This window comes from Scyliorhinus canicula, chromosome 1 (genome assembly GCF_902713615.1).
Source record: "Scyliorhinus canicula chromosome 1, sScyCan1.1, whole genome shotgun sequence".
Classification (NCBI taxonomy): Eukaryota; Metazoa; Chordata; class Chondrichthyes; order Carcharhiniformes; family Scyliorhinidae; genus Scyliorhinus; species Scyliorhinus canicula.
In genome coordinates this window covers 54,132,850-54,204,938 of record NC_052146.1, presented here as the reverse complement: position 1 = coordinate 54,204,938, position 72,089 = coordinate 54,132,850, and positions in this window count along the sequence as shown.

Genomic DNA, 72,089 nt, shown 5'->3' with positions numbered 1-72,089 from the left:
TCACATAAGTGTAGAACGACTTGGGGTTTTCCCTAATCCTTCCCGCCAGGGCTTTTCATGCCCCCTTCTAGCTCTCCTCAGTCCATTTTTGAGTTCCTTCCTGGCTACCTTGTAACCCTCTAGAGCCGAGTCAGATCCTTGCTTCCTCAACCTTACGTAAGCTTCCTTCTTCCTCTTAACTAGAAGCTCCATTTCTCTTGTCTTCCAAGGCGCCCTCACCTTACCATTCCTTCCTCGTCTCAGTGGGACAAAACAATTCAGCACTCGCAGCAAGTGCTCCTTATACAATCCCCACATTACTGTGGTGCATTTCCCGAAGAACAATTGTTCCCACTTTATGCTCTTCAGCTCCTGTCTAATAGCAGTATAATTTCCCCTCCCCAATTAAATATCTTCGCATACTGTCTGTTCCTATCCCTCTCCATGACTATAGTAAAGGTCAAAGAGTTGTGGTCACTGTCACTGAAATGCTCTCCCATCGTGACATCTGACACCTGGCCTGGTTCGTTGCCGAGCACCAAGTCCAATATGGCCTCTCCCCTCATCGGCCTATCTACATATTGATTCAGCAATCCTTCCTGTACACACCTGACAAAATCTGCTCCATCCAAACCATTTGCACTAAGGAGGTTCCAGTCAACATTAGGAAAGTTGGAGTCACCAATGACAACCACTCTGTTACTTCTGCACTTTTCCAAGATCTGCCGCCCAATCTGTTCCTCTATCTCTGCTGCTATTGCGGGTTCTATAGAAAACTCCCAATAAAGTGACTGCTCCTTTTTTGTTTCTGACTTCCACCCATACTGACTCAATAGACAAACCCTCCTCAACTACCTCCTTTCCTGCAGCTGTGGTGCACTCCCTAATTAACAGTGTCACTCCCCCTCCTCTTTTACCTCCTTCCCTATTCTTTTGGAAACATCTAAACCCCGGAACATCTAACAACCATTCCTGCCCCTGTGAAATCCATGGCTCCGTAATGGCCACAACATCATAGTTTCAAGTACTGATCCATGCTCTAAGTTCATCTCCCTTATTCCTGACACTCCTTGCATTGAAACGGACACACGTTAACCTATTCTACTGAGTGCAACTTTGCCCTATCAACTGTCTATACTTCCTCACAGACTCGCTGCATACTATTTCTGCCTGTTCAACAGCAACCGTATCCTCTGATGCATAGCTCTGGTTCCCATCCCCCTGCCAAACAAGTTCACAAGAGAGAATCCTACAGGATTGAAGGGAAGATCCTGGGGTGAATAAGGAATTGGTAGCATCCTCAGAGGAAAAGGGTTGTTATTAATTGTCATAGTTCTATGTGGAGATTAATTATTGGTGGAGTCCCACAGGGATTGGTGTTAGGGCTTTTATTCCTAATAATATGTTTTAATGATCTGGAAGAAGACATCAGAGGAACTGGATACATATACACAGATGACATAAAAACAGATTAGTAGGGAAGAGTAGGGTGTTATAATTATCCTAAGATTGGCATTCAGTGCCTTGATGTTATTGGAAAGGATAACAGTATTGGGAAGTATTGTTATGCCAACCCAATATAAAACAGATAAAACACATTGACCGGGATGTTCTGGCTCTCCCGGGGCGTGGTTTCCAGTGGTGAGGGTGCCTTGCTTTTAGCCGCCGGTCAGATCTTCCAGTCCCATCAGGGTCAATAGCCATTGTGTTGCTTGCCTGCCACATTACCGGGGAACATGTCAGAGTGAGGGTGGATGTGTGGGGAGGGGGGCTTACCTTCGGCGGGACTAGAAGCTCCCGCTGGCAGAAAGGGTTAGTGAATTCCAACCTTTGTCCCAATTTCAGACAGTAAGTGACATGCAAGCCCTAGAAATGTTTCAAAGGCAGAGCACTAGATTGAGACCTAGTTTCAAAGCCCTTATAGACTGGGAAAGTGAAGTCTTTCTACCCTTGGGGAGACTGAATCCAGATTCAATACAGGGACCAGATTGTGTCCGTTGGAATCTTATTTATCTTAATTAGATAGAATAGGGACAAGCAGGGAAATGTAAATAAATTACATAAGCATCTAACTAAGTTAAATTTCAAGAGCTTTTCCTGTTTGTCAGGCCATTGATTTTTGGAATAAATTGCTGGCTCATGCAGCACATGCGGGTTCTATGCTAACATTACAGTATAAGTGAGATGTGTGATATGTCTTCAAGTCACCGTGATCAGTTTGTTTTGCTGTTGGCTGAATTGGCCGAGAAGGGTGATGGGCAAGTGAATAACAAACAACTTGTCACAATCCAGGGCTGCTTTTGCCCACTTGATTGGCAATCTTCTTTTTGTTCTTTCATCAGATGTTGGCACCAGTGGCTTGGCCAGAATTTATTGCTTATTTCAGGGGGCACTAAGGGTCAACCACATTGCTGTGGGTCTGGAGTCACATGTCGATCAGACCAGGTGAGGATGGCAGATTTCCTTTTCTTAAGAACATTAGTGAACCAGATGGGTTTTTATGACAATCGACAATAATATGGTTATCATTAGACTTTTAATTCTGAGTCTAAATCCAGGACCTCTACCACCCAGAAGGACAGGAGAATGCACGGAAAAGCCACCACCTGCAAGTTCCCCTCCAAATCACACACCATCCTGATTTGGAACTATACCACTGTTCCTTCACTGACGCTGGGTAAATATCCTCAAAGTCCCTTAAAGAATGATGGGTATACTTACACCATGTGGTCTGTAGCAGTTCAAGAAGGTGACTCACCACTACCTTCTCAAGGAACATTGGGTATGAACAACAAATGTTGGCCTTGCCAGTGATGCCCACATCCCATGAAAAGAATAAGCAATCCTCCTGGCTAATTGGACATCTGAAAAAAGAGACATGTTGTCGAAGGTTTTTGTCTTGTACTCATCAGGAAAGATTTCAAAGGGAGCAACGATACTGCATGAGACAAGGGTAGGGGTGCTGATTGGTTGGTAACTAAGCTCTACTTGGTTGAAGCATTGCCATGACTGATGTATCAGCGAGCTACTTTCCTCTATGCTTTTGTTTATTCAAGAGGGACATGTCTGAGCATATTATTTTTGGTGGAAGAGGATAAGACCCCTCACATGAATTAGCAAGCATAAGTGAGGTACATTGTGAGACTGACTGATAGTCTTAAAATAGTTGTTAGTGTAATTCTTGGTACAATCAGGATTGTACAGCAAGTGCAGCCCAATCACAGAATAACATCTAATATGAGACATCCTAGAATCATGGCATCCCTACAGTGCAGAAGGAGGCTATTCAACCCATCAAGTCTGCACCTACCCTCTGAAAGAGCACCCTGTCTAGACATAGGCCCCCACCCTATCCACATAACAATGTCACCTCTTCTAATGTTTTGGACACTAAGGGGCAATTTATCATGGTGAATCCATCTAACCTGTACATTTTTGTGAGGGAAAACCGGAGCACCCGGAGGAAACCCACGCAGACGGGGGGAAACAAACAAACTCCACACAGTTACCCAAGGCTGGAATGGAACGCTGCCATTCCCCTGCCGCAGTGAGGCAGAAGTGCTAACCACTATGCAACATGCCACAAGCATGGGTTGGTTGAGTACCGTCAGTAGTCTGTCTGTTGCTAACAATGGAAGGGACATGCTGCTTGATACAATCCACTAGTCATTGGAAATATATACTTGGCATCAGCCCATTGCTGACATTCATATCCTACATTATTTATTTATTCAGTAGGCAGAATTACTTTGTGGTTTGTTGGCAGCATCCTGTTAGTGAAAAACACCACTTCTGTTGCCACTGCAATTGGCCCTGGTACTATTCATGAGATTGTTGATACTGCCTACCTCAAGTGCACCTTCACTGGTCAATATACGCCTTGGGATTCCTACAGCTGCACATGCTACAAGATTGCCATAACCGACAATCTTGCAAATAGGACTTGAGCCATTTTCTCAACATACAAACATGATACCAAAATAGGGCATTTCAAAGCTATCCTGTGGGATAATGGCTACCCTGATCAGATTATTGCTCACTATATATTATGAATACTTGAGAATGGGCCTAAGGCCTTTGCTCCTGAAAAGTGCCACATCTTCTGCAACTTACCATGGAAGGGTAAAGCATCCCAAAAATGTGAGCGACAGGTGCTACAGCTATGCTGTGGGAATACAAGTGATGTTTTCCGCAAACAGGATTCTGCTGTCCAGCCAAATATCCGTCCTGCCGACCGCACAAATGAATAATGTGGTGGAGGAATTTCAGTGCTGGTGTGACGCCAGGTATATAGGCCATGCATCCCAATGACTGGCAGATTGTATCAACAGAAGAATGCTTCCATTGTTCACAATAGTTGAGTACTGACCGTACTCAACCAATCCGTGCTTGCAAAACTCAAAACATAATGTCTAACGTTAAATGTAATTCTGCGATTGGGCAGAATCCCAAGTGCGCTAAGAATTACACTGACAATAAATTTAAGGTTATCAGCTGGACTCACGATTTAGCTCACTTACACTTACTGGAAGCTGTATAGATTCGTAGACAGAGATCTGTCCTTTGCAGGTAAAAGGTACATGTCCAGACATTGCACCCCTTTTAAATAAACAAAAACATAGAGAAAACTAGCTCCCTGATACATTCGCCATGGCAACGTCTCGTCCAACTAGAGTCAACTTTCCAACCAATCAGCACCCTTTGTTTCATGCAGTATACATTACTGAATACTCTTTGAAATTTAATAATCTTGTGTCTGTTCTGGCAAGGACAGGATGAAAGGTTCATCAATACTTTTTTTTCGCAATACTCAGGCTCTGTACTACAAAGCAATTATTTATTACGTAACTGCTGGTGGACAGAAACTTTGGGGATCTTGATGCTTAAGCTCAATTAACCAGCTAGTCTATTCCTCTCCATCATTGTCATGTGCAAATATTAAACAAAGCAACTTTATTACCCAGTAGCTAACACAGCCCTTAGGAAGTCAGGCAGGAGGTACCCAGCCGCTGGGTCAATATTTACAGGGTATCATGTGTAAAGAAAAATCTTACAAGCCAGTGGTTTAGAATAAATGTCAAACCTGTTTCAGTCCACAATTTCTTTGCTGTTCATATCGTGAGAATATTTGTAACTAATAGATTTGGGGAAAGTTAGCTTAGAAATAAAATTCTGCCATTTTTGCAAATGGCACGTGAAATTAAAAATTCTTAAAATTCCTCCTGTGATTTGAACTTGTTACATCTGAAAGGGACTCTGTGCGGCGACTTAAATCCTGTCGATGTCAAACCCCTTCCGCTGCCTCCTCTGAATTATCCTGAATGTAAAAGGTTTTTTTTTTAAAAGCAGCTTGGTGATGAATGATAGTGGACAAGTTTGCCTAAGAGCTACTGTTCTGCTTTACGTTCTTGAAATACCAAGCTCATTCCTTAGGCTCCTGCCCTCAATTTATACCAGACAGGCACATTTCAAGGACTAAAGGAAAAAAAAACCTACCACAGCAAAGCCATGTATCTGTCATGCCAGCTTAGCTCCAAGCAATAAAGATGTGACCGGAAGGGAAGTATCTATTCTGGATTGATGCATTTTGACGAAAGCTGCTGGTACAGATTGTGACCTACACTATGTGGGGTTGGGAGGAGGGAGGAGGGAGGGGGGGGGGGGGGGGGGCACAGGAGCATGCGATTTCCTCTTAACGATTTTTATTTCTAATCTGCGAATAAACATTGGCAAAGCACGAGCATTCCACTTCACATGAGGGTGTACAAGTATCATTGCATTTTTTTCCTCCCCGTTTTGAGCAGATGGATGCGGGTTTTGTTAAAACGCGAGCTGCGAAAGTGCAAATCACCACCAGATGCAGCAGAGAACATGCCTCAGTGACCTTATGTGCATGACACAGAAATGAAAGCATATGTTTCTGAGCTTGATCGTGCATTTTATTTTGCTCTACTTGCCCAGCAGCTGGGTCAACAAGCACCATACAGCCTTCGCTCTGCTCCAGGTTATTCCCTTTAACGTCTTCCAGTTCAAAAACGGATGGTACAGCAAACTTATCAAGATGTGGAGAAATGCTGTGTGGATTGTGACTTTCTGAGAGCAACACTTCATGATATGTCTGCTGCATCTTCACACTTTTCTTATCAGCAGCGAGTTAACACTTCTTTTTGTGTCTAATGATATTGCTAACGAGGTGCAGTTAGGGGCTTTGCGTGACGACCTTGTATTTGCTCATTAACTGGATTGCCTCCATTCATGAAAAAATACACCATGATCGTTGCCAGAGCAGTACAGTACTGCTATATGCTTAAACAGATCAGTTACATGGCACAGTGATTCTCAATGTAAATCGATTTTGATTTCACTTTGATGCAGAGTTTACCTGAGGTAAATTCAGGTGCTCAACCACCTTAACGTTGGCCAGAAGTTAGAGGCAACTTCCAGAAGGTAGCTTCACATTCATGTAACCAACTGATTTGAAACTGTAGCTGGGGAACCATTCAAGATAAACCGGCATTTGGATGTCAGTGAGCAGAACTCTGTGCATTTGTGCAAGTGCAGCTATCCTGGAGGACAGGACAATCCAGTTCAGTGAGGATACGCATGGTGATAGTCTTCACTCTCCTTAATAAAAAAAATAACATCAATTGCTGATGCCTTCATTCTTCAAAAACATGCAGACCAAACGTCTGCTATCCAATTGGATACCCATGTCAATGTTTCCCCAGTAGGCACTGCTCCCTCAGTGAGTACTCAGTTCTGCCTGGATTGGCATAAACTCATCGGTCTGCCTGCTGGGACAACAGACTAGCTTATAATTTACATTTTGATGAAGGGTCTACTCCTCTCCTAATTCGTATGTATTTCACCATCGTGGCATGGTGGCGCAGTGGATGGCACTGTCGCCTCACAGCGGCAGGGACCTGGGTTTGATTCCGACCTTAGATTAGTGTCTGTGTGGAACTTGCACATTCTCATCGTGTCTGCGTGGCTTTCCTCCGGGTGCTCCGGCTTCCTTCCACATTCAAAGATCGGCAGGCTAGGTGGATTGGCCATGCCAAATTGCCCCTAAATGTACAAAGGTGGGTGGGGTTGCAGGAATGAAGTGGGGGATTGGGCCTAGGTTAGGTGGTCCTTCGAAGGGTCGGTGCAGACCCAATGGGCTGAATGAACACCTCCTGAACTGTAGGGAATCTATGATCATAATCAACCTGAAGCACTGGGCTAGATTTTAGCTACGGAGGTGGGTAACTCGAGTTAGGAAATTTCCCAACCCATCGGAACCGCCTCAGTAAAAAATATCCCAATTCTTCTGATCGTTGTTCCATTCGCAGTGAAGGAGGAAGGCGGAGGCGAGCTGCAAGGGAAGGTGCTCACCGACCCCTGAATCAGAGTGTATGTGCCAATGGAGTTGGGTGAGTGCAGAGGCAAGCTGGTTAAAAGGGACCGCAGTCCAATTGTTTCCGAGGCTGTTAGGCCTCTCTCACCCTTCACTCCCTGACTCTCCACCACACCTCATGGCCCCTCATGCCTCTCAAAACACTCCTCTGCCAACTGAATGGCAGCTCAAGCCCCACGCAATCCCATGGCTCCTTATGTTCTCTATGCCATCCCCATAACCAGTCCCCAATATCCACCATGGATGGACCTCAAGATCATGTGGAGATGAAAAACATAATTGTTGTTCTTTGTTCTTTAATAATCTAATACAAGCCTTAATCCTTAACACTTAATCCAACAGACTTGATTGTTAAAAATTCCTCCATTCATGAAATCAATTTAAAGCTTTTAAATCTACTCAAGCGATAATTCTCTGATAAAAACAAACTTTCATTTAAACCCCACATCAAAGACAGTGAATCCATTAATAGATTGTATAAACCATCAATAGAACTGTGAACTCAGTACCTCACTAACAAAATACAGCTTTTGAAATTCAGCCAAGCATCCATAATGGCATCATAACATAAGAACATAAGAACTAGGAGCAGGAGTAGGCCACCTGGCCCCTCGAGCCGGCTCTGCCATTCAATGAGACCATGGCTGATCTTTTGTTGACTCAGTTCCACTTTCCAGCCCGAACATCATAACCCTGAATCCCTTTATTCTTCAAAAAATTATCTATATTTATCTTAAAAACATTTAATGAAGGAGCCTCAAGTGCTTCACTGAGCAAGGAATTCCATAGATTCACAACCCTTTGGGTGAAGAAGTTCCTCCTAAGCTCAGTCCTAAACAACCTTTGGAGAAATTTCTACAAAGGACCAATTTGGAACTGTACAATCAGATTGTCCTATTTTTCTAATCTGCAACAGATGGCCTGTCAATCAAAACATTCAGCAGGGGTTTGTTTAAAAACTCAAATTGACAGCTGTGGTCCGATTGGTTTTTAAATTTGTGAGCAGAGGATTAAAAAAAACTTCAGATCATGACAATCCTACACACAAATCCATCCTTCAAGAGTGTTTTCATCTATTGCATAAATTTGTGTCTCCCTCACTGTGTGTCACGGCCCCTGCAACAGCCAAAATGGGGCCTGTTTGAACTCAGCACTGAGTTAAAAGAACCCTGCAGGGTACATAGAACAGTACAGCACAGAACAGGCCCTTCGGCCCTCGATGTTGTGCCGAGCAATGATCACCCTACTTAACCCACGTAACCGGTATACCCGTAACCCAACAATCCCCCCATTAACCTTACACTACGGGCAATTTAGCATGGCCAATCCACCTAACCCGCACATCTTTGGACTGTGGGAGGAAACCGGAGCACCCGGAGGAAACCCACGCGCACACGGGGAGGACGTGCAGACTCCGCACAGACAGTGACCCAGCCGGGAATCGAACCTGGGACCCTGGAGCTGTGAAGCATTGATGCTAACCACCATGCTACCGTGGTACAGCTTGCCCTCCTGTGTGAATCAATTTGGGGCCCGGCTGCCATTGTTAAAGGGTGTGCAATCTTCCTGACTCTGTGAAAATCTGGGCTGTTATCTTCTCCCCATTCCCAGATGCTGCCTGACCTGCTGAGTATTTCCAGCATTTTCCATTTTTCTTTCCGGTTTCCGGCATTAACAGTGTTTTGCTCTTGCGTTGATTTAAATTTTGCATTTTGTTGCTAAACAGCAGATCATTTCTGGTGATTTTAAAATGTAACTTATTTTGAATACAACTTACTCTCGTAACCACTATAATTAGGGGTTCAATGATTCTAGAATGAACTCGGAAAAGGGGAACATAGCAAATTATGTATAACACCAACAGGTTAAATTAGTTGATTCAGAAGCAAACACAGAAAATGGGTGTGATTCAGCAGACATGATTTAAAATCCGCTGAAAGGCACATTTAAGGGGTGTTTCTCGGCACCTACAGCGCTGAGAAATACCCCACTGGTCAACGGCAATTTGCCGCGTTTTTTGGCCTTGGTGAGGAACTCCCCGTCAAGGTAGTTTAAGTAATTTTCTGCACTGACGAACTCAGCTCGCCAGTGCAGGAGGATTACTCGCTAATCGGGAGGCCATTTTTAAAGGCAGCCCTGATCTTTCGACCCTCCCCTAAAACGCCCCCACACGGCTTCAGAACCCAGGCCCCACTTCACCTAACTTACTTCTTCTGGGGTCCTCAAGTCCCCCCTCACCCCACCTTATATGGGAAAGATCCCCTCCCCTCGGGCTTGACATCTGGCACAGGCAAACTGGCACCTGGGCACGGCCAGCCCGGCAGTCTCACCAGGGTACCCTGTAACTGCCAAGTTGCCCAGGTGCCAGAGGGAGTGCTAGGATTCTTTCCTGCCCTATCCCTGACAACCTAGGGGTCTCCAATGGCCTGGGAGACCCCTCCCAAGTCCCATCAGCAAAATGACTAATTTAAATTTGCTGGCCTGGATCTCGCCCAGTGAGAGCGAGATCCAGATCGATGCCTCATGAGATTCCATTGAACCTTGTGAGACGTTTCAAACCTCATGAATCCCGTGAGATTCAATTACCTCATCCCGACACCAAGTCAGGAGGGGCAAGGCAGCTGAATTGCGTCCAATGTATCGCCCTGCAATGGCCTCTACAGTTCTTATCAACCTTCTTGCCCTTTGCATTTTCCAATCCTATCGAGGACAACTATTTTTATTATTTTATCGGAACAAGACAATGTAAAGGAATAGAGGGGGTACAGCACAAAAAATATTCTGCAGTTCATCTTTAAGTGATGTCACTATGCAATCAGCTCACATTTCACAAGAGCAAACAGCTTCTGGCTGAAAAGAGCAAGGTGGGTGTGAATAGAAACATATTAAAATGGTCCAGTTGAATTCCTGAGGACAGAATGCAAACACATTCACAGCACATCAGCCAACCAGCAAACCTGAAGACTCTGTTTAATCTAATTGAGTGTGAAGGCTAGCACAACAAATAAAGTCTAATATTGACTGCTAATTGGTGCCATTTTGACCGTTGTCAATTATCTTGGTTGAAACCATACTAATGCTTTTAACTTTTTCAAGTGTGAACAAAAAAGTTGTAGAGTGAATAATTTGACTTCTGTCAGGTTATTTTCAAGATGGCTTTTTATTTTGCATGTCATAAACATAGAACATAGAACATAACAGCGCAGTACAGGCCCTTATGCCCACGATGTTGCGCCGTCCTGTGAAACTCCTCTAAAGTTCCTCTACACTATTCTCTTATCGTCCATATGCCTATCCAATGACCATTTGAATGCGTTTAGTGTTGGCGAGTCCACTACTGTTGCAGGCAGGGCATTCCACACCCTTACTACTCTCTGAGTAAAGAACCTACCTCTGACATCTGTCCTATATCTATCTCCCCTCAATTTAAAGCTATGTCCCCTCGTGCTGGACATCGCCATCCGAGGAAAAAGGCTCTCACTGTCCACCCTATCTAATCCTCTGATCATCTTGTATGCCTCAATTAAGTCACCTCTTAACCTTCTTCTCTCTAACGAAAACAGCCTCAAGTCCTTCAGCCTTTCCTCATATGATCTTCCCTCCATACCAGGCAACATTCTTGTAAATCTCCTCTGTACCCTTTCCAATGCTTCCACATCCTTCCTATAATGTGGCGACCAGAACTGCACACAATACTCCAAATGTGGCCACACCAGAGTTTTGTACAACTGCAACATGACCTCATGGCTCCGAAACTCAATTCCTCTATCAATAAAAGCTAACACACCGTACGCCTTCTTAACAACCCTATCAACCTGGGTGGCAACTTTCAGGGATCTATGGACATGGACACCAGGATCTCTCTGCTCGTCCACACTACCAAGAATCTTACCATTAGCCCAGTACTCTGCCTTTCTGTTATTCCTTCCAAAATGAATCACCTCACAATTTTCTGCATTAAACTCCATTTGCCACCTGTCAGCCCAGCTCTGCAGCTTATCTATGTCCCTCTGTAACTTGTAACATCCTTCTGCACTGTCCACAACTCCACCGACTTTAGTGTCATCTGCAAATTTACTCACCCATCCTTCTACGCCCTCCTCCAGGTCATTTATAGAAATGACAAACAGCAACAGCCCCAAAACAGATCCTTGTGGCACACCACTAGTAACTGGACACCAGTCAGAGCATTTCCCATCAGGTTACCATTCTGCATCTTAATTCAAAGGAATTAAACTGGTGCAGGTGTACTTTATATAGAGTAGTGGCCTCCTGGTAGATCCCTCTATGCACCTCCCTCTAAAATATTACTTCACTTATTAACAAGGTCCTTGCCACCCATGAACTTATTGTGGATAATTGCATCAACTGGGCAGCACGGTAGCAGAGTGGTTAGCACAGTTGCTTCACAGCTCCAGGGTCCCAGGTTTGATTACCGGCTTGGGTCATTGTCTGTGCAGAGTCTGTACGTTCTGCCCGTTTCTGCGTGGGTTTCCTCCGGGTGCTCCGGTTTCCTCCCATAGTCTAAAAATGTGCAGGTTAGGTGGATTGGCCATGGTAAATTGTCCTCGGTGTCCAAAAAGGTTGGGTGGGGTTACTGGGTGACGGGAATAGGGTGATGGTGTGGGCTTGGGGAGGGTGGTCTTTTTAAGGGCCGGTGCAGACTCAATGGGCTGAATGGCCTCCTCCTGCACTGTAAATTCTATGATTCTATCAACATCTTGGCCTTGAAGGAAACCTGGCAGGAAACCTGGCCTGAGGGATGATGACACCTTCTCCCAGAAGCCTCCACATATGGCCACGTTATCTACCACTTGTTCTGTCAATATCTGACTGATCCCATCTATGTTGCCGACTATATTCACAACTGAGCATGCGAAGCACTCGAGCTCTTGCCAGCTGTGCTTGTGATGCCTATACAAAGCTCAATTCTTTGGGTGACTAATTTATAACGAGATGCATGTAGGAGGATTCCTTCTCATACAGCATTATCAGGAATCAGAAGTAAGTCTGTAATGGTCAAATTAGGTTGCATAGACAATCTGGGCAATCTAAGACATGATGTGTTACTGGGCTGGAATTATGTTGCACCTGATTTGAAGTCGAATGAGCTATCACTTGCAGGTAAGATTTTGGGTGCGATCCAATGGCCATGCTGCACTGGAAATGCAGCTCGCCATGGCGCACCATGGCCAGTGAAAGCCAGGAGACCCTGCTCCCAGAATCTACACGGCTTGAATGTCTAGCAAGATCCAAAGCAATCTCGCGAGATGTTGCGATGTGAATCCCGCCCATTGTGGGCGGGGCCACTCTTTGGCAAATCTGCATATTAGAGCAAGACAATTAGCCTCACTCTAATGTGCAGATTCCCGAGGTACCTGACGCTCTGGAATTCATCCTCTTTGCCTCAGAGACCTTGGATGAGTGCTGTTCAGCAGAGGTCTCCTCATTGAGTGGATGTTGGATGCAGTGGAGGTGGGGAGGGACACCTTCTTCTGCAGGGTGGGCAGGAGGCTACCATCCGCTGACGTCAACCGGGCCTGAGTGGAGGTGACAGAGGCGGCCAGTGGTGTGGCCCTCACCAGGCAAACAGTCATGCAGTGCTGGAAAGAGGTGAATGACCTCCTTAGGTCAGCTCAGGTGAGTCACCACCTCTGTTCCCATGGCAGCACTCACATCCCTCAATCTCTATATGCCCCCCACAGCCAACCCCCTCCCACCCAGCTCCCCAATCTCCTAGAGACCATTCAAAGCCCATCAAAATGCATACCCCCCTTACATGCAACCCTGCACCAGATCTCAACACCTGTATTGTCCACTTTGGACAGGTGTCTTGCACACAAAGGCCACTATGAAATGAAAAATGAAAATCGCTTATTGTCACGAGTATGCTTCAATGAAGTTACTGTGAAAAGCCCCTAGTCGCCACATTACGGCGCCTGTCCGGGGAGGCTGGTACGGGAATCGAACCGTGCTGCTGGCCTGCTTGGTCTGCTTTAAAAGCCAGTGATTTAGCCTTGTGAGCTAAACCAGCCCCTAGCTACACGCACTAGCTACAGATATCCCACATAACCAGCGTACAAGCATCTCACGGTGTCCTATATCTGTTCCCTAGGATAAGACAGGCCATTAGCACCAGTGGAAGAAGACCGGAGGGGGCCTGTCAGACCTCATGATGCTCTCTGCAGCTGAGCAGAGGGTGATGGAGTTAGCCGGGGAGCTGGAAGAGACTGCTGTCTCCCAGGCGGAGATTGGCATGGGGCAACCAAGTGAGCCCCTAATTCAAAGTGATGTCCACATGGCAGGTAAGTCAGGCCTCACTCGATGATCACTCCTTCCGAGATCTCACCATGTGTCATGTCTTTTGTTTTGCAGAGTCACCATCAGACCAGCCTGGCCCATCCGTGGCACCTGGCCCTCAGTCACAACTCCAGCACACCCTGGAAGACCAGTCTGGGGACAACACAGATCTCTCAGCACTGCATTCACATGCACCACCCAGCATCCCAGAGACTATCACCTCGGTGGGTCATATTAAGACCATAAGACCATAAGACATAGGAGTGGAAGTAAGGCCATTCGGCCCATCGAGTCCACTCCGCCATTCAATCATGGGTGATGGGCATTTCAACTCCACCTACCAGCATATTAGTGAAGAGGTTCCTGGATCACATTCTGGTGCACATATCAAGCAGACCGCAGCCCATCAGATGGAGGTAGGAACTCGGTGGGTCATATTAGTGAAGAGGTTACTGGGTCATGTTCTGGTGCGCATATCAAGCATACTGCAGCCCATCAGGTGGAGGTAGGAACTCTGAGGGAGCGGGCAGTTGGATGACTGCCCGTTTCCAGGAATTAGTTGTAATCCAGACAGGAATGGCGCTTCTGGAAAGGATTATCCCATCACTGGTGGAGATGCAGATGCACAGCCAGGATTTACAGGAGAGGGTGTCAGCAACCTTCCAGCACCAACAGGTGCAGTTGTAAGAGTCCAACTGCCCCTTTGGGAGCAGGAGATGGTGCAACAATGCGTGGTACCCAGGCTAACACTGAACAGATGGCATCCGTGGTGTGGGCCTTGGGTAAGAAAGTCACAGCCATGCGTCAAGCCATCCAAACCTTGGGGCACACGATGCAATCAATTGCTGAGTCTCCGGACAGGCGAGTCCGGTCACAGGTAGCCATGTACCGGGCCCACATGGACATTGCTGCGGCACTTCAGAGCTTGGCTGAGTCTCAAAGGGTCATGGCTGGGGGCATCGAGAGCATGGATCATGCGTTGGCTGACCTGGACAGTCACAGAGGGACATGTTGTATTCGCTGAGGGATATGTCCCTCTGTGCTCCGAGGTTGAGGGCATTGAGAGCCTGGTTGAGACGAGAGCGGGTCTCCAGGACTGGCAGAGCCAGTTAACTGTGGAGCCTCTGGAGCTCCCTCCAGCTTCACCCCCATCCCATGGAGTAGCCTGTGGGCCATTGAGCACCCGGAGGGAGGAGGAAGTGATGGGGTCCATGCCGGTGTCCACTGCAAGTGAGGTGCTGGAACACCCCCAACTGACACTGACACATCTGATGGGCACTGGCAGAACAGGGTGGTACCTTGTCACCTGTGACACCTGAAAGTCAGCCGGGCCCATCCAGGTTCAGGCTCTCCAGATGTCGGCCACAAAGGCATCTCAGATCACAGGGCGAGATATGCAGCAGGCTGCCTCCACATCAGATGTGCTGGATGGGGTAACATATAGAAGGAGTGTTAGGCCACATAGGTTGAAGAAGTTAGACACCAGTTAAGTTGGCACGGGTGCAGCACATAGGTTAGAGGTAGGGGTCAGGGCACAATATTGTAAATAGTCACAATGAAACACATTTGCATCAAAATTGAAACCTGCCTCATTCCTCTGTCTGAAGCATGTGAGGGATGGGCTGGGCTGGGTGTGTAGGGTGTGCCGGGTGGGGTGGGCTGTGTAAAGTTGGTGGTGTGGGAAGTGGGTGTTGGATGATGGCACGGGCTGGGGCCCGCAGGACAATTGGATGTTCCACCTGGTGTTACCCACGGAGGCTGCAGAGAACAGGGCCAGAAGTGTGAGGCACCATGTAAAGCAGCTTATGAAGTGAGTGACCCATCACCGCTGACCATCCCCATAAGCACAGCCCCATTTTGGTGCCTATTTGATGGAACGAAGGGCCACAAAATTAATTCCTGGGTTAGAGGGAGTATCCTATCAGAAAAGAGTAAATAAACTGCAATAGGATTTTCTGGCCCCGCCCATCGGCTCGGTCTTCCAGGCCTGCCGAACTCAATGGGCTTTTGGCTGGCTCACTGCATCCATGATGGGACCTGATGCGCCAGGTCCACAAAGTCCCGGCCACACATTGTCAATACCACACCAACTCAATAGTCCAGCCCGAAGTCTGCTCTCTCAGTTCAACACCATCTCCAAAGAAGTAGAGAGGTTTTCCTCCACTTTCCAAGCATATATGTCCCTGCATAAACATCAAAAAACAAACTTTCTGGTCATGATCACTGTTTGCTGTTTGTGGAGCGCTGCTGTGTGAAAATTGGCTGCCTCATTCCCTACACTGCAGCACCAACTAACGTCAAATGTAGTTGGTTGATTGTAAATCGCTTTGGGACTTTCTGACATTTTGTCAGGTGCAATCTGAATGCAAACCTTTCATATGCTCAAAAATAAATGACAGAAAAAGCAATTATAAATTAAATTGGGAAAGACCCAAACACGTTATACCATCAAATTAATACTTGCATAACAAGATTTTGCATGTTCGTTAATGTAAAAGTATGGCATAAATCAGGAGCCAGACTGAATCGATTTCAATGCTTCACCCTGATTCACCCTATGGGAACAAAATCTCATAGCGAGCTTATCTGTGTTGAGCTACGTGTTTCCCAGCACTTAGGGCTGGATTCTCCGATTTTGAGGCTATGTCCAGAGGAAGTGTCTAATTTTACAATAGAAAAGTTGGCGGCCCCCCCCTCCACCCCGATGTTCTGACCGGTGGTGGGGGGGGGGGGGGGCTAGCAGCCGCACCACATAAAGCTCCCGGCTGTACTTTCAGATACGGATGGATAATTGCCTGATCCGTGGGCGGGCATGCACACGGCGGCGAACTGCGGCGGCCGCACCGTACAACATGGCACCGGCTGCGCGTAGACCCAGCCTGCCAGATGGTGCCCTCTGTAACCCCCCTCGCCACACCCAGCCCCCGCTAAAGCCCCCCCCACCCCGGCCAGCGGAACGGCTCCCCCACCCGACTGTGATGGCGCTGGGCACAGTCCGCAGCTGCCATGTGAGGTCCCCGAAAACTGTGAGGACACACGGCCGACGCTGTCGGGAAGTCGCCACTTCTGGGCCGGAGCATCGGGGGAGGGCCTCAGGTGACGTCCTGAGGCCGTCCCAATGGCGTACTCAGAATGACGCCGTTTTTGAGTCAGCAGAGCATCTGAAAAGCGTCGCCGCCCCCGTTTTCTGCGTAAAAGCGGGTTCTCTGCCCAATTGCCAAACGCGGTTTCGGCATCAACAATTGAAAAATTCCCCCCTCTCAAACGGAGAATCTGGCCCACTGTATTTCTGTTATACCTACCAAAGCAGATAACCTGACATTTGATGATACGTCAGATAGTGGACTATTTTTTGTTGGTCTATATGTCGGGAGCATAGCCTAAAATTGCAGAGCCCAATCTTTCAGGAGTGAGATTAGGAAACAGTTCTCCACACAAAGGGGTGATAAAAGTTTGGAAACCTCTTCCGTAAATGGCTATTCATGGTGGATCGAGTCTTATGTGTTAAATCTGAGAATGGTTGATTTTAAATATCCAAAGGCATTAAGGGATTTGGAGCCAAGGCAGATATATGGAGTTATCTCCTGTTTCCATACTTCCATGAGCAGGATTAATTTTCAAACTTCAAACTGTTGGTATGGAGAGGCGTGGCGAGTGAGGTGGGCTGTGGCGAGCTTTGAAAATTGAGGGCAAATTTGAATATATGGTGCACAGCTATTTTTGTGACCATTAACTTAAAGGGTCAGAACTCAAGGGCAATGTTTGCCAGAAACCTCGCCATGGTCGCCCAAAGCAGAATTTTGCTCATCGGATACATTTGGGGGAAATTGCACAAGACAAGAAACAACCAACATAATTTTTGAAGAGTCATTGGAAAGTAATCTGCAGCTAATCGTCATAAATTCTTAATCTGGTGTGGTCTTACTGGAGTTTTGCACATGACTGTGAATTCTAGTTTCTTGAAAAGATGCATAACACCTGAGCTTTTGTGTATTCATTTTGTACAAATAAATTAGTAGTTTTCCTAAATTTTAGCTTACTTTTCTGAAAAATGGAGAAGGTTGACCTTGTCTAATGTACCTGGGTGTGTAATGATATATAGGACTCCCAACTGATTTATATACTAAACCTGCTCAGTATATTTGAGCGACTGCTAAGCAGACCCAGACCGGCAGTCTGTCAATCAAATATTGCACACTATTGCCAACAGTTCAGTTAGTTTAATTGGAATAGTAACTGTTGTACTAATGATCTCAGTAGTATGTGTTACAGCCATGTTGCATAAAGAATTACATTGTTTTGTATTGGTTGGCAGCAGGCAGAAAATACCATAATTATGCAACAAAGTATGTTTTCGAAGCGCTCCTGTTTGCAATGAGAAAGCTTCCCTCCATTTAATGAGAGAAGAAGTGGCCTTGTAACTGCCTAGTGTTTTGATTGATTGTATTTTGCCTTTCCATTGCATCAGGTAAACTATGATCTTGGCATCTCTCAGTGGTGAAAGTCATAATATGCACTAAATCTTTATTAGACTCTCATCGATCAACCAATGGGCCTTACTTTGTTTTTTAAAGTCAGCACTAAATTGAACTTTGAACCTCTCTGTTGGGTTGTTGGTGGTAATTCTGCTATAACTGCACTGGTGCTGCAATTAAATAATTGTCATTTGGTAAATTTAAAAATGGGAGCCAATGTACTTAATGACCCTGAAATAAGTCCTTTAGCCTTTATAAGTGAGGTCAGTCGAGAGCAATGGGGGAAAGGCAGCGATGGTCATTTCTAGGAATTGCTTTTGATTCTGATAAATCATGTTACCACATGAGTAAGGGAGAGCTTCTGGTGACCTAGTTTTAAGTGTAATGCGGAATTAGAGTACTATTATTATCAGTTGGCCGGCTTTCATTTTTGGTGATGACAGAAAGGAGTTTGCACCTGTAGCAGAATTCCAGGGCATGTTGGCCATTTTACCATTTTCACTGTACGCCACCCTCCAGTGGCAATTTCTTTCAAACAAATCAGGCAATTGAGATGCTGGTTTGCCAACACATTGGGACACTCCAGGCACTTTTTCTTGAAATCCTAGCTTCAGTTAGTGTGGGGATTGTTTAGGCCAATATCTGATTCATTGTGGCAATGCAGAAACTCTGCAGAAAGTGATAAATAGGGGAGGACAATGTATTTTTGTAGCCCTGTTAAATGCAATTTAAATATGCAACTGGAGTCCCTCTCATTTGGTTGGGAATTAGGAGGGGGTGGTGAAGAAGGAAACATGAAGAGGGAATGGAGTTCTTCTATAGATTTCCTTCTACTGTATTCACTGCCATACGCACCTTAGACATTTGCACCACAGGAAGCTAATTGGTCCACGGTGGCTCTGCTAATTGAAAAAGAATGAACTAGAGTCATCTCCCTTTCCAAACCTTGGTCAATATTCTTGTAGGTAGCAATGCTTCAATTAAATATCCAAGTATATTTTAATCTCTACATTCAAAGACAAAGTAAGTCCCATTGGTTGATCAATGAGAGTCTAATAAAGATTTAGTGCATATTATGACTTTCACCACTGAGAGATGCCAAGATCATTGTTTACCTGATGCAATGGAAAGGCAAAATACAATCAATCAGATTGATTGAATGTATTTCAGGACGTGAATTCCACAACCCTACACACTCTACTCATCTCAATTCTAATCCTTTTGCCAATTACATCTATGCCCTCAGGCTGTTAAACCTCTCTGTGAGGGGAAATAGATCTTTCCTACCTACTTTAAGTTTGTTACTTTATACACCTCAATTAAATATTCCTCATCCTCCACTGTTCCAAAATCTATTCAATTTTTCCTCATGACTACTGTGATTGAGTCCTGTCAACACCATTGTAATATCTCCGGTGACCTCACATCCATCCTGTAATGTGGTGACCAGAACTGCACCGTCTAACTGTGGACAAACAAGTGTTTTATAAAGCCCTAGCCATATTTTTTCTGCTCTTCTATCCCTCAAAAAAGGGAAGTATCCTGTATTACCTCTTAAATCCCTGGGCAGGATTCTCCATTAGCCGACGTTGAAATTGGGACGTGCAACTGGGCGGAGAGTAGCTCCCGATGCCGAAATCGTGGCAGGCGCCGAATCGCATTGTTCCACCTCCTCGAAAACGCCGTCAGTGCGACGCAAACCACGCATAGTTGTAATACCATTCGCATATCATTAGTGGGCCCGCCATGATTCTCCGCCTCAGATGGGCCAAGTTCCCGACGGCGCAGTTCACGTGTGCTCTCCCAAATCGTGAACCTGCCGTGGTGGCTGCTGAGAGAGAGAGTCCGGACAGTGTCCAACACCACCATACTTCGGCGACAGTCGTGTCGCTGGCCGACGAGCATCTGCCAGGGCCAGGACGAGTAGTGGGGGGGTGGGCAAGAGGTGGGCTGTGGGGTCAGGGTGGATAGGTATGCAACACCATTACCGCAGCCGGCAAGGCAGACATGCAACTGCGCATGCCGCTGACAACCCGCTTTAAACTTGGTGCCCTGGGTCATATACGTGACCCACCCCGGGGCACCCCCCCTGGGTGCCCTCTGGTCCCAGCTGACCCATCAGCTGTATGGCCGCTCCAGCACAACCTGTCCTATTTTTTCGGCCTCAATCAGTGTGTGTGTGGGGGGGTGTATTGTTTAAGTGCGGCTGCAACTTGTCATCCCTGCGAGTGTCCATCAGGGACCCAGCGATTCCTGCACCATTTTTTGTGGGTTTCGATGGTGTTACACGCGGTGTCAATGCTAGCCCCTCACCGGTAGCAGAATCGATGCAGGTATGGCGTCGATTTTTCTGACGTGAAAGTGCACGGATTCTCCATTGGCGTCACTCAGACTCAGAAATGGAGAATCCGGCTCCCTATCTCCATCCTGTAGGGTTCTGGAATTCACTGTCTGAAGTACAGGTGGAGATCAGAAATACCTGGATATTTAATTGAAGCATTGCTCCCTACAAGAATTCGAACCAAGAATTGAAAAGGGAAATTAGGCTAGTTCATTGATTTTCAGCCTAGACAGCCACAGTGGATCAATACAATCTACTGTACTTGCAACTCCCAATGTGATCGCCTCTACATTGGGAAGATTAAACGCAGATTGGGTGACCGCTTTGCAGAACACCTTTGCTCAGCCCGTAAACATGACACAATCTTCCTGTCGCTTGCTTTTTTAACTCAGCACCTTGCTTTCATGTCCACATGTCCATCTTTGGTCTGCTGCAATGCTCCAGTGAAGCCCTATGCAAACTGGAGGAGCAGCATCTCATCTATGGTTCGGCACCTTCCAGCCCTCAGGAATCAACATTGAGTTCAAAAATGTGCGACTGTTGAATTTTCTCCTCCATCTTGTCCTGTTTTTATATCTCAAACATTTTTTGCCACAATGCAAAAACTCTCCTTCCCCTTTCCCCACTGGGCCATCTGTCACTTGTTCTTAAATTTTGCTTTCACATAGCACTGACCTTATTCTCCCATCAACACATCCTGACACCTTTGTTCCAATCTGCCGAGCTCTAATCTATCACTGACCTTCTACTCTTTTGCTGTTCCACCCACTTATGTACAGTATATAATCTAACACACTCCTCCCTATCTTTGGGCGTGATTCTCCGCAAATGCGGCAAGTCGTAAAGGCTGCCGTGAAACTGGCCGTGTTTCACGGCAGCTTCCGCGCCCCCTCCCAGGACCCGATTCTCCCCACCCGGGCGGGACTAGCAGCGGGGCCCCGTGAACCACGGCATCGCGGCCTTAGCGACCGTCGCTAAGTCCACGCGCCAAGCGTCATACCGGCTGACGCGCACGATGACGTCAGCCGTGCATGCGCGGATTGGACGGCTCCAACCCGCGCATGCGCGGGGCCGTCATCTCCCTCGGCCGCCCCGCGGACTGATCCTGTGGGGCAGCGGAGGGAGAAAGAGTGCGTCCGCTACGAACGCACTGCCCGCGATCGTGCCCACTGATCGCGGGCCCATGCCCCCCTTGGCACGGCCGTGGTACTGCCGTGCCAATCGGGGCCCTGGATGCCCAGAACGGGCATGTTGCGGCCGTTTTTACGACGGCAGCAAGCAGGTGTGTTTGCTGCCGTAAAAACGGCCGTAAAGGCCTGGGAACTCGGCCCATCGGCCTGGGGAGAATCGCTGCTCGCTGTTTTTTACGGCAAACAGCGATTCGTGTCGTGGGGCGGCCGTGGGGGGGGGGGGGGGGGGGGGGGAGAATAGCGGGAGGGCGTGAAAAATGTCGGGGACGCCCTCCCGCTGTTCTCCGACCCGTCGTGGGCAGCGGAGAATCGCGCCCTTTAGCTCTGAAGAAGAGTCATGTGGACTTGAAACGTTAATTCTGTTTTCTCTCCCTGCAGATGGTGTGAGACCTGCTGAGGTTGTCCAGAATTTTCTGTTTTTGTGTCAAACTTTACCCTTTGCTTTCTGCGACTAAACCAAATTGCCACTTTTCCTCTGATCCCAAGATTTTACTTTGTTGACCAGTCTACTTTGTGGGATCCTGTCAAAAGCTAACATTTATGGAGATTACATTACATATACTATCTGAATTGAGCCTCTTTGTGTGTCCTTTAAACAGTCAATCAAGTTGGCCAAGCACATATTGCTCTCTTAATAAATCAAAGCTGACCATTGATCGTTCATCCATACCTTTGTAAATGATGGTTATTATTGTCCATCAGAATATTTTCCAATAGGGTTAGGCTCTCTGGCCTGTGAGTACTCGGTCTACTCATAGAACACAGAACGATACAGCGCAGTACAGGCCCTTCGGCCCTCGATGTTGCACCGACATGGAAAAAATCTAAAGGCCATCTAACCTACACTATGCCCTTATCATCCATATGCTTATCCAATAAAATTTTAAATGCCCTCAATGTTGGCGTGTTCACTACTGTTGCAGGTAGGGCATTCCACGGCCTCACCACTCTTTGCGTAAAAAACCCACCTCTGACCTCTGTCCTATATCTATTACCCCTCAATTTAAGGCTATGTCCCCTCGTGCTAGCCACCTCCATCCGCGGGAGAAGGCTCTCGCTGTCCACCCTATCTAACCCTCTGATCATTTTGTATGCCTCTATTAAGTCACCTCTTAACCTTCTTCTCTCTAACGAAAACAACCTCAAGTCCATCAGCCTTTCCTCATAAGATTTTCCCTCCATACCAGGCAACATCCTGGTAAATCTCTTCTGCACCCGTTCCAAAGCTTCCATGTCCTTCCTACAATGAGGCGACCAGAACTGTACGCAATACTCCAAATGCGGCCGTACTAGAGTTTTGTACAACTGCAACATGACCTCATGGCTCCGGAACTCAATCCCTCTACCAATAAAGGCCAACACACCATAGGCCTTCTTCACAACCCTATCAACCTGGGTGGCAACTTTCAGGGATCTATGTACATGGACACCGAGATCCCTCTGCTCATCCACACTACCAAGAATTTTACCATTAGCCAAATATTCCGCATTTCTGTTATTCTTTCCAAAGTGAATCACCTCACACTTCTCCACATTAAACTCCATTTGCCACCTCTCAGCCCAGCTCTGCAGCTTATCTATGTCCCTCTGTAACCTGCAACATCCTTCCGCACTGTCTACAACTCCACCGACTTTAGTGTCGTCTGCAAATTTACTCACCCATCCTTCTGCGCCCTCCTCTAGGTCATTTATAAAAATGACAAACAGCAACGACCCCAGAACAGATCCTTGTGGTACGCCACTCGTAACTGAACTCCATTCTGAACATTTCCCATCAACTACCACTCTCTGTCTTCTTTCAACTAGCCAATTTCTGATCCACATCTCTAAATCACCCTCAATCCCCAGCCTCCGTATTTTCTGCAATAGCCGACCGTGGGGAACCTTATCAAACGCTTTACTGAAATCCATATACACCACATCAACTGCTCTACCCTCGTCTACCTGTTCAGTCACCTTCTCAAAGAACTCGATAAGGTTTGTGAGGCATGACCTACCCTTCACAAAACCATGCTGACTGTCCCTAATCATATTATTCCTATCTAGATGATTATAAATCGTATCTTTTATAATCCTCTCCAAGACTTTACCCACCACAGACGTTAGGCTCACCGGCCTATAGTTACCGGGGTTATCTCTACTCCCCTTCTTGAACAAAGGGACCACATTTGCTATCCTCCAGTCCTCTGGCACTATTCCTGTAGCCAATGATGACCTAAAAATCAAAGCCAAAGGCTCAGCAATCTCTTCCCTGGCTTCCCAGAGAATCCTAGGATAAATCCCATCCGGCCCCGGGGACTTATCTGTTTTCACCTTGTCCAGAATTGCCAACACTTCTTCCCTACGCACCTCAATGCCATCTATTCTAATAGCCTGGGTCTCAGCATTCTCCTCCACAATATTATCTTTTTCTTGAGTGAATACTGACGAAAAGTATTCATTTATTATCTCGCTTATCTCCTCAGCCTCCACACACAACTTCCCACCACTGTCCTTGACTGGCCCTACTCTTACCCTAGTCATTCTTTTATTCCTGACATACCTATAGAAAGCTTTTGGGTTTTCCTTGATCCTACCTGCCAAAGACTTCTCATGTCCCCTCCTTGCTCGTCTTAGCTCTCTCTTTAGATCCTTCCTCGCTTCCTTGTAACTATCAAGCGCCCCAACTGAAACTTCACGCCTCATCTTCACATAGGCCTCCTTCTTCCTCTTAACAAGAGATTCCACTTCTTTGGTAAACCACGGTTCCCTCGCTCGACCCCTTCCTCCCTGCCTGACTGGTACGTACTTATCAAGAACATGCAATAGCTGTTCCTTGAACAAGCTCCACTTATCCAGTGTGCCCAACCCTTGCAGCCTACTTCTCCAACCAACACATCCTAAGTCATGTCTAATGGCATCATAATTGCCCTTCCCCCAGCTATAACTCTTGCCCTGCGGGGTATACTTATCCCTTTCCATCACTAACGTAAAGGTCACCGAATTGTGGTCACTGTTTCCAAAGTGCTCACCTACCTCCAGATCTAACACCTGGCCTGGTTCATTACCCAAAACCAAATCCAATGTGGCCTCGCCTCTTGTTGGCCTGTCAACATATTGTGTCAGGAAGCTCTCCTGCACACATTGTACAAAGAATGACCCATCTAATGTACTCGAACTATATCTTTTCCAGTCAATATTTGGAAAGTTAAAGTCTCCCATAACAACTACCCTGTTACTTTCGCTCTTTTCCAGAATCATCTTCGCCATCCTTTCCTCTACATCCCTAGAACTATTAGGTGGCCTATAGAAAACTCCCAACAGGGTGACCTCTCCTTTCCTGTTTCTAACCTCAGCCCATACTATCTCAGAAGAAGAGTCCCCATCTAGCATCCTTTCCGCCACCGTAATACTGTCCTTGACTAGCAGCGCCACACCTCCCCCTCTTTTGCCCCCTTCTCTGAGCTTACTAAAACACCTAAACCCCGGAACCTGCAACAACCATTCCTGTCCCTGCTTTATCCATGTCTCTGAAATGGCCACAACATCGAAGTCCCAGGTACCAACCCATGCTGCCAGTTCCCCTACCTTATTTCGTATACTCCTGGCATTGAAGTAGACACACTTCAAACCACCTACCTGAACACTGGCACCCTCCTGCGAAGTCAAATCTGTGCTCCTGACCTGTATACTCTCAATCTCCCGTACCCCAAAACTACAATCCAGGTTCCCATGCCCCTGCTGAATTAGTTTTACTCCTTTCTTCACTTTTAAACAATGATACGAAGTTAGCAGTCTGCGAGTCTTCTGTAGTCAGAGATTATTGGAAATTGATGGTCAAAGCCTCCACCACTTCCTTTCTTAATTCTGTTAACATCCTGGAATACATTTCATTCAGACCTGGTGATTTATCTACTTTCAAAGATGCTTAGAACCTTAATATTTCCTCTTTTGGTGTGTTATCCGATTCAATATTTCGCACTCCTCCTTAACAACAACACCTGCATTGATCCTCTCTTTTTGGATGGCACAGAAGGTATTAATTACGAATCGTTTTCCCTATTCTGCTTCCACACACAAGTGAGCTATTTGGTCTTGAGCATGCCTTACTCTTCCTTTGTTATCCTCTTGGTCTTTATGTATTTAGAGAATACCGTTGGGTTTTCCTTGATTTTACTTGCTGGTATATTTTCATGCCTCTCTTTGCTTTCCTAATTTGTTTGCTGTTTTCACCATTTGAACTTTTCACATCTTCCCAGGGTTTTTGAAGAAAAGAGAAATTGAGCAATAATTAATTTAACTGATGCCACTGAGATCTGTGGCTATAATTCCTTACTGCTGGCATTACAGGCTGGAGAAAATCTTCTCAAGAGTTGCTGCTGGAAGGGCAGCGCAGTGGCGCAGAGGTTAGCATTGCTGCCTCATGGTGCCGAGGTCCCAGGTTCGATCCCAGCTCGAGTCACTGTCCGTGTGGAGTTTGCACATTCTCCCCGTGTTTGCGTGGGTCTCACCCCCACAACCTAAAGATGCGCAGGCTAGAGGGACTGGCCACGCTAAATTGCCCCTTAATTGGAATTTTTTTTTAAAGAAAGAGTTGCTGCTAGCGAGTGTTCAAAGAAAGCTGAATCAATTTCATTTGCAGCTCATTGAGTGCGATAGACTTCAATGTACATTCTTCGTATTCTGCTGCGAATGAGACTAAATTTACATTTGGTCTCCGAAATCCCTTGAGTAATTGGTGCTAGAGGTTGTCAAAAAAAAATGGCTTTTAACATTTTTTTTTTAATCCCATCCTTAAAATTACAAAACCAATATACAGAGCGGACAGGTCAAACCCTTAATCCATCTCATTGCTTGCTCGAGAAACCAATCCAAATTCAAACTGAATCCAATTCATGGTCTCCACATACGAGATCCAAGCTGACAAGAAAGGGGCTTGATCCAATGCTTGATCTTAGCCAAAAGACATTCATAGCTTATTAGTATCTCAACTCGCTGCTTAACAAAAAGTTGGTTAAAAATCATATTGTGTGATGCAGTGTGAAAATAGGAAGACCGGTATGTACACAAATTTCAATGGGGAATAAAACCCACTGGGCGCACTTGGAGTTAACGCTGCAATATTTTAAATGCAAGTTTCATTTTGTATTGGCAAAGAGTAGGACTGCCCTGTATTTGCAACTGCTGACAAGGCCGAGGAAAGTAAAAGGAGATCATAGAATCCATAGAATTCCTACAGCACAGAAGGTGGCCATTTGGCCCATCTATTCTGCGCTGACCCTCCGAAAGAACACTCTACCTAGGCCCACTCCCCCCACCTTATCCCTGTAACCCCGCAAATTGACGATGGCCAATCCACCTAACCTGCCAATCTTTGGACACTAAGGAGCAATTTAGCACAGGGTTGGCACTGTGGGTAGCACTGTTGCCTCACAGCACCAAGGACCCAAGGTCAATTCCGGCCTTGGGTGACTGTGGAGTTTTTACTTTCTCCTCGTGTCTGCGTGGGTTTCCTCCACATGCTCCGGTTTCCTCCCACAGTCAATGTGCAGATTAGGTGGGGTTATGGGTTTATGAGGGTAGGGCAGGGAAGTGGGCCAATGTAGAGTGCTCTTTCAGAGGTTTGATGCAGACTTGATGGGTCAAATGGCCTACTTCCGCACTGTCGGAATTCTATGGTTCCATTTTTGGACACTAAGGGGCAATTTAGCATGGCCAATCCAGCTAACCTGCATATTTTTGGACTGTGGGCGGAAACCGGAGCACCCGAAGGAAACCCACACTGACACAGGAAAAATGTGCAAACTCCATGCAAACAATCTTCTCAATGCCATGACCACAATATTTGCATCTTGAGCCACTGCGACTGTTAATATGATGTAGGGTCTCTTCTGAAGCCATCGTTGTATGCCAGAAGCTTAATAAGGAAGCACCTACTTACACAGTCCTGATAAATGAAACTCCCAACGATACAACACATGACTTCTCTGCCACTTCTGTTTCTGACATTGGAGGGCGCGATTCTCCAAAAATGCGGAGAGTCGTAAAGGCTGCCGTGAAACTGGCTGTGTTTCACGGCAGCCTCCGCGCCCCCTCCCGGGACCCGATTCTCCCCCCCGGGCGGGGCTAGCAGCGCGGCCCCGTGAAGCACGGCATCGCGGGCTTAGCGACCGTCGCTAAGCCCACGCGCCAAGCGTCACGGCGGCTGACGCGCACAATGACATCAGCCACGCATGCGCGGGTTGGACGGCTCCAACCCGCGCATTCGCGGATGACGTCATCACGCATATGTGTCAAACCCGCGCATGCGCGGGCCGTCATGCCCCTCAGCCGCCCCGCGGACTGATCCTGCAGGGTGGCGGAGGAACAAAGAGTGCACGGGTATCGGACCCGCACCGATCGCGGGCCCATGCCACCCTTGGCACGGCCGTGCCAATCGGTGCCATGGTTGTCCGGGACGGCACTTTGCGTCCGCTTTCACGAACGGTGAGAGCAGGTGTGTTTGCGTTCGTGAAAACGGCCGTAAAGGCCTGGGAACTCGGCCCATCGGCCTGGGGAGAATCGCTGTTTGCCGTAAAAAACGGCGAGCAGCGATTCGTTTTGTGGGGAGGCCGTAGGGGGGGTGGGGAGAATAGCGGGAGGTCGGGAAAAATGTCGGGAAGGCCCTCCTGCTATTCTCCGACCCGTCGTGGGCAGCGGAGAATCGCGCCCTGAGTTTACAGTTACGGCCACACGCAAAGGCAAAAACACCAGTTCATTGGAATAAGTTTATGATTAGTTGCTTGTAATATAGCTCAATACTTCTCTCCCATCTTGACAAAAACAATAGTAACCAGAAGTGGGGGGCTGAATCAGGCTGATGGAAATACAGTGGACCATTGAGGAACTTAAAACATCTTTGAGCAGTTTAGCAGCCGATACAGCCTCGTGCTCGATAGACTTCGAATAACTTTATTGCAGTAAGCGTAAGTATTATTGGGGGACAATTTTGACTGAATGAGCTGTTGAGTGTTTGAGAGATGAGGAAGGACATGTGAGTGTAAAAGGTTATATTTTCAGAGAGATTAACGACACAGTGTGGGGCCTTCTGGTTTTTGGTCAGTCTGCTGATGTCACTTGCTGTGTGTGCTTTGGTCTCCTCTGTTGATGTTGCCTCGTCTTGTTGTTATTCTTGCCAGATGCCAATCTGGGTGGTATCTTTCGCTGCTGGATGAAATTCTTGCTGTATCAATGTCGTGCTATCAATAAATCCCATCAAGATCTTTATACACTGTGTGTTTGTGTTGGTCATTGTAGTATTGATTTATTATGAAAGTATGTACATCCTATATACTTTATACACAGTTAAAACTTTATAACTCGCCCTGTGCCAGTTATCTATTTTGTCACTCCTGCTTGAATATAATCTTTGAAATTCAGTCTGTCTCATCTTTCAATTTTTCACTGGCTCATTGAAGATTGAAGCTGCATGTCAGTGGGGTGAATTTCTGCCATTCATACAAGCAATTAAACAACAAAGATTTTTGTTCGAAGATGTTGATGAATCATGTACATCAACATACACATCAATATGGCTACAGGTTGTTCTATTATGAGTATGGACAGTAGAAAATAAGGGGCAATTTAGCGTGATCCATCCACCTACCCTGCACATCTTTGGGTTGTAGGGGTGAAGCACACGCATACACTGGTAGAATCTGGATCAGGGGTTATGGGGAGAAGGCAGGAGAATGGGGATGAGGAAATATCAGTCATGATTGAATGGCGGAGCAGGCCCGATGGGCCGAGTGGCCTAATTCTGCTCCTATGTCTTATGGTCTTATGTGCAAACCCTACACGGACAGTGACCCGGGGCGGGATCGAACCCGGGTCCTTGGCGCCGTGAGGCAGCAGTGCTAATCACTGCACCACCATGCCACCCCGAAGCCACAAAATCTTTAAAATCTGTCCGTCTTCCGTATCCTCTTGTTTAAATATTGTTTTCCAAATTTGACCATTCCTGTTCAGATATAATGGCTGCAGCTTGTCACGTGCTGGTGGTTTTAACCAGCATCGCTCTCAAGACCGTCCTTCAGAAAATCTCTTCAGGACAAAGAACAGAATCCTGCCAGACAGAGCCACTGATATTGGACTTGGACTCACTGGACACTCCACTCATGTGAATTTATGGAAATAACTTCTTTGATTTTGTGACAGGATGTAAGGAAGTTAACTTTTAAAATAGAATGAGAGTGAAATACACTGAATGGCAGCATATGCATCTTGTTGATTGGAGCATTTGCTCCTGCACACTCACTGGCTCATTCTGTCTCACACAGGCCTGTGCTGCGGTGATGTCATTGGCTGATTTTTCCATCTCGTTGCACATCAGCAAGTTCCATGTTAGATTGCCTCAAGCCACACATCGCAATATTGACCACGTTTACTCATTTTGACAAGAGGTAAGCCTGGATTTCAGTTCAGCAATTATTCATACATGCCTATTTTTAAAAGTTGTAATGAACTAAAGCAGTGATCAATTTGTGTTTCTTGTGGCTAGAACCATTGCGTTCTGTGGGCTGATTGTGGGCGGGGTCGGGAGTGGCTTGATGTCATGTTGGGGGGGGGGGGGGGGCAGAAATGAAAGTGTCCGTGGGGACCCACAAAGCATATATCTGCCTTTCAATCTACAATGTATAAGATTTTACAGTGAGTGCAGCATTACTTCTCTTGATCATGAATGTAATACAGAAGGAGAATCTTCAGGTTTTGGGTAAAGTATTAAAAAGGCTCAATGATCTTTTCAAAAGGAGGAAGCATGATTTTGTAGATCTCAGGTTGTGAACCTTGGCCATAAACCAATGAAAATGGGCCACAGCCAGTGAAAGAGAAGATAGAGGTCATATCCCAAAATGCCAAAAGACATGTCTGAGCTTAGACCTTTTCAAGGCGTGGCCCAATACCGCTCATTAATGTTGCCTGAAGTTGCAAAAGTGTCAGCTCCACGACATGAGTTATTGAAGGAAGATGTGAAATGGGGGCCGGGATTCTCCCCTACCCGGCGGGGTGGGGGGTCCCGGCGTGATGGAGTGACATGAACCACTCCGGCGTCGGGCTGCCGCAAAGGTGCGGAGCCTTCCCCAGGATCCTGGAGCCCGCCCGCGCCGCCTGCTCCCGCTGGTAAGGTAGGTGTTTTGATCCATGCCGGGGGGAGAGCCATGAGCCCACAGCGGTGGGACTTCGGCCCATTGCGGGCCGGAGAATCGCCGGGGGAGGCCCGCCGATCGGCGTGGCGCATTTCCCACCCTAACATTGAGGGGCTAGGCCCGCGCCGGAGTGCTTGCCGCTCCGCCGGCTGGCGTGGAAGGCCTTTGGCGCCACGCCAGCCGGGGCCGAAGGGACTTCGCCGGCCGGCGAAAGTCCGCGCATGAGCCAGAGCGTCAGCGACTGCTGACGTCATCCCCGCGCATGCGCAGGGGAGGGGGTCACTTCCACCTCTGCCATGGTGAAGACTATGGCGAAGGCGGAAGGAAAAGAGTGCCCCCATGGCACAGGCCCGCCCGCCGATCGGTGGGCCCCGATCGTGGGCCATGCCACCATTGGGGCACCCCCTGGGGCCAGATCGTCCCGCGCCCCCCCCAGGACCCCGGAGCCCGCCCGCGTCGCCTGCTCCCACCGGTAAGGTAGGTGGCTTGATTCACGCCGGTGGGAGAGGCTTGTCAGTGGTGGGACTTCGGCCCATCGCAGGCCGGAGAATCACCGGGGAGGGGGGGGGGGGGGCCGACCGGCGTGGCACGCTTCCCGCCCCTGCTGAATCTCCAGTGCTGGAGACTTCGGGACACGGCGGGGGCGGGATTGACGCCGGCCCCCCGGCGATTCTCCGACCCGGCGGGGGGGGGGGGGGGGGGGTCAGAGAATCCCGCCCAGGAACTGTCCAAAGCACACAAAATGTTTATGATGCATGTAAGGGAAGGTTGAGCAGCGATGCACTACTCATTCGATAGACAGAAATCATGACATGGTGGCACAGTGATTCACACTGCTGCCTCACAGCACCAGAAACCCAGGTTCGATTCCCACCTTGGGTGGCTATCTGTCTGCAATTTGCACATTCTCCCCCATGTCTGACTGGGTTTCATCTGGGTGATCCAGTTTCCTTCCACAGTCCAAAAAGAGAAAAACCTGGCACTCCATCCCTAACAGTCCTGTGGGTGCTCAGTGACTGCGGTGGTTCAAGAAGGCAGCTCACCACCACCTTCTCAAGGCCAACTAGGAGTGGGTAACAAATGCTGGCATAGCCAGTGAAGCTCACATCCTGTAAATTAATTTAAACAAATGGCATTTGTGCCCTGCACATTGACCAATAGTGAACACAATTGCATGCAGATAGAACGGATTCCCATAGTTTCTGCTGGGTAGAAAATCCACAGCAGTTACAGATGATAAACTACCAGTAGCAGATAAACCAGGGGGCAGAGGTGAGCGCAGTGACCATTACTAAGGAGAAGGTTCTGGGGAAACCAAAAGGTCTGAAGGTGGATAAATCACCTGGACCGGATAGACTACACCCCAGGGTTCTAAAAGAAATAGCGGAGGAGATTGTGGAGGCATTGGGGGTGATCTTTCAGGAACCACTGGAGGCAGGAAGAGTCCAAGAGGACTGAAAAGTGGCTAATGTAACACCACTGTTTAAGAATGGAGGGAAGCAGAAGACGGGACATTATAGGCCGGTTAGCCTGACTTCGGTCATTGGTAAGATTTTAGAGTCCCATTAATAAAGATGAGATCGCGGAGTACTTGGAAGTGGATGATAAAATAGGACTGAGTCAGCACGGCTTCGTCAAGGGGAGGACATGCCTGACAAATCTGTTAGAGTTCTTTGAGGAAGTAACAAGGAAGTTAGACAAAGGAGAACCAGTGGATGTGATTTATTTAGATATCCAGAAGGCCTTTGACAAGGTGCCGCATAGGAGATTGTTAAATAAGTTAAAAGCCCATGGTGTTAAGGGTAAGATCCTGACATGGATAGAGGGTTGGCTTACTGGCAGAAGGCAGAGAGTGGGGATAAAGGGGACTTTTTCAGGATGGCAGATGGGGGCTGGTGGTGTGCCTCAGGGGTCGGTGCTGGGACCATAAATTTTCACAATGTATGATCTGGAAGAAGGAACTGAAGGCACTAAGTTTGCAGATGGTACAAAGATCTGTCAAGGGGCAGGTCGTATTGAGCAAGCAGGCGGGCTGCAGAAGGACATGGACAGGCAAGGAGAGAGGACAAAGAAGTGGCAGATGGAATACAATATGGAAAAGTGTGAGGTTATGCACTTTGGAAGGAGAATTGGAGACATAGACTATTTTCTAAATGGGAAGATGCTTAGGAAATCAGAAACACTAAGGGACTTGGGAGTCCTTGTTCACAATTCTCTTGAGGTTAATGTGCAGGTTCAGTCGGTAGTTAGGAAGGCAAATGCAATGTTAGCATTCATGGCGAGAGGTCTAGAATACAAGACCAGGGTGTACTTCTGAGGCTATATAAGGTTCTGGTCAGACTCTATTTGGAGTACTGTGAGCAGTTTCTGGACCCGTATCTAAGGAAGGATGTGCTAGCCTTGGAAACGGTCCAGAGGAGGTTCACAAGAATGAGCCCTGGAATGAAGAGCTTGTCGTATGAGGAACGGTTGAGGACTCTGGGTCTGTACTCATTGGAGTTTCGAAGGATGAGAGTGCATCTTATTGAAACTTACATGATACTGCGAGGCCTAGATAGAGTGGACATGGAGAGAATGTTTCCACTTGGAGGAAAACCTAGAACCAGAGGACACAATCTCAGACTAAAGGGACGATCCTTCTAAACAGAGATGAGGAGGAATTTCTTCAGCCAGAGGGTGGTGAATCTGTGCAACTTTTTGCCGTAGAAGGCTGTGGAGGCCAAATCGCCAAGTGTCTTTAAGACAGAGATAGATAGGTTTTTGATCAATAAGGGGATCAGGTATTATGGGGAGAAGACAGGCAAATGGGGATGAGAAAAGTAACAGCCATAATTGAATGGCGGAGCAGACTCGATGGACCGAGTGGTCTAATTCTGCTCCTATATCTTATGGTCTTATGTTGGCTATTCTGGGACCAAAGTCTACAAGACCAATGATGGCAGTGTCAAGGATACAGCAGTGGGCTGTACCTCTCTCACAGTACGACTACAACATTGAATTTCGCAGTTTGTAAAAGAATGCCATTTCTGACGCACTATTGTGTTTTCCGCGTGACAACTCAGGCACAGGCTGTGAAGGTGCAATCTTCACAAGAGGAGTAGAGGATAGGACTTTCCAGTTACTGAAATTGCAATTCCAACTGAAACTCAGAAAAATTCATATTCGAAATGAGTCCACGAATGGACATTGCGTGGATGGGCAGAATTTGACCTGTGTGTGGGCTGGAAACTGAACCAATCCGCAAGCACAATATGAACAGGGCTCATCAAGTGGGGTCACAGACTAATGGTACCTAGTTCTTTAAGGGATGGAATTCTGATGGAACATGCTCAACACACAGAAGTCGTCAGTATGAAATCCATAACCAGATGTGTTGAATATTGGCCTGGTCTAGACAGTGATCTAGAAATATTGGTTAGCAAATGCTAAAATTGTTGAAATAAGCCACCTAAAACCTATAGTCATGGCCATAGCCAGCTTGACCATTTCAAAGAGTTCATGTTGATAGCTGCAGCTGCCTGTGGATATGTGTCTTTCCTCCACTGATTTCGCCAATTTAGGGGAGTGGATGTTACTAATTTTGAATGGCTGCTGCGTTTGTCTACAAAATATACCAAAGATAAATGACTGCATTTCAAAAGCTTCATTGTGTGAAGTGTTTCAAGTGTTAAAATGTTTTGGATTGTACTTTGACTTCAGGGTGCAGGGCAGAACACGAGAAGGAGCAGTTCAGCCACATGTTAAACATCCTGGCCCATTTTGTTTTCCATTGATCTGAAAATACGTGTCATCTGCCCCGACTGAAATTTAAAATCTACCCCCATGAAAATGTATGTGCGATGTATACCTTTCCAAAAGAGGCAGAATGGGGAACTGTTGTATCATTTTCAAAAAATTATTGAGCACCATTGCAGCAAACAAGCCTGAATACAACTCATGACATATTGTGCTCATTTGAGTAATTGCTGACGATTGGGCAAGAAATATAAAAGTGTGGCATAGTGGCACAGTCGTTAGCATGGTTGCCTCCCAGCATCAGGGACTTGTGTTCGATTCTGGCCTTAGGTGACTGTCTATGAGAAGTTTGCATGTTTTCCGCATATCTGCATGGGTTTCCTCCGAGTGCTCCGGAGTTTCCTCCCACAGTCCAAAGAAGTGTAGGCTAGGTGGATTGGCCATGCTGAATTGCTCTTTAGTATTCAAAGGTGTACATGTTCAGTGAATTGGTCATGATCAATGTGCGGTGTTTTAAAAAAAATTTAAATGGCGGAATTCTGTGATCCTGAGACTAAGCGTTGACGCTGTTGGAAACGCCGTCACGTTTCTCAACGGCGTCAACACGGCCTCAGGATCAGCAATTCTGGCCTCTACAGGGGGCCAGCACGGCACTGGAGCGGTTCACGCTGCACCAGCTGCTGATCCCGGCGTCAACTGGGCGCTTCAGGATCCCCACATGCGCAGTGGCACCAACGCCAACGCGCGCATGCGCAGTAGCTTTCTTCAACGTGCTGGCCCCGATTCAACATGGTGCAGGGCTACAGGGGCCGGCGCGGAAGTAAGGAAGCCCCCAGCCAGAGAGACCTGCCCACCGATTGGTGGGCCCCGATCACGGGCCAGGCCACATCGGAGCCCCCCCACTGGGGTCGGACCCCCCTCCCCCCCCACAGGCCACCCCCCCGCCCTTCGACGCTGGGTTCCCGTCGGCTGAGAGCAGGTGTGGACGGCGCCGGCGGGAATGGGCTTGTTTACGACGGCCGAGCCGAGAACCGAGAATCGGCGGGCCAGCCACGTAGAGCAGCCCCCGACCGGCACCGCGCCAACCACGCCGGTGCCAATGGCGCCGATTCTCCGCTCTGTGGAGAATCGTGTGCCAGCATCGGGCCGGCATGGCGCAATTCGCGCCGGTCATGGGGATTCTCCGGCCTGCCCTGGGCTGAGAGAATCCTGCCCAGAGTGCCCAATTCTTTTTTTCTCAATTACAGGGCAATTTAGATTGGCCAGTTCACATCCCTGGCACATCTTTGGGTTGTGGGGGTGAGACCCACGGAGACATGGGGAGAATGTGCAAACTCCATACATACTGTGACCCAGGACCGGGATTGAACCCAGGTCCTAGGGACCATGAGACAGCAGTGCTAAACACTGCGCCATCGTGCCGCCTTGGGTGCAGTGTTATGGGGATAGAGCAGGGGAGTGGGCCTAGGTAGAGTGATCTTTTAGAGGTGGGTACAGACTCATGGGCTGAATGGCCTCCTTCTGCACTGTAGGGGTTCTATTGAATCTATGGTTTTCACTGCAGAAGTTTAACAAAGCAAATTAGGGGCTGAATTGTCCAACCCCCCCCGCTGGGTCAGAGAATCGCCGGGGACCGGCGTGAATCCCGCCCCCGTCAGCGACCGAATTCTCCGGCACCGGATATTCGGCGGGGGCGGGAATCGCGCCGTGCCTGTCGGCGAGCCACCCCCCGGCGATTCTCCAGCCCACGATGGGCCGAAGTCCCGCTGCTGCTATGGCGGTCCCGCCGGCGTGATTTAAACAAGGTATTTACCGGCGGGACCAGGTGGCGCGGGCGGGCTCCAGGGTCCTGGGGGGGGGGGGCGCGGGGCAATCTGGCCCACCGATCCGCGGGCGGGCCTGTGCTGTGGGGGCACTCTTTTCCTTCCGCATCGGGCATCAGCCTCCGCGATGGCCGCCGCAGAGGTGACTCTCCCCCGCCCCTAAAGATGAGGGCTTGACCCCTAAAGGTCCGGAGGATTCCGCACCTTTGGGGCGGCCCGACGCCGGAGTGGTTCACGCCACTCCATCCCACCGGGACCCCCCCCGCCTCGCTGAGTAGGGGAGAATCCAGCCCTAGATCTTTAGAATTTCTGACTGATGACGAATTCCATTGTTCCCAAGATTGCAGCAGGTTTGTTTGTTGACCTCCAGTCACTTGGCTGTACAGTAATGAATATTGCTGAATAGGAAGACAAGTTTGATACTATTATTTGGCATTCTTGTGTTTTTCTTGAAGAGTGCAAGATGAAAAGCTTAAGGGGCAACCTGTCTTTCTTTTCAGAAATATTCCAGTTTTATTTGTATTCTTCAGTGCACTAAATATTGTGTGACAAGTACACCAATTATCATTCTCACACAAACGGCTTAGGAAAATTAGAGTTTATGTTAAGTCTTTTAAGTTGAATTAAGTTATGGGAGTAGGAATTAAAGGGAATAAAATATAAACATAAACAAATTGGCCATTAATTAAGACAACTGTATAAATACTGGTCGAGAGATGACACTTCTTGTTCTGGTTATGTAGTCAGTAAGTTTTGTTCGTTTATGACCCAATGCTATAGGCTGACTGTAGAAGTACTGGGTTCCAGTAACTGGCAACTAGGCACCCTGAGCGTTTAATTTTTACCAGTTGGTGGTGCTTGAGATACCCTTGGGTTGGGACCTTCAGTGTGAATGGCATCAGGTGACCTTACAGTGTAGCCCATGACTACAATGTTTGCTATGCTAGCCTCTGGAGGAACTCCAGCGGGCAGCACAGTAGCATAGTGGTTAGCACAATTGCTTCACAGCTCCAGGTTCCCAGGTTCGATTCCCGGCTTGGGTCACTGTCTGTGTGGAGTCTGCACGTTCTCCCCGCGTCTGCGTGGGTTTCCTCCGGGTGCTCCGGTTTCCTCCCACAGTCCAAAGATGTGCAGGTTAGGTGGATTGGCCATGCTAAATTGCCCTTAGTGTTGGGTGGGGTTACTGGGTTATGGGGATAGGGTGGAGGTGTGTGGTTGGGTGGGGTGCTCTTTCCAAGAGCTGGTGCAGACTCGATGGGCCGAATGGCCTCCTTCTGCACTGTAAATTCTATGAAAAACTCCATTTCCATTGGTGTAGAGGATCTGGATTGCAGGCTGGACGCATGGGACACAGTGGTGGTTGATGGTGGTGGTTTAGGCACCTGCAGTAAATGACACCTGTTTCCTATGTACTGAGCACCATCCGAGGAAACCGCATAGCTGTTTGGCTGTGGGGCATGGCTGTACCACCGCAAATTTGTTGCGGCCACGTGTGGTCTAAATTCTGACTGCTTGACCACGTTCTGTGAGTGATGGCTGCCACATTGGAACAGGGCGTGCCCTGTGCTGCTAAAATCTGTTTCTTGCCTTAACTCTTTGCTGCTTCTTTCTGACTGCTCGTTCAACATACCAGATGTTGATTGCAGATTCCAAGGTTAAATCTTTCTTGTGAAGATGCTGCTTGCAGACAACATCACTATGGACCCCACACACAATGCGATCTCTGAAGACCTTTAGTGGAAGGAAACCTGCCATACATACCCAGTCTGGCCTATATGTGACTCGAGACCCACAGCAATGTGGTTAATTGATTGTTAACTGCCTTCTGAAATACCCTAATGAACTACTCGGTTGAAGGAAAATTATGGATAAGCAACAGATGCTGGCCTTGATAGAAAAGCCTACATCTCATGAAGGACTGAAAAAAAGACTGCATGCAATATCACAGGCTGTGAAGGAACAGCATATCATTGACAGCAACTATGATTTCTGTATTTAACCCTGGATGCTGTCAGTTTACCCAGTAATTGTGGTGATTGGTAGTAGGGTTGCCATTATTAGTACAGCAAACTTTGGGTCAATACACTATGTTTTTAAGCATTATCAGGTCAATAGAGTACTATTACACAAGCTTATTTCTCAATTTTCCAATTGTCAATTAAAAATGATTATGAGTTACAGGTCTATATGATATATTCTGTTAGACTCAGTGCCTCTTCCATAAATGGTCCCCATGAGACTAATGGTCAGGGGTTCATTTTTACTGCTGTTAAATGGATAATAGTCACATGATTAGGGGCCTCACGGTAGCATGGTGGTTAGCATCAATGCTTCACAGCTCCAGGGTCCCAGGTTCGATTCCCGGCTGGGTCACTGTCTGTGGAGTCTGCACGTCCTCCCCGTGTGTGCGTGGGTTTCCTCCGGGTGCTCCGGTTTCCTCCCACAGTCCAAAGATGTGCGGGTTAGGTGGATTGGCCATGCTAAATTGCCCGTAGTGTAAGGTTAATGGGGGGATTGTTGGGTTACGGGTATACGGGTTACGTGGGTTTAAGTAGGGTGATCATTGCTCGGCACAACATCGAGGGCCGAAGGGCCTGTTCTGTGCTGTACTGTTCTATGTTCTATGATAACATGACCTGGAAATTATACAAACATAAAAATAGCGGACTGGAAAAGACCAGTTGACCTATCAAATATGCCCTGCGTGATCATAATGCTTTGTACATCATGGTTCACAACACTTCTTCACCATGCATGTCACACCAAGCCCTTCCTAGGTTAAATGTGCACCCATGCACACACGTGCATATACACCAGAAATCATGTGATCTCTTAGGTGAGGGGGAAGAAAGGCCAATTTGGGGAAACATATGGAAAATTCCACTCCTTAGATGATTGATACCAGTCCAGCAGAACTCAGTGACCATAATTTATACCACATGGTATTCCATCTCCCTTCTATAAGCTGTGATGTGAGCTCCACCACACATGGGTCCATCTCTCATTTGAAGGCATGCAGAAAATCTGCACGCACTGCTTGAGCTGAAATCTTGCATCATATGTCCATTATTCTCTGGGAAAAGAAGAACCTCCTTTGCATTTAACCTAAATCTGTCCTTTGGAGCTAAAATCCAAGAGCCTAATCTCAATACCTATCTCATTGAATAAATCTGTCAATATGATAGTATAATCCTTCATTATCTTAAGCAACTCTATCTGGGCAATAAGCTGTTGCTTAGTCCTTATCTGAACCAATTGCAAAGCCAGTCACCACCCAGGTGAGAGGCCCAAGACTGTGCAGAGAGCTCCGCATAAATAAAGTCCTTATGCAGGGTAAAGCAATATGTTTTGCTGTATACTAAATTGCCCTGGCAATGTAACCTAATATGAAGTAGTCAAATGTAGTGAGATGTCTTTTGCCATATGTCATTGGTAGGGCTGCCACACCACAAAATGGATAATGATCTTTATTTTTACCATATTTTGCTCTGTGAGCAAACAATGATTTTAACCTCTTCCGGAGAGCTAAAATGTTACCAGATTTTTTTTTCATATATAAATGAGGAAACTTCAAACAGTCTACACATTATCATTCATGGATTGTTCTGTCGATGTTACTTCAATCCATCCATGGGGTACCTGATGTACCATCAATTGGACGCGAGACACGATGAAGATCCAAACTGTGGCTTTAATCAGCTAGTTGTTAGCCCGGTGGTCGACTACAGAGAAAGGCCGACCGCCGAGAAACCTGGGTACTTATACCCCGCCTCGGAGGCGGGGTCTACTTGCCTCTCGACCAATTGGTGAGCAGTCACATGACTAGTCCCAGCCAATCAGACGAGAGGCACATGACCAGCCAGACCAATGGGAAACCAATGCTCTGCAGTAATGGCAGTGCTCCCACTCATATCACCATATTCACCCCTTGTGGCGAAAGAAGGCGGGGGGGGGGGGGGGGGGTGTGAGAGGGGAAGAGAGAGGGGGGGGGTCCGAGGACTGCTGATATGAGTAGAGATAATCGAAGATGTGGGCTGCCCACTGGCTCGCGGCAAAATAAACAATACTACATACTACAAACTAAAAAAAATTACAATAGAGTCCAATAAAGTCCCATGGCTGCATCAGACGGTCACGATCAGCCTGCCGGGTGCCCGTGGTGTTCTAGAGGACCATCGCAGTGTAGCCGGTGACGTCGGGCCGATGGTTGTCCTTGCCTCCGGGAGCGTCGGTCGTAGATGTGTCTCCGTACCCCGGGCAGGTGGTGGAGACGCTGTAATCGGGGAAGGGGGGGTATATGCGCTGGGTCGTGGGGGCTGGGGGGAATTGGGGTTGGGGGGGGGTGTTGATGGAAGAGGAGAGGGCCGCACGGCGGCGGGTGCCAGGTCCCGGAGGGAGACCGTATCCTGCCGACCGTCGGGATACTCCACGTACGCATACTGCGGGTGGGCATGGAGTAACTGGACTCGCTCAACCAACGGGTCGGACTTGTGCACCCGCACATGCTTCTGGAGCAAGATGGGCCCGGGAGTGGCCAGCCAGGTCGGGAGAGGGGATCCTGAGGACGACTTCCCAGGGGAAACAAGAAGACGTTCATGAGGTGTTTGATTAGTGGTAGTACAGAGGAGAGACCGGATTGAGTGAAGGGTGTCAGGGATGACCTCTTGCCAACGGGGGATAGGGAGATCTCTGGACCATAGGGCCAGCAGGATGGTCTTCCAAATGGTACCATTCTCCTGCTCGACCTGACCGTTACACCGGGGGTTATAACTGGTCGTCCTGCTAGAGGCTATGCCCCTGCTGAGCAGGAATTGACGCAGTTCGTCACTCATAAAGGAGGACCCCCGGTCGCTGTGGATGTACGCGGGGTAACCGAACAGGGAGAAAATGGATAGGAGGGCCTTTATGACGGTTGTTGTGGTCATGTCGGGACAGGGAATGGCGAAAGGGAAGCGGGAGTACTCGTCGATAACACTCAGGAAATATGTGTTAAGGTTGTTGGAGGGGAGGGGACCCTTGAAGTCTATACTGAGATGTTCAAAGGGGCGGGATGCCTTGATCAGATGCTCTCGTTCGGGGCGGTAGAAGTGCGGTTTGCACTCGGTGCAGACGTGGCAGTCCCAGGTGACTGTCCTGACTTCCTCGACGGAGTAGGGCAGGTTGCGGGTCTTAATAAAATGGTAAAAACGCGTGACCCCTGGATGGCAGAGGTCCGTGTGGAGGGAACGGAGGGGGTCAATCTGCGAGCTGGCGCAGGTACCGCGGGATAGGGCATCGGGAGGCTCGTGGAGCTTCCCAGGACGATACAAGATATCGTAGTTGTACATGGACAACTCGATCCGCCACCGCAAGATCTTGTCATTCTTGATCTTGCCCCTCTGTGCATTATCAAACATGAAAGCTACTGACCGTTGGTCTGGGAGGAGGGTAAACCTCCTGCCGGCCAGATAGTGCCTCCAATATCGCACAGCTTCAACTATGGCCTGTGCTTCCTTTTCCACCGAGGAGTGGCGGATTTCGGAAGCGTGGAGGGTTCGTGAGAAGAAGGCCACGGGTTTGCCCGCTTGGTTCAGGGTGGCAGCCAGAGCTACGTCAGACGCGTCGCTCTCGACCTGGAATGGGAGGGACTCGTCGATAGCACGCATCGTGGCCTTTGAGATATCCGCTTTGATGCGGCTAAAGGCCTGGCGGGCCTCCATCGACAGGGGAAAAGAGGTGGACTGGATGAGGGGGCGGGCTTTGTCAGCGTAATTGGGGACCCACTGGGCGTAATATGAGAAGAAGCCCAGGCAGCGTTTGAGGGATTTGAGGGTGTTGGGGAGAGGGAGTTCCATCAGGGGGCGCATGCGTTCGGGATTGGGGCCTATCACTCCATTATGCACTACGTAGCCGAGGATGGCTAGCCGGTCGGTGCTAAATACGCACTTATCCTTATTGTAAGTTAAATTAAGGAGTTTCGCGGTTCGGAGGAATTTTTGAAGGTTGATGTCATGGTCCTGCTGATCGTGGCCGCAGATGGTGACATTATCAAGGTACGGGAAGGTAGCCCATAACCCATGCTTGTCGACCATTCGGTCCATCTCCCGTTGGAAGACCGAGACCCCATTTGTGACACCGAATGGAACCCTGAGGAAGTGGTAGAGGCGCCCATCTGCCTCAAACGCGGTGTACTTGCGGTAACTCGCGCGGATGGGGAGCTGGTGGTAGGCGGACTTAAGGTCCACCATGGAAAAGACTTTGTATTTCGCGATCCTGTTAACCAGGTCGGAAATACGGGGGAGAGGATACGCGTCCAGCTGCGTAAACCTGTTGATGGTCTGACTGTAATCGATGACCATCCGGTTTTTCTCCCCAGTCCGAACTACCAGCACTTGGGCTCACCAGGGACTGTTGCTGGCCTCGATAACTCCTTCCTTAAGGAGCCTCTGGACCTCGGACCCGATGAAGGTCCAGTCCTGGGCACTGTATCGTCTGCTCCGAGTGGCGACAGGTTTACAATCTGGGGTGAGATTAGCAAACAAAGAAGGGGGGGTCCACTTTGAGGGACGCGAGGCTGCAGACAGTAAGGGGGGAATAGGGCCGCCGAATTAGATGGTTAAGCTCTGCAGGTTGCACTGGAAATCCAGGCCCAAGAGTGCTGGAGCGCATAGACGGGGGAGAATGAGGAGTTTGAAGTTTTTGAAAACCCTCCCCTGGACCATGAGGTCCGCTATGCAGCACCCGGTGATTTGGACGGAGTGTGAATCCGAGGCCAATTCAATTTTATGCTTAACTGGGTGGATGGGGTGCGCGCAGCGTCTTACCGTGTCGGGGTGGACGAAACATTCCGTGCTCCCGGAGTCCAGTAGGCATTTTGTCTTGTGTCCGTTGAGCTGGATCATTGTCGTAGTCTTGGCGAGCGAGCATGGTCGCGACTGGTCGAGAGTGATGGGAGCAAGTCGTGGTGCAGGTCATCCTCGGTGGCAGAGTAATCACTGGCAGGGCCTTCCGTGTTGGCCCAAGATGGCGGCGCCCATGACCCGCATGTGGTGTCCGGGGCCCAAGATGATGGCGCCCGTGGGGACCTTGTGGCAGCTGGGGACAGTGTTAGTGGCGTCTGCGGGCCGGTCGGGGCAGTTGGGAGCGGGGGTCGGGAGGACCGTTGGCCTGTTGCAGGGGCTGGGAGGCGGGCCGGAGAGGTCGGTGCGTGGTGCGGGGCCCTGGGGGGGCCCGGGGGGGGGGGGGGGGATCCGCGGTCGCTGCGTGGAACAGCAGCGACCGACTTGGTCTGCCAGACCACCGCGTAGTGGCCCTTCTTCCCGCAGCTCTTACACAGAGCGGGGCGGGCCGGGCAGCGCGGGCGGGGATGCTTGGAGAGGCCACAAAAATAGCAGCGGGGCCCCGATAGCTTGTCGGAGCGTCCTGCAGCGCACGCCTGTGGGGGTCGGGGTCAACAGAGGACGGGGGTGGCGCGTGCTACGATGTCCAGGGGGTTGCTGCGCGGCCGGGGACGTATGCGCAGGCGTTCAGGTCAGCGACCTCCAGGGAGGTTGCAAGGGTCCGTGCCTCAGCTAGGCTGAGGGCGTTCTTCTCCAGCAATCGTTGGCAGATAGAGGAGGATTGCATGCCGGCAACGTAAGCGTCTCTGATTAAAATTTCCATGTGCTTGGTCGCCGAAACTTGGGGACAGGCGCACATTCTCCCTAGAGCTGTGAGGGCTTGGTAAAACTCGTCGAGGGACTCACCAGGGAACTGTTGTCTAGTCGTTAGGAGATGCCGTGCGTATACTTCGTTGACCGGCCGGAGAAAGTGTGCTTTCAGGATATCCATGGCCATATCATAAGGGCAGCACGGTAGCATTGTGGATAGCACAATTGCTTCACAGCTCCAGGGTCCCAGGTTCGATTCCGGCTTGGGTCACTGTCTGTGCGGAGTCTGCACATCCTCCCCGTGTGTGCGTGGGTTTCCTCCGGGTGCTCAGGTTTCCTCCCACAGTCCAAAGATGTGCATGTTAGGTGGATTGGCCATGATAAATTGCCCTTAGTGTCCAAAATTGCCCTTAGTGTTGGATGGGGTTACTGGGTTACTGGGTTATTGGGATAGGGGGAGGTGTTGACCTTGGGTAGTGTGCTCTTTCCAAGAGCCGGTGCAGACTCGATGGGCCGAATGGCCTCCTTCTGCACTATAAATTCTATGATAGTCGCTTTCGTCCTCAATCATTGAATATACCGCCATGCCCATGCACGAGTGGAGGATGTGGAGTTTCTGCTCCTTGGAGGGTTTGCTGGCTGCAGTTGTCAGGTAACTGTTGAAGCACGCCTGCCAATGTTTAAAGATTGCAGGCGCATTTGAGGCGTGCGGGCTGGTGCGGAGGCAGCCAGGCTTGATGCGTAGCTCCATTCCAAAATTCTAGCTGATTAAATTGATGTGCCATCAATTGGACGCGAGACACGATGAAGATCCAAACTGTGGCTTTAATCAGCTAGTTGTTAGCCCGGTGGTCGACTACAGAGAAAGGCCGACCGCCGGTAAACCTGGGTACTTATACCCCGCCTCGGAGGCGGGGTCTACTTGCCTCTCGACCAATTGGTGAGCAGTCACATGACTAGTACCAGCCAATCAGACGAGAGGCACATGACCAGCCAAAGCCAATGAGAAACCAATGCTCTGCACTAATGGCAGTGCTCCCACTCATATCACCATATTCACCCCTTGTGGCGAAAGAAGGCGGGGGGGGGGGTGTGAGAGGGGAAGAGAGGGGGGGGGGTCCGAGGACTGCTGATATGAGTAGAGATAATCAAAGATGTGGGCTGCCCACTGGCTCGCGGCAAAATAAACAATACTACATACTACAAACTAAAAAAAATTACAATAGAGTCCAATAAAGTCCCATGGCTGCATCAGACGGTCACGATCAGCCTGTCGGGTGCCTCGGAGGCGGGGTCTACTTGCCTCTCGACCAATTGGTGAGCAGTCACATGACTAGTCCCAGCCAATCAGACGAGAGGCACATGACCAGCCAGAGCCAATGGGAAACCAATGCTCTGCACCAGTGGCTGTGCTCCCACTCATATCACCACAGTACCGAAGAAAGATCAATACAACAATTGCACCAAGAGGCATCAAGATATGAATCTTTAACGTATTCACCTGCCTCTACTTTGCGGCAGAGGTGTGTATTTTCATAGATTAGTGTCTCGACTGAAACAAAGAAGCTACAAGTTTCTCAGAAACCCATTAGATGCTCGTGTGGTAATTTTCCACCATGTTATTTCAAGACTGATATCAAAATTCACGTAATAGGCATAATTGGAAGATTATTTAGAAAGAGATATTTGTTAGCTTAGAGCGAACTAGTTGGTTAAAAGCTCATTTCATGTTATGTGACTGTCTGATTAGTCACAAATGCTGTATCAAACCTCAGTATTTTGCTTGAGAACTGCGAAGAAATGAGTTCCCCTCCCTCCCATTCAAAATCTCAATTAGTTTTGCTTAATATGTTTTGTTTCAGCCTTTGTTGAAACTAGAATCACCACTTCACCTTATTCTATGCACAAACCCCTGCACTTTTCCTTTAATGAACCGTTTGAATGAAGTTGAGTTCCTGTGACCTAGAAGAGGTTCTCGCTTGAATCATTCTTCCCTCCTTCAACTCCATCCTTGCTGGAGAGTTAATTGTTGGGCAGCTTTGAAATAAGAAATGACAAAGAGTTAAATAATCAATGCCAGTTGTCCGCAGATTCTCTTCTCTCTGTGGCAAATGATTGACAGACAGCTTCTTCTACCTTCTAAAGCTGGCTCTTGCTTTGATCTTTGTCTGAAAACAGACACGGATTTCAGTATTTCTGCAGGTTTGTTTGAACTATTGATCTAATGTTCATATGCTGGCTAGCAATGACCATCAATCACTGCACGGCTTATCTTGCTGGGCTTGGCAGCTTTGCTTATTAATAGCCTAATTGAAGGTTAATGCCTTACGTGAAGGCCAGTTGGAAATGAACGTGTGCCGGTAAACCAACTTTGGCGGAAAGAAAACATCCATATTTTTAGCTGTGACTGTATTAGGCAACAACATTGAAACCAAATTAACACAGAGAGTTTTAAATGTTTTAAGAAATTGCCCGGCTACCTAAAAATTGATCATGATATTCTTTAACAATGACGCAGCCTGCTCCACATAACAGGTAAGATAATGAGCATTTAACTGTTAATTCCAAGCCATTTCCTGAATTTAGAAATATCGATTGGCTGCAGGAAGGACTGGTGTCCACTGGTGTCTCGCTTTTGTCTCTGCCCACTGCCTGCCCACTCAATCAAATCTCCTTCCCGTGTTGGGCACAAATAACATCGGAGTAGGCTTCCTGAAATATTAGATGCAAATTCTAAACAAAAACAAATCAAGATTTAATCACATAATCAAGTAATTCCTGCTATTCGGGTAAATTCAAACAGGCAAACTCTGGTGACTTGATGGAGTCAGGTGCCAACTCATCGTGGATGCCGACCTTGAATAGTGAAGAATAACTGAAAGGAAGAGAAGGGAAAACAAAATTGGACTAACACTTGGACAAGAAAAGTGTTGGACTCAAAAGCCAAGATGACATGTTTGGCCCCTAGGTTGTGTCAAGCCTCAATAATTACAGCCATGCCACAATGCCAGATTTCCTAAAATAGCGTGAAACAGTTGCTCTTGACGAAAGTGTAGGTTATGAATGGATGATAGACGACCAATATTTTGCTTCGCTCTCTCACCCGTGTCCCCTGTGGCCTTGATAGGTGTGCTATTTTTAATTGCTTTCTTATGACAGCATTTTTAAGTCACATGTGAGTTATTTCCACCTTCACTGCCTTGGTGGCAAGCCAACATTGTCCTCCTTAGTGCAATATTGGTCTTCACCCCATTTGAATCAATGGAAATGTAAGTAGCGCGATTTCTTTCATGGACCGTCAATGTGAAATGCCAATCATACAGCTTGGGTGTCTTGCTGAAAAACTACCTCATAGTCCTTCATATGCTGAAAGCCCAAAGATCATTTACAAATGGAGAAAATATTCCTCTTGCGATGTTTTGGGAATCTGCGCAATGCAAGGAAACATAGCTCTAACTAAACGTTCCTCTATGCTAACAAAAGCTAAATACAGTATAATACGGTATTTAAAGTCAAGGGGTAATTGTACTAAATGTCCCCTTTTTCATATCTAGCTTTCGGGCGGGATTCTCCGGACCACCAGCCACGTGTTTCTCAGTGACACACTGTTCATTAGCGGTGGGATTCTATCCTCCCGCCTGTTGTCAATGTGATTTCCCATTGAAACCACCCCAGGCTGCCGCAAAGCCCACTGGCGGGGGGCACTACCCAGCAGGGAAAGAGAACCCAATGACTGGAGTATTCCGGCCATTATTCAGAAACAATTGTTATCCTTCCGCATTACATGCAGTCATATTCTCGTTGAAGAATGAGAAAAGGATGATCCATACAATGAGAGGGAAGGTGAGGCTGAAATGGTTCCGATGTAAAATGAAAGCTTTTAGCAGGGACCTTCTGTCAACCCAGGATTCCGTGTAGATTCCATCTGAGAGCCTTGTGATGTTACCAACCTTCTCAAATCAAAGCAATTGAGAATGCCCGTGTTTAGAACAGCCTTTTCTTTTTTTTTATAAATTTAGATTACCCAATTATTTTTTCCAATTAAGGGGTAATTTAGCGTGGCCAATCCACCTACTCTGCACATTTTTGGGTTGTGGGGGCGAAACCCACGCAGACACGGGGAGAATGTGCAAACTCCACACGGACAGTGACCCAGAGCCGGGATCGAACCTGGGACCTCAGCGTCGTGAGGCGGTTGTGCTAACCACTAGGCCACCGTGCTGCCCTAGAACAGCCTTTTCTGTAGCTCCAACTGATAAAGAGGTTTCTCAAAAAGCGAATCAAATAACTTTCTGACTTTTACATTTAGACTATCCAAGTGGTTTAGTGGTTAAGCACGCAAGTTATTGTGCGACTAATGTTGGCTGACACGTCACCACAGTGCAGCACTCAATACTGGCAGACATGGTCAGCCGAATTTTACCACCGGTATGTCAGTCCCAACATTGGAATGAATCCTGGATCAAGAAGCCACAAGTGGCCATGGCGGGATGATGGATGCAATCTTGCCAAGGAAACTAAGTTAGAAGCACCTTCGGCAGATCTTCAAATGTACTGGCCAACATTTATCTCTTACCAAACAGAACTCTAAAGGCATTAGCGGAGGTGATGGCAAAGTGGTATCATCACTAGACTAGTAATCCTAAAATTTGGGGATGCAGGTTTACCACAGAGATGGTGAAATTTTAATTCAAGAAAAAAAATTGGAATTGAATGTCTAATGATGGCCATGAAAAATCATTGGGCGGGATGCTCCCCTACCCGACAGGGCGGGCCACTCCGACGCCGAGGAGTGGCGTAAACCACTCCGGCGTCGGGCCGTCCCGAAGGTGAGGAATCCTCTGCACCTTCAGGGGCTAGGCCGGCGCTGGAGTGTTTGGCGCCACGCCAGCTGGCGCAGAAGGGCTTGGCGCCACGTCAACTGGCGCCGAAGAGCCTCCGCCGGCTGGCGCGAGTTGGCACATGTGCAGGAGCGCCAGCGTGTGCTGGCGACATTCCAGCACATGCGCAGGGGGGTTCTTCTCCGCACCAGCCATGGCGGAGGTTGACAGCGGCCGGTGCGGAGGGAAAGAGTGCTCCCATGGCACAGGCCAGCCCGCAGATCATTGGGCCTCAATCGCGGACCAGGCCACTGTGGGGGCACCCCCCGTGCCCCTCCCCCCGAGGACTGTGCAGGCCGCCCATGGAGCCAGGTCCCGCCGGTAAGGACCTGTTGTGGTTTACGCCGGCGCGCCGGCCCATCGCGAGCGGGAGAATCGTCAGGGGGGCCGCTGCCAGCAGCCGCCGACTGGCGCGCCGTGATTCCCGCCTCCGCCAAAACCCCGGCGCCGGAGAATCCAACAGCCAGCGAGGGCGGAACTCACGCCAACCTCCGCCGATTCTCCGACCTGGCGGGGGGGGTCAGAGAAACCCGCCCCTGGTCTTTAATAACCCATCTGGTTCACAAATGTACTTGAGGGAAGGAAATCTACCATCCTTACCTGGTCTGGTGTACGTGTGACTTCAGAGTCTCAGAAATGTGGTTGATTCAATGCACTCAGCCGAAGGGAAATTAAGGATGACAGTCAATGCAGCCAGTGACACCAAGGCCCAAGTTCTTTCTTTACTGAATCACACATCTGAGAAGATTTCAATCCCAATCTGTGCTGAATTAGCTGATTAGAGATTTGTGTTTATCTCATTTGGATGTTATAATTGTCTTTCGTGCCTCTAAATTAAAGCAGGAAAAATTAACCAATGCTTCTTATCCTAACTGTTTTCTAACAGGCCCCTGCGAAAAGTGAAAAGTCACATGAGATCACGGATCAGGTTATGGTGCTGTCCACCAACTCGTTACTTGCTCACATCTGGTGAAGTATCAGCTGACTGTCAGTGCCCAGGAACTCATACTCCAGCAAGAATCTCACCTTCAGGAAAGGAGGGGAGGATAGGACAGCATTCTGCCGGTAAGCTTTTTAAATTGCCCCCATCATTTTTGATGAACGGATTTAGGTTGAATTTATGTTAAGCTATTCCAAAGGAGTTAGTTTTATCTATGGTGTTGAAAGGAAGCCGGTATGGTTCAAATAATTTGAAAGGAAAGAGACGATAGACCTTTGATCTGTGTTATTAGTTTGTCCAATGGGAGGAGGACTCTAAATATTCATCACTTTCAAACCTAGAGTAATTTGAGCAGTTTATCCGCATTTCTTTGTCAATGCCGTCCTCGGATTGTTTGAAGAATGCTATTGTTTCCTTGGTAGCAGGCTTGCCTAGCTGGCAGCTTGTTTAGTTGGCTAATTTCCCAGTGCTAAGAGGAGTTTGGTGGGGGAGAGCTGAGCAGGGGGGATGCTAAATGCAATGCTGTCACGCTGCTTTGCTGTGGTGTGGCACGCTCTCAGCCACTATCTTCACAACATTCTGTCAGGAAAAGGACAGGGGATTGTCAAGGGCAGCACGGTAGCATAGTGGTTAGCACAATTGCTTCACAGCTCCAACGTCCCAGGTTCGCTTGGGTCACTGTCTGTGCGGAGTCTGCACGTTCTCCCCGTGTGTGCGTGGGTTTCCTCCGGGTGCTCAGGTTTCCTCCCACAATCCAAAGATGTGCAGGTTTGGTGGATCGGCCATGCTAAATTGCCCTTAGTGTCCCAAAATTGCCCTTAATGTTGGGTAGGGTTACTGGTTTATGGGGATAGGATGGAAATGAGGGCTTGGGTAGGGTGCTCGTTCCAAAAACCAGTGCAGACTCGATGGGCTGAATGGCCCCCTGCACTGTAAATTCTATGAAATGTGAGTGCATGCTATCCTGGTGTGACATAGCTCAACCAGCTGATGTCATGCCACGACACCAGATTTGGACCACGCGTGTCCAGGCAATTAATTGGTCGCTCATTCGGCAAGTAAAAATCTTACAGCTGCATATGAAAAAATGAAAATCTCTTATTGTCACGAGTAGGCTTCAAATGATGTTACTGTGAAAAGCCCCTAGTCGCCACATTCCGGCACCTGTTCGGGGAGGCTGTTACGGGAATCGAACCGTGCTGCTGGCTTGCCTTGGTCTGCTTTGGGACCCGCATTGGAGTTCCTTAAAAGGCCAGACACCCAACTTTCAGGTAAGGTCATTTTTAAGTAGTTCTGCTATCGGAAACTGTCTGGAAGTATGCCGCGATTTTTTTTGGAGGTGTTGTGGTGAGCTGTTGGATTGGCTGGAGAATCTTGCCGCTCCCTCACAGGGACGGCAGAGGAATAGGTCACCTGCCTATGCATAGGCTGCAACAGTGGCAGTGCCTCTTGGTCTGCAATATCACAGGAAGATGGAGCCAAGGCTGCAGAGAGAGAAAACTCCATGTGATTACCTCAGTCATATTGGAGCTGGACTCCTCCATGCTCCTTGAAGCCTACTCGTGACAATAAGAGATTTTCATTTTTTCATATGCAGCTGTAAGATTTTTACTTGCCGAATGAGCGACCAATTAATTGCCTGGACACGCGTGGTCCAAATCTGGTATCAATGGTAGGCCAATGCATACCGATTCAGTGCTCTCCTGTCTGAGCAGGTAGCTGCAGGTACCAGATCAAGTGACCAGGGCCTCTTCATCAATGGTATGCTGTCCTCCTCCTGGGCTCCTAGGGCAGGGCAGGTTAACGTTTTTGGGTCTTTGAAAGCAGAAAATCAGAAAGGAGAGGTTGGGGCTAAGGAAATGGGGTAGGATGGGAAGCAAGAGGCCCACAGGGGCAGCATCTGCAGTTCACACGTGATCACAGATAACAGAAAGAGGGTAAGCTGGGAATTGAGAGGGAGCATAAGGCTGGGAGACGTCAATATTCTCAGTGATGTCAAGTGCCACAGGGCCCATCATGGCCAACTCCATGATGTGAAGAACCATCCCCTCTGCAGGGTTCAGGAGATACAGACATCCATCTTCTGGTCCTGCTATGCTCCCTTCTATTGTTCTTATGCATTAATGGAACGTGGGTGTTGCTTGCTAGGCCAGCATTTATTGTCCATTTCAAATTGTCTTTGAAAATGTGGCAGTGAGCTGCCGACTTGAGCTACCATGTGGTGTACGTACACCCAATGTGCTGTTAGGGAGGGAGCTCCAGGATTTTGATCCAATGACAGTGAAGGAACGGCGATATATTTCCAAGTCAGGATGGCAGAGGCTTGGAGGGGATCTTCCAGGTGGTAGTTAGTGTTCCTATGTGTCTGCTGCCCTTTCCCTTTCAGATGGTAACAGTTGTGGGATTGGAAGGTGTTGCCAAAGGTATCTTGGTGAGTTTCTGCAGTGCATCTTGTGAATGGTATACACACTGCTGCTACTGTGCTTCAGTGGTTGTGGGAGTGAATGTTTAAGGTGGTGGAATGAATGCCAATCAAGCAGGCTGCTTTGACTTGAATGGTGTTACGCTTCTTAAGCGTAATTGGAGCTGTACTCGTCCAGGCAAGTGGAAAGTATTCCATCACAGTCCTGACTTGTGCCATGTAGATGGTGGACAGGCTTTGGGGAGTCAGGAGGTGAGCTACTTGCCGCAGGACTTTGAGCCTCTGTTAGGTGTCTTGCAAGAGAGAGGACAGGCTGCTAGTGGTTGTGTAGCACTTGCTTGGGTGATGAGCATGCCATGGTGGAATAGTTCAAGGCGTGTAGAGACAGCAAGAGGTGGGTGTGAGGCTGTTCATCAGAGTGATGCTCGCCATGAATCCTGGTTATCTGCGATTCATGCTGGGTAAGTGATTCAGATGTGGTGCGGGGTCTGGAACCAGCGGACATAGTCTCAGAATAAGGGGAGGCCAATTTTGGACTGAGATGAGGAGAAATTTCTTCACTCAGAAGGTGCTGAATCTTTGATGCTGTGTAGGCTTAGGTATTCTACATATTAAAAACATGAAGGACTATGGGTATAGTGCGGGAAAAATATGTTGAAGTAGAAGATCAGCCATGATCTCACTGAATGGTGGAGCGGACTCAAAGAGCTAAGTGGCTTATTTTTATTTATATGTTCTTATCGTGCATTGAGCAGACTGAGGAAGCTGGTGCAACAATGGGTCCTGTGAAGGTGCATTCATTAGTTTTAACCACCCGCATAAATTTAGCATTCATTCCTCATGGGCATCGCTGGTGAGACCAGCCCATCCCTGATTGCACTTGAATTGTGTGGCTTGCTGGGCCATTTCAGGGGTAGTTAAGAGTCAACCGCATTGTCATGAGGTCTGGGCCGGGATTCTCCCCTACCCGACGGGGCGGGGGGCCCTGGCGTGTCGGAGTGGCGTGATCCACTCCGGCTTCGGCCGTCCCAAAGGTGTGGAATTCTCCGCACCTTTAGGGGTTAGGCCCACACCGGAGTGGTTTCCACTCCGCCGGCTGCCGTGAACGGCCTTTGGCGCCACGCAAGCCAGGGCCGAAAGGACTTCGCCGGCCGGCATAAGTCCGCGCATGCGCCGGAGCATCAGTGGCTGCTGACGTCATACCGGCGCATGCGCAGGGGAGGGGGTCTCTTCCGCCCCGCCATGGTGAAGGCCATGGCGGGTGCAGAAGAAAAAGAGTGCCCCCATGGCACAGGCCAGCCCGCCGATCGGTGCGACAATAATCAATGGTTTCATGGTCAACATTACTGAGCCTAGCTTTTCAATTCCAGATTATTACTTGAATTCAAATTCTACCTGCTGTTTTGGTGGGATTTTAACCCTTGTCACCAAAATATGACCTAACTCCATATATGCTCCTTTTCTCCATATCTCTTATTACTTTTGCCAAACAGAAATCTCAGATTTAATATTAACTAATGATCTTGCTTCAAAAGCCATTTGTGGAAGAGAGTATCAAGCTCCTAACCACATTTTGTGTGTTGACCTGTTTCCTAACTTCATTCCCGAAAGATCTGCCTTGCATTTTTAAACTGTGCCCTCTAGCCCTAAACTTCCCAACTGACGGAAATAGTTTCTCCTGATCTCCCTATCTGTTCCGCTTAATATCTTGACAACCTGAATCAAATGACCCTTAACCTTCCTGGGAATATAACCCGAGTTTGTACAATCTCTCTCCTAATTTAGCCCCTGGGGTCCCAGATATCATGCTGGTAAATCTGCACTGCACTCCCTCCAAGGGCATTATATCCTTCCGAAGATGTGGTAACTAGATTTGCTCGCAAACTCCAGGTGTGGTCTACCCACTTGGTTGTATTCTAGTCCTCTGAATATAAGGGCTGGCATTCCATTAACCTTTTAAATTAAATTCTGTATCTGCTCATCAATTTGCTGGTCTGTTTGTGTACCTGGGCCTCCAAATTACTTTGGACTTCCACTGTTGCCAGCGTTTCACCATAGTCCCAGATGGCCGAGGCTGCTTTCCCCTTTGAGGGGGAGAGCTGACTGATGGTGGTTTAACCTGAGGATCACCACCCCTCGGTGGGGGGGGGAAGGCGGGCAAGATTGAGAAGGTGGGGTCTTCATGAATAATCTCAGCTGGTGCGGGAATAGGGGAATTGAACCCGTGCTGTTGCCCTCGCTCTGCATCACAAATCAGCTGTCCAGCCAACTGAGCTAAACTGGCCCCTTTTCACCATCAAACGATGCTGTTGAAAGATACCTGATTGTGGGTACGGAACTGAAGCATGGATGGCTGGGCTCTTGTAGTTGTGTAGGAGGATTTGCTTCAAGAGATATCTTGGCAAAATCCCTCTATTCTCTGTCAACCTAATTTGATGGTGTTGCGAGTGGATTTTAATGAAAAGAGAAAGATTAGCCGCTCTTCCTTGGTAATCTAGGAAATATAATGCATACACTATTAAAACCAGGTGAGAAAGGGTGAACCGGCTCCCCTCTATTCAACCTCCTCATTTGATCATGACAAACGTTTGAGTTTCTTTATCATGAGGATGTGTCTTTTCCAAATCAGAATGTATTTAACTATTTAAGCTATGAGCAATAGGGAGCCAATCAAACAAGGTTTTCTTGAGTAAAATGAAGAGGAAATTTACTAACCACTAACACAAGGAAAAATAATGGAAATGTCACTCCAAGTATTTGGTCTCCATGCAGTCATATGGGCCAATACGCAGGCACACATGTATCAGAAATAAGGGGAGTTAGAGTCCAATTTAAAATAAGTAAAAGAATAAACAGTTAAATGTCCTTTGATTGTCCTTAACGGGTTGATTTTAAACGTTACGGCAAATTTAGTTTAGTTGGTTTCTTGGATGCTGTCAAATATGGAAGACAGTGCAATTATTACGTGATCCAGTTTCACTAGTAGGTTCCTGGTTGAGCTGCTTTCCTGAACACTTATTCCAAAAGAGAGATAGGGAGAGAGAGCAGCCTTCAGCCTGTTTCCTCTACTGACGACTTCCTTGATACTGACTGTGTCACTTGCAAACTCAACTCTAGTGGCGGGACTTCCTTGGCTGTGTAGTTCCAAGAGGTCTTGGGTGTGCCTTTCTGTAGTTGCCTCTGTTTAAATATCCAGTACTTTCCATTTCTAATATTTTGTCTTTATATAGTTACAAATGTAAATGGGGGTCTGGATTATAGGAAATGTCTCTCTCTTCACACTCACCTGAAAGTGATTTGTTTGTTTCTGACATTTACCTCAGAATGTGGCCTTGCACTAAACGGTTTTATCTGTCTCAGTTCAAATTGCAAAAATTTCCTGTCAGTTGAAAACACATGTGTTTTTAAACTAAAGGGGGCCGGGCCTCATAGAAACACCTGGCAGGGGGCAGGACTGGCAGAGGGGGCGGTGAATCAGGCAGGAGGCCTAAACCGGCTTTTCCACCAGCGGAATTTTCCCGATTGATTATCCCCACCAGTGATGTGACAGGATGTTCGGATTTTCATGTGAAACAATTTAAATATGTTTATAAGGCTTTTACACCTAATAGATCCCACGTGTTAAATTGTCCATTTATGTCAGCATGAGGGCACGTTGATGTGAATCACGACAGGTCTACCACGGCGCAGCTTGTGAGCAGAACCTGCCAGAAGTGCACAGGAGGGAGAGGATCATGTCTGGGCAGCATCCTGGCACTGCTGGCGCAGTGCCTGGGGGTGTTCTGTGGCGGTGTTGTTCCGTGAGACAGGTGCCTGGGGAATTCTGTGCCGGTGGTGCTAGTGGGTTTTGTGGGGAGAGGTTTCAGTAAGGGTGAGGGTGGAGGTGGTTCCGTGGGGTGGGGGAGTGTCATTGGGCGGGGGCCAATGTGGGAGATCCAGGGGGGATGAGTTCAGTCCTTGGGTGCTTCAGGGTTTTTTTTAACATCGGGGCACCTCACTCTTTTGCAAACCGAAGTTGCTGTTGGCGCGTTCTCAATCAGTTGTCATGGGACCTTCCCCTTTCATTATTTTTGCAGAGAGTTTAAAAATGCAGCAGGAAAATCTGGCAACGACACCAGGGGGGCTTCTCTCTGCTTCTCCCACCCGAGATGACACTTTGACACAAAATAGCAATATTTTGCCCCTAGTTTTATTCTGGCTGTTAAAGCTGATTCAATAGGATTCACGCTGCCTGGAAACCTTGGGCTGAATTTTGCGCTAACAGCAGGGGTTTGCCAATGACTCTGAAAATGGGGGCTGAATCCAATTCAGTAGTCCTCAGAACTCAGGGGTACATCTTAACAGCGGCAACCAATTGAGTGGCTGCCACTGGGGTTGATGTCCTTATCAAGCATGGCCAACCAGCCCAAGAGCTATTGACCAATCGGGGGGCTGGCAGCTCAGCAAACTAAACAGCTTCACCTGGAGGGTTGATCACTGCTGGTCCTGGACCTGGAGGAAGATGACGCATCGAAGGCCGTGCACTCTCACAGCCAGCTAAATGGGGCTTCGGGACATATGAGCCAGTCTGGCAGGCCCAGATTGGGTGGGGTTTGCTGGCTGCTCATCGAGGGTCTGCGTCTTCGATACCAGGTGTGTGGGCTGTCTGCCTGCTTTCCTGCCACACAAGGCGTCATGATGGTGAAAGGCACCGGGCACGTCGCTTTTTGTCTCCCAATGCCAACCTGCCATGGGCCAAATGGCCTCCTTCTGCACTGTAAAGACTTTGTGATTCCTGCCCCAAACAACTGGTCCCCTTGTGTCAGTAAATCGTATGTTGATCACTGTTGGTTAGGTTGCAGTTAAATATGTTACATAATTGTATCAATATTGTGCTTGCAACACATTGGGCAGAATTTTACAGTCATGCACTCTTCTCCATTACTAGCAATTTACATCATAGTGCCTCATATGACCTTTGCCACAGCCTCCCTTATGTAAAAAGAGTACCCAAATAGCGAGGGTAAACCTACTCTGTGCATTGGAACAAGCATTTTTACAAAATGCACGTGAGGGTGAAATAATTCTGTGTATGAGCACCAATGGAACTGCCTGATATTTTCACCCATGCCCCTGAAATTGCTCCTGGGCATAAATAGGTATCATGCACATTAATGCACCAACCTTATGTTAACCTTTTTTATTGGCTTGTTAAGCAACGATTAATGGAGAACATGCAACTTTTCTTGTACTTGCCCACAAGCGATTATCTTGTTAACGAAGTGCACATTAAAAAAACATGATTTGTTCTCTGTGCCGCTGCCTGCTGCGCACACATTCTGGAGGGTTTCAATTATTTAAAAGAGGAAACTAGACGAGACGAAAGGGTGGATGAGTCTTTTTCTTCATGGGTATCTGAGGAAGGAAGATAATAGGTGAGGAAGACGAAACAGAGCGTGAATGCACTGTTGCTTAAGAAGAAGGCCCAGAGCTGTCAAAGCCACAAGGAAGAGAGCCACAAAAAGTGACCTTTGCTTCAGCAGTTTTGCCCCTCAGGCAGCAAGAGCTATTTCAACCTCATATTGGGAATCGATGAAGAGCGAGGGAGTTGCCCTGTGTCCTGGCTAATATATTCCTCAATCGACATGATTATAGCAAAACATTATCTTTGTGGAACACTTGCGGTGGATGAAATGCATACATTTCCCTAGATTTCCTGCATAATGATTGCACTTCAAAACTACTTCATTGGCCCTGAAGCTCTTTAATGTAACCGTCAGTCATGAAAATTGCAATATAAATGCATTCATATTTAATAATAATTAATCAATAATCTTTATTATCACAAGTACGCTTACATTAACACTGCAATTAAGTTACTGTGAAAAGCCCTTAGTCGCCACATTCCGGCGCATGTTCGGGTACATGGAGGGAGAATTCAGAATGACCAAATTACCTAACAGCCCGTCTTTCAGAACTTGTATGAGGAAACCGGAGCACCTGGAGGAAACCCACGCAGACACATGAGAATGTGCAGACTCCACACAGACAGTACTCAAACCGGGAATCGAACCTGGGACCCTGGAGCTGTGAAGCCACAGTGCTACCCACTGTGCTACTGTGCTGCCCATTGCTTCCTCTTTTTGTCCTGCCCTACTATTTTTCAATAATCTTTGTCACATGTACGCTTACATTACACTGCAATGAAGTTCCTGTGAAAAGCCCCTAGTCGCCATATTCCGGCGCATGTTCGGGTACACGGAGGGAGAATTCAGAATGACCAAATTACCTAATAGCACGTATTTTAGGACTTGTGGGAGGAAACCGGAGCACCCGGAGGAAACCTACGCCGACGCAGGGAAAATGTGCAGACTCCACACAGGCAGTACTCAAGCCGGGAATCGAACCTGGGACCCTGGAGTGCTACCGTGCTGCCCATTGCTTCCTCTTTTTGGCCTGCTCTACTATTTTTCAATAATCTTTAACCTCCTCTTTGTATTGCAATTCCAGCTGGTTATTGGATCAATTTTATATTAGTATGTTAAGTTGCTGAAGCCTGGGGCCTCTTGGCATGGTTGGATTCATACATATGTAGCTGCTTCCACTTATTCATGATTATCCTCAATGCTTATCTTGGCATTCTGTCCACGCCAGCCATTGGCCACCAGGTTACTTCAACAGCAATGAAAATTGCCAGTTTTTATATTGTGCAGCCAATCTGGAATGCCAGTCTTAGTAGCACGTTGAAAATAATCCACATCTTTTCTTGTCCATTCAAAGTGATGAATTTTCTTTGTTTTCAGCTTATCTTAAAGTGTTTGGCGATGCACTTTATCAAATTTGCTGCTCTCCTTCACAAGCGACTATGGCACATGGTAGCACAGTGGTCAGCACAATTGCTTCACAGCGCCAGGGTCCCAGGTTCAATTCCCAGCTTGGGTCACTGTCTGTGTGGAGTCTGCACGTTCTCCCCATGTCTATGTGGGTTTCCTCCGGGTGCTCCAGTTTCCTCCCACAAATCCCGAATGACGTGCTCGTTAGGTGAATTGGACATTCCGAATTCTCCCTCCGTGTACCTGAACAGGCGCCATAATATGACAACTAGGGGCTTTTTACAGTAACTTAATTGCATTGTTAATGTAAGCCTACTTGTGACAATAAAGATTATTATAAGATTATTATGGCATTCCTCCACTATGCCACTCCATTTCCTTTTTTTGATGAATTCAAAAGGATTTACACAGTCCCTCAGGTCTTGATGCAACATAGAATGATCGCTATATTACAGACGATTTGTCACTTTCAAAGAGCAAACAACAAAGAACAGTACAGCACAGGAACAGGCCCTTTGGCCCTCCAAATCTGTACCGGTCATGATACAACCCTTGGCCAAAACTCTCAGCACTTCCTGTACTTCTTTAAAAGAACAAAGAACAGATAGCTAGTTTGATGGTCTTGCACAGAACTGTACATTTGTGCCAATGTTACTCAACTATAAGATTAAAAAAGCCCATCTCAAAGCAGGTTCGGGTCAAATGGATAAGTGAGATGAATTGGGGAAATGCTTGTAGATCAATTCTAGGTCGCCAATAGATTAAGAATAAATCCGTGTGAAGTCCAAGACGAATCTTCAAATAATCACAAAGGAACAATGGAATGAAAACAATTAAACGGAACCGTAATGTGAAGTCAAATTAGCCTCATCTGAGGCTAGAGCACTTTGTATTGCTCTTACGATATGAAACACAAGTTCACCGAGGTCAAATCATCGTAATCTTAACCGACTCCTGATTAAACTGACTTATAAGTTTCCCTCAGACCCTGCCTGCACCCCTGTCTTCCATTTTATATCCGACGAGAAGAGTAATTTTCACACCTTATTTGCTTGAAACTCCTTTCAAGTGCAAAGAAAAGAATCTATTTTGGGCACAGGAAATACTTTCCAGTTATTGTTGGGCAAAGGGGTGAGCACTCAGATGAAACATTATTTTCTTTGGCCGGACAGCTGCACAGTGGTTAGCACTGCTGCCTAGAGTGCTGAGGACCCGGGTTCGATCCTGGCTCTGTGTCACTGTCCGGGTGATGTTTGCACATTCTCCCCGTGTCTGCGTGGGTTTCGCCCCCACATCCAAAGACGTGCAGGTTAGGTGGATTGGCCAAGCTAAATTGCCCCTTAATTGGAAAAAAAGAATTGCGTACTCTAAATTAATAAAAAAGAAACATTCTTACAACTGAAAAGAGAGGCTCTGTTGTACATACAATTAACCTCCTGCACCAGTTACTGATGCAATCTTTCCTGTATAAAAGGAACTATGTATAATTAGCTCAAGTGCTGTGAATGGGGTGTTTACTGTTAATGTGTAATATTTGTACAAACCTCTTTAGCTAATGAAAGTGCCTGCTTTTAAATGGTAATAAATTCCAGAAAGACAAATTAGTAACCTGGAGTCAATTAATTTTCATGAATCACTAATTACCGTGTGACATTATTTACTCATTTAACTTTGTTGTGAATTATTTATGCAATGACAAGTCTGGCCCTTTATCAGTAAATATCTTTATTAGGATCACTAATGAACATTGCAAGTCTTTCAAATAAACTCCAAAAACAGGTGTCATAAACTGTGTTAAAATGCACTTGAAATGAGGGCATTTGAACCTAAAAGAACAAACTATGGGTTAATGTGGTGAGCACAATAATGAGATTGAAAACTGGCGTCGGTGAAGGGCACTGTACTATGTTGAATGGCATTTGTAATCTTTGTCCTCTTTATTATTGCCTGGTGATACTAAATTAAGCACTCACATGGCATTTCTTTGCCTGCTATTTTACACAGGTGTTAATCTATTTATGTGAAATCTGTCAACATTTGCTGAGATAATGTCATGTTTAACATTCATCTGCTAATATTGCCAACAATAATTTTGAGGTTTACGTAAGATAGTGACACAGCTGCATTTTCATTACTACATCTAAAATCAGGTCCATGTTGCTGAAATGTATAAATAGATTCATGAGGTAATGAGGTCGATTTTAGCCTGAGCGGACATTGGACAGGCAGTGTTATTGTGCTGCTCGTCGGATGTTTGAGGACTGAGCCATTTTTGAGGCTGGGCCTCATTAACATTTAATTAGTGGGTTGTAAGTGCTGAACGAGCATTTGCAGCTTGCAGAGTGGGTTGGGTGGGATTCTGGCCACTCTTCTGAGGACCCAAGCCAAAAGTAATGAGTTGAAGTGGGGAGAGGTTGTAGAATGGGGTCTCCAGTGACCTGAAAGAGATTTTATGAGGCCAGGCTGAGTGTTCACACTCCACCCATTGATACTTGAAAATTTCATCTCATGTTTCTATGTACATCAGCGGACCCTGGTTAGCGTATTGAAAGTCCCAGCCCAAAGCAGGAGGATGCTATGTAAAAGCACCAACAAAACTGAGAGCCACTGCATTGGGATGGATGGATGTTTGTAGCTGTTGGCCCAGATATTGCCATGACGCAGAGAAAATGGCCAACATTTCCAAGTTCTGCCCCTGAACCCAGAATTACCCATCTTCATGGGGCTCGGGCTGGGACTTGCGCATGAGTAAATTGTGGACACAACTAGCCATTTAGATCACAAGTTGCCTCCACTGACGTCTGATTTTTGAACTCCAGCTGTCTGACTCCTGGAGTGCGTAGATTAAATCAGGTTAGAGGACATCTAAACTTGGCTGATTCTTTGGATAACCAACCGTTTGGAGAGTTACAGTACCCATTTGAACAAGGTCCTGGGCTACATTTGGGCAAGTTAAGGCACCCTTTTGAATTGTTGGAATTAAACGTGACTGTGCACTGTTTACACACACAAAGATTAGAACTACCATGCTGTCAACGAACTGGCAAGCTATCAAGGACCAATCTTTGAAATACTAAGCTGTTAAAGTTGTCCAGAAAGTGTCAGTCCAGGATGTGAGGGACCATGGGGTGGTGTGGGGGGGAGGTTTCTATGGGCTGGCATGGGTGGGACATAGGGGCTGGGATTCTCCCCTACCCGGTGGGGTGGAGGGTCCCGGCGTAGCGGAGTGGCGCCAACCACTCTGGCGTCGGGCCTCACCAAAGGTGCGGAATTCTCCACATCTTTAGGGGCTAGGCCCGCGCCGGAGTGGTTGGCGCCACGCCAACTGGTGCCAAAACCGACGGCAACGGCCTTTGCCGCCCGGCGTCGGGGCTGGCTGAAAGGCCTTCGCCGGTTTGCGCATGCGCCGGTGCATCAGCGGCTGCTGACGTCACCACCGGCGCATGCGTGGTAGGGGGTCTCTTCCGCCTCCGCCATGATGGAGGCCGTGGCGGTGGCGGAAGAAAAAGAGTGCCCCCACGGCACTGGCCCCGATCGGGGGCCTGGCCACCGTGGGGGCACCCCACGCCCCCCCCTCCCCCCCCCCCCCCCCAGGACACCGGGGGCCTGCTCGCGCTGCCAATCCCGCCGCCACCAGAGGTGGTTGAAACTACGTCGGTGGGATTGGCCTGTCAGCGGCAGGACTTCGGCCCCTGCGGGGATCGGAGAATTCCGCCCAGGGTGTGTGTGGAGTAGTTTAAGGAGTGAGAGTTGGAGGGATGTGATTTGTTTTTTTAAAATTAATTTTAAAATAGCGCCAGAGCACAGAGGCAAGTCTTGAACCCAGCATGCCTGCACACTAGTAGCTTCTGCACTTGTTTCAGTGTCGCTTGCCCCATTCCTATTTCAGATCACCCTGCCCAACCAAAAACTTGATCTGCGGGTGCACATTTGTCAAGGTCAAGTTCACTGAGCCAGGATCTCTTCTGACTCTGTACAACGGACCCAAAGACTGAAGTCTGGGCCAGAGGGATTGTGAGTGAGAAAATAAAAAGGCTGATAAGGAATAATTGGGAGTTATTTTAACACCTAAGAATTGAATGGATTGGGTCATGTGGCGAGTACATTTTTGAAAAAATCTCAAACCTGATGCCTGAGCAGTCTCCAGCTTGTTTGTAAGGGAGGAAAGTTGGAATATGAGGGTGGAGACTGGGTGTCTGTGACCAATTTACCCTCAGGGGTTAAGTTGGTTAGTAAAATCTTTTAAAGAGGTGAGTGACCCTTATTTTCAAAGGGTTTTTATTTTTACTTCCATGGATTATGGATGTTGTGGGGTTTGGAAAACCTGGCAGGTAAAAGGAGACAGGGAAAGCCAAATCCATGAGGTTAAGACATTTACGGCACGGCTTGTGGGCCAGTATGTGTGGGTTGGTGCAGGCATCTTTCTCCCAGGCTGAACAAACAAATCCTTTTACAAATCCCACACCCATCCCACACTGGCAATGAGCCAAACTTTCAGATTGCCTACCCAGAATGCTTAGTTCCTCCTCGCCACCTCTGAATAAATATTGGGACCATTATTTGAAAAACACACACTTGTTTGAGCCAAGGTCATTTTCTTGATTCAAATAGATATTTTAAAATTGCCAACAAGTTGTCCTGGGGCACCAGGGAGAAAGTTTGTTACTTCACAGTGACTTTTTAAGACATTCTTTTTCAAAAAAGATCGAAGGCGGGATTCTCTGGTCACCGACGCCGAAATCACATTAGGCTGGACTCCGGAGAATACCCGTTTCCGACCAAATCAGGGGCGGTGCCCCTTGATGCTCGATCAATGACTCCAGAAGTGAGATTGGACGACAATTGAAGGCTTTATTGGACTCGATGTTTCCCCCAGCAGTGCAGGTACAAAATGCAGCTGCTAGGCAGACACAGGCTCTTAGACTCCGCCTTACTGGGCGGAACCAGCAGGCAGGCTTCACCAATGATATTGCTGTCTCAGGTACCTCCCACTCCAGTGGTCTTACAGCCTCAACCTGGGTATCGTAATACTCCTAATACCGACTACCACATTCACCCCCTGCTTAAAAAAAGAGTCCGGCGGTGGTGGTGGTCCCGCGTCATTCAGTGGTTGAGGTTGAGGTTATGGTGGTACCCGGTATACATTAGTACAGTGTTTTGCCTTGTTACATGTCGCAACTATTTACAGTATTTATTTACATTCAAAATAAAACAATTAGTCGATCGGGGGCCCTGGTCGCCCTCTGCGATCGTTGCAGTTTCGGCGGTGATGCAGGTGCCGGCTCAGACATCCATGGCTCCGGGAGCATGGCTTCGGCTTCTTTGGCAGCTTCATCTCCCCTGGATGGGATCGGTGGGAGGACCGATCCACCTGGGAAGGGGGGCAGCTTTCGGGTGCGCCGGTGGGAGGGAGGGTGGGGGTGTTGGTGGGGGTGTGGGTGGGGATCCAGCGGGCGCCAGATCCCGAAGGGAGATCGTATCCTGTCGGCTGTCGTGGTACGCCACTTAGGCGTATTGAGGGTTAGCTTGAAGGAGGTGGACCCTCTCGACCAATGGCTCCTGCTTGTACGCCCGCACGTGTTTGCGGAGCAGGATGGGTCCAGGAGCTGCCAGCCAGGTTGGGAGTGAGGTCCCGGAGGACGACTTCCTAGGTAAGACAAGGAGACCTTCGTGAGGTGTTTGGTTGGTCATGGTACACAGCAGTGATCGGATGGAGTGGAGAGCATCAGGAAGGACCTCCTGCCAGCGGGAAACTGGGAGATACCTGGACCGTAGGGCCACTAGGACGGTCTTCCAGACCGTTCCGTTCTCCCTCTCTACCTGTCCGTTTTCTCGGGGGTTGTAACTGGTCATCCTGCTCGAGTCAAAGCCCTTGCTGAGCAGGAATTTTTTGCAATTCTTCGCGCTTAAAGGAGGACCCCCTATCACTGTGTATGTAGGCGGGGAAACCGAACAGTGTAAAGATACTGTGGAGGGCTTTTATGACGGTGGCTGTGGTCATGTTGGGGCAGGGGATGGCGAATGGGAACTGGGGGTATTCGTCAATCACGTTCAGGAAGTATGTGTTGCGGTCGGTGGAGGGGAGGGGACCTTTGAAGTCCATACTGAGGCATTCAAAAGGACGGGAAGCCTTTATCAGGTACGCTTTCTCTGGCCTGTAGAAGTGAGGCTTGCACTCCACGCAGGTTTGGCAGTTCCTGGTGGCGCTCCAGACCTCCTCCATGGAGTAGGGCAGGTTGCGGGTCTTGATGAAATGGAAGAATCGAGTGACACCTGGGTGGCAGAGGTCCTCGTAGAGGACCCAGCGTCGGTCCACTTGTGCGTTGGCACATGTGCCGCGGGATAGGGCATCAGGTGGCTCGTTTAGCTTCCCGGGACGATACAAAATCTCATAGTTGTAGGTGGAGAGCTCGATCCTCCACCGTAAGATCTTATCGTTCTTTATCTTGTCCCGCTGTGCATTATCGAACATGAAAGCAACCGACCGTTGGTCAGTGTGGAGAGTGAATCTCCTGCCGGCCAGGTAATGCCTCCAGTGGCGCACAGCTTCTACTATAACCTGGGTCTCCTTTTCAACTGAGGAATGGCGGATTTCTGAAGCATGGAGTGTGTGTGAGAAGAAGGCCACGGGTCTGCCCGCTTGGTTGAGGGTGGCCGCCAGAGCTACGTCGGACGCGTAGCTCTCGACTTGGAAGGGAAGGGATTCATCGATTGCGTGCATCGTGGCCTTTGCAGTGTCCGCTTTGATGCGACTGAAGGCCTGGCGGGCCTCTGCCGACAGGGGAAAAACCGTGGATTGGATTAGTGGGCGGGCCTTGTCCACATAATTGGGTACCCACTGGGCATAATATGAAAAAAATCCCAGGCAACGTTTCAGGGCCTTGGAGCAGTGTAGGAGGGGAAACTCCATGAGGGGGCGCATGCGTTCGGGATCTGGGCCTATAACTCCATCATGCACCACGTAGCCGAGGATGGCTAGACGGTCGGTGCTGAACATGCATTTGTCCTTGTTGTAAGTTAGGTTAAGGATTTTTGCGGTATGGAGGAATTTACGGAGGTTGGCGCCGTGGTCCTGCTGGTCGTGGCCGCAGATGGTGACGTTATCGAGGTACGGAAACGTGGCCCGCAAACCGAAACGGTCAACCATTCGGTCTCCATTTGTGACACTGAAGGGAACTCTTAGGAAGTGGTAGAGCTGCCCATCTGCTTCGAATGCAGTGTATTTGCGGTCGCTAGGGCGGATGGGGAGCTGATGGTAGGCGGACTTTAGGTCCACTGTGGAAAAGACCTTGTATTGTGCTTTCTGATTGACCAGATCAGATATGCGGGGGAAGGGGTATGCGTCGAGCTGCGTATACCTGTTGATGGTCTGACTATAATCGATGACCATCCTATGCTTCTCCCCAGTCTTTACAACCACTACTTGAGCTCTCCAGGGACTGTTGCTGGCCTCGATAATACCTTCCTTCAGTAACCGCTGGACTTAATGAAGGTCCGGACCTAGGCATTGTACTGTCTGCTCCTAGTGGCGACGGTTTTGCAAGCCGGGGTGAGGTTCGCAAAACAGGAAGGCGACTCGACCTTGAGGGTCGCGAGGCTGCAGACAGTGAGGGGGGGTATAGGACCACCGAATTTAAAAGTTAAACTTTGGAGGTTACATTGGAAATCTAACCCAAGGAGCGTGGCAGCGCAGAAGTGAGGGAGGACGTAGAGGTGGAAATTTAAAAATTCCCTTCCCTGGACTGTGAGGTTTGCTTTGCAGAACCCTTTGATCTCTACAGAGTGAGACCCGGAGGCCAGGGAGATTCGTTGATTAACTGGGTGGATGGGAAGTGCCTTACCGTGTTGGGGTGAATGAAGCTCTTTATGCTCCCGGAGTAGATCAGGCAGGATGATTTATGCCCATTGATGAGCAAGGTCATCGTCGAGGTCGAGAGCGTTCGGAGTCGAGACTGATCCAGGGTCACCGAGGCAAGTCGTGGCAAAAGCTGCTGGAGGTTTTCTTCGGGCGATGTGTAGTCATCCGAATCGGGGTCCTGAGACTCCAGCCAAGATGGCGGCGCCCACTGGTCGCACATGACTGGGGGTGTGCAAGACCGTCATATGTGGTCCCTGGGAAACAAGATGGCGGCGCCCAGGGCCCGCACGTGGCTCTGGAAAAGGAAGATGGCGGCGCCCGCTGGCCACATGTGGCTCGTGGAGAGGATTGGGGTGGAGGTCCCGGTTTGGCCCCGGAGACCGCGGCGACTGCCCGGGCCTGGCATACCGCCACAAACTGGCCCTTTTTACCGCACCCTTTGCAGGTGGAGGAGCGGGCCGGGCAGCGCTGCCGGGGGTGCTTGGCGTGCCCGCAAAAATAGCAGCGGCACCCCCCGGGGTTGCCTGGTAGTTGCGCAGTACAAGCTTGTGGAGGGATGGGGGATGCATCGGAGTCGGCTGCGGGGGGTGCCATGCTGCCCAAGGGGCTGCCGCACGGTCGGGGATGTACGCGCAGGCGTTTCACGAGGCTACATCCAGGGAGCTAGCAAGGGCCCGTGCCTCCTTGAGGCCTAGTGTCTATTTCTCTCGCAGCCTCTGACGGATTTGGGAGGACAGCATACCTGCAACGAATGCATCCCGGATCAAAAGTTCTGTGTGGTCGCTGGCTGAAACTTGCGGGTAGTCACAGTTCCGACCTAACACCAGGAGCGCACGGTGGGGATTTGTCACCTCGTCGCTAGCAGATGTCGGCTGTAGACCTGGTTTACTGGGCGAATATAGTGTCCTTTCAACTGGGCCATTGCGGCCTCAAAATTGTCCGCATCCTCGATAAGGGTTAGATCTCTGGGCTCACCCTTGAGTGAAGAACTTGCATCTTCTGGTCCTCCGTGGGTGTAGTTGTGGCCATCCTGAGGTACCCGTTGAAGCACGCCAGCCAATGTTTGAAGGTCGCCGCTGCGTTTGCCGCATGGGGGCTGAGTTGTAGACACTCCAGCTTGATTTGGAGCTCCATTCTTTAAAAACTAGTCCAATAAATTGATGCTCGATCAATGACTCCAGAAGCGAGATTGGATGACAATTGAAGGCTTTATTGGACTAGATGTTTCCCCCAGCAGCTCAGGTACAGAATGCAGCTGCTAGGGAGACACAGGCTCTTATACACCACCTTACTTGGTGGAACCAGCAGGCAGGTTCCACCAATGATATTGCTGCCTCAGGTACCTCCCACACCAGTGGTCTTACAGCATCAACCTGGGTACCGTAATACCCCAATACCGACTACCATACCCCTTTTGCGATGCCACCCCTTTTGCGATGCCCCACCCCCTCCAAAGTGGCATACTCACAGAGTACGCCGCTCGTTGCACCAACGGCCTCAGGACGTTGCCTGAGGCCCAACCCACCGATGCCCTGCCCTCGACTGGCCACATTCCCGACGGTGTCGATCACGTGTGCTATCATCCGTCGGGAACTCGGCGTGGTGGCTGCGGTCTCAGTCCAGTGCCACCACAGTTGGGGGAGGGCCGATCCGCGGGCAGGGGAGACTTTGTATGGGGCGGGGGACATTGTTGAGGGGTAGTCCGGGAGGCGTGAGCCGGCCAAAGGGGGCGCACTATTTTTCAGGCCGGGTTTGCGAACAGTCGGCACCATGTTGCACAGCGCGGCCACTGCAGACCGCCGCCATGTGCATGCATAGCCATGGACCCGGCAATTTTCTGGGCCATATCGGCAGCTAAAGCCAGGTGCTCTACGCTGCTCGGCTGCTAGCCCCCAGCCAAACGGAGGATCGGTGGCCGTTTTACACCAGATATTCAGTCATAAAACGCCACCATTCCCATGCCGACATGGGGACATAGCCTCAGAATCGGAGAACCCAGAACCTAAGCTTTAGTCCAGCCAGTTGCCTTCTCGTAATCAAAGTAAGTTCCGCTTACCTGACTTAATTTGACTTATTTTGAGGTATTCATAATTTTGGGGGGTCTGGAGAGGAGATAAGGAAAACTGTTTCCACCGGAGGAGGAATTGAAATTGCACAGATTTAAAGTAAGAAGCAGCAGAGACATGAAGAGAAACTCTTTTGCACAGCAAATGTTCAGGGTCTAAGTTGCACTGTCTGACACTGTGGTGGAGGTAGGTTCATTCAAGACATTCATGAAGGAATTGGATTATTATCTGAAAACGAATAATGTGTAGAGTTATGGGGAGAAAATGGCGGGATGGCACGACATGCATTGCTCATTTGAAGAGCCTGGCACAAGTGTGATGGATCGAATAGCCCCCCTCTTTGCTATCACAATTCTGTGATTTTGTGGCTGACTCTCTGAATTTTTTTTTCACCCTCCATGAAAGTGTCTCATTTCTCCCAAGTCTCCAGCCAAAGGTGATGTTCACTCACCAGCAATTTGTTGCATGGAGACCTGCAATGTTTGATCTCTGAATTGTTTAATCAATTTTATGCAGTAAATCCCTCAAATTAGCAGTTTTTGGAATCCTACCAAGTCCGACCCTGCTGATTGTTGAGCTGTGAGCAAAATCTAAAACTAAACACTGACTGAGATGTGAGAGGGCCGGGTAGGACTGAATGTTTTAATTGTTAAGGACACTATTGTTGCTTTGGCTTCATATTGCTCATGGATGAAAATTGCTTTTCCCCACAGCTGCTCCACTGTTATATTGTCCTTCACTGAAGAAGTGTACAGAGATGACAAAGGTTATGTTCCTCACACCACTCATTTTCAAGTTTCGGCAAAAAAATCCTAATGGTCAGGGACCCCTTTGATCTAACCTATTACCATTGTAGGTTTTTTTTTCCAGTGAGCATTTGCTTCAACAAGTGCCTGAGGTGTTCATTTGCTTCACCAAGTGCCTGAAGAGGCAGAAGCCCACAATCAAATCTGAAATTCTCCACAGGATGAATTTTTGGCATTGGCTGGATCTCACGGCAGATACCGAGCCAAGTTAAGGCAGTTGCAAGGAAGGGGAGAATGAAAATCAGTGAATTAGTTGCCAGAATGTTGATTGTATATCTCATCAAAATAATTTATGCTGCATAAGGTGAAGGCACTGATTGGTTGGCAAGTGGACTCTGATTGGTAGAGGCATTGCCATGGAAAATGCACCAGTTAACAGTTAATTGTGGAGCTCTTGTTTAAATTCAAACCATGCAGGTGGTCACTGATTTCCATGGGGAATGAACCAGGGAATGGCTGTTCCACTAAACTTTTGTTTCGGTGAAAGAGATGCAATTTGTCATTTTGTTTGCAAAGGACGGGGCGATGTGCGTGAATATATGTAGCTGCTAGCATGTTTAAGTGCGCCAAACTGACACAGGAAGACTGTGCAAACTCCACACAGTCAGCCAAGGCTAAAAATGAACCTGGGTTCCTGACACTGTGAGGCAGCTATGCCATCATGCCACCCAAAATGATTCAGTGTTAAGTTTGGTTTTGTAACACTCTAACAAACTGTCTTGAGGTGATTTGTTATGTTCTCCTTAGGTAGACCCTCAGGATCAAGGATGACTTGTTACTGCTCTAATTCAATTGGTTCTGTAAAGGCTGATATCTTCAATGTGTGATCTTCAGACTCTGCCACATGAGGGGGGCGCAGGGTGCGTATGGAGAGGGGTACATGTGGTGTATGAAGGGATGGGTAGACAGGATGTCTGGAGGTTGGTTCACCTCCTTCTTCTCCTTGCCTTCGCCTTTGCATGTTCCCAAAAATTTAGTTCTTTGTGTTTGGGTGCCTTCCAAAATGAGCCTTCTCCATGTTGGTTGGTCACATGCCAGGGTCTCCCACGAATTGACGGGTATGTTTGACTTCTGCAGGCATACTTTGAAGGCACCCCTAAAACGTTTCCACTGTCCTGGGAGTCTCCTGCAGTGACCGAGTTCTGAGTAGAGCACTTGCTTCGAGAGTCTGGTGTCAGGCATATGAAAGGCATGTCCCACCTAGCGGAGCTGGCTTTGAGTGCTTTGTTACATCAAATGTGCCACAGAAATAAAAGTTGCAGTTGTTGGTGTGGCACGAGACTAGAGACTGTGGTGGAGAAGATGATAACAACAAGTATAGTGTGGAGCATGATTGTTTTTTTTAACTCAAAAGAGGAACGGATAGTGGTATCACAGATGTGGAAACCATTCATTTCTCCAATCAGACTCTATTTTACAAAGTGCAAGTAGCTTCAATTGCTTTCAGAAATAGTCTGTTTCTCTCATGTATCTGGGAACAATTTTGTTGTGGGTTGATTGTAGGCAGGGCAGCTTTGATAGTTTTTTACAGCAGACATCATGGCAAGTTTAATCATTAACTTCTCCTTTTTCTCCATTCATGAATAATCCAGCAAGTCATCCTAGAATTACCAAATGCATTTAAAAAAAATGATAAATCAATGTTGGAATATAAATACAGTGCTTTCAACCTGTATGAAAAGCTTTTTTTCAGATCTTTACAGTGACATCGTTCATAGGCCAGTATTTTGTGGCCGTCCTTACCAGCGGGATCTTCCGCTGCTGTCCCATGAAACCACCGCCTCCCCTATTTTACAGGGGAGGCGGTGGTTTCATGGTATCATTACTGGACTTGCAATCCAGAGATCCAGGGTAATGCTCTGGAGACCCAGGTTCGAATCCCACCATGGCAGATGGTGAAATTAGAATTCAATAAAAAAAATCTGGAATTAAAAATCTAATGATGAAACCATGTTGTACAAACGTACCTGGTGCACCAATGATCCGTGCAGTATTGTCGACTCTTAAAATGTTCCCTCAGGGTTGTCAATAAACGTTGGCCCAGCCAGCAATGCCCACATACCATGAACAATTTTTTTTTTAATTAGGTAGGCCCTGGGAAGCAGATTAGGAGGTATAGAGTTGACCTACCCAATGAGTTCCCACTTCTGAACAACCGTGCCAGAGGTGGGGTTCATGTGGCAAGAGGTTACCAGTCCAGAGAGTAGCCAAGTAGGCCAATTATTGGGATAATTGAAGTAAAACTGCAGTGCCACCAATATCTTGCTGACA